The 72,089-nt window shown below is 33.7% G+C and overlaps 2 protein-coding genes across 3 annotated transcripts; both read left to right on the top strand.

Annotated features, from left to right (window-relative positions):
• Positions 1-2,182: 2,182 nt before the first annotated feature.
• LOC143229789 (dnaJ homolog subfamily C member 25 homolog) lies at positions 2,183-7,606 on the top strand. The gene has a single exon (XM_076462571.1). The coding sequence runs from the start codon at positions 2,695-2,697 to the stop codon at positions 3,724-3,726; it is 1,032 nt and encodes a 343-aa protein (XP_076318686.1). The 5' UTR covers positions 2,183-2,694; the 3' UTR covers positions 3,727-7,606.
• Positions 7,607-19,257: 11,651 nt separating this feature from the next.
• Tbp (TATA binding protein) lies at positions 19,258-51,822 on the top strand. 2 transcript variants are annotated; one of them, XM_076462569.1, is made up of 7 exons: positions 19,258-19,727; positions 29,578-29,714; positions 39,693-39,872; positions 40,476-40,539; positions 45,635-45,738; positions 47,474-47,568; positions 49,798-51,822. In XM_076462569.1, exons 1-7 carry the CDS (start codon positions 19,452-19,454, stop codon positions 49,872-49,874), a joined length of 933 nt encoding a protein of 310 aa, XP_076318684.1. In that variant the 5' UTR covers positions 19,258-19,451; the 3' UTR covers positions 49,875-51,822. The 2 variants fall into 2 exon arrangements, with proteins under 2 accessions (XP_076318684.1, XP_076318685.1); XM_076462570.1 differs by lacking the exon at positions 19,258-19,727 and adding an exon at positions 26,693-26,761.
• The last annotated feature ends 20,267 nt before the right edge of the window (positions 51,823-72,089 follow it).

The raw sequence follows: 72,089 nt of genomic DNA, 5'->3' as shown, positions 1-72,089 counted from the left end.
CACTAAGTTCCAACAGAAAAACCAAAAATTTTCATAAAACACAGAAATAATACTGTTAACCAAACAAGTTGAACGTGATCATTACAAGAAAACCAGTGTAGTCTTAACACATTAAAAAGTTTTAATTAACAAACACAGTTTTGTATTATTAAAGATATGCTGGGATGCTTCTTGTCTCTTGCCTACTTACTGATGATAGTTACAACGACTAAGGAAATTAAGAGCAAGAGGATTGTTTGGTTTGTTTTGAATTTCGCGCAAAACTATATGAGGACCACCTGCGTTTTACGTCCGTAATTTAGCAGTGAAACACTACAAGGAAGGCATCTAATCATCATGGCCCACAATCAAACAGTGGGATTGACCGTAACATTATAATACCCCCACGGCTGAAAGGGCGAGCATGTTTGGTGGGGCGGAGATTTAAACCCCTGACCTTTAAATTGCAAGTCGAACATCCTAACCACCCGGTCATGCTGGACCAAACAAGAGGAATCAGGAGAGAGAGAGAGAGAGGGGATCTTAGTAAATACGTGACTTAGGCATTCTTGTAAAACAAAGAAAGTCAGGCATCCCACAAGTTTACATGTTCCATACTATGGTATTTAAGCTTATCATGTATTTATTATTCATTATATCAATGTAGAAATTAAAATATTTTAGTCACTAAAATTCTGTCAAGAACCTCTTGAACCTCTATCAAGAAAGTCACTAAATTCCTTTTGTTCTTGATAAACCTTGTTTAGAGTTATTGACCTAAGATATAATTTTTATTTTTCCATTCAAAATATTTCTACAAAGTTGTATAGATTATGTGTAAAGGTTTGCCAGCAACATTCTTCACTGCCAGTTCAGATGATGTCTCGATAATATAACCTCCTTTACGTTTCAATGAGAATGACCAACGCTTAAGTGGGTTGTACACGTGTCGTGAAAGAACTGCCATTTTCAAGATAAATAACTTCTTGATGAAACTTTGTAGAATGGAGGGCAACTAACTGCCTGTTGTGGAGACACAAATGTAGAGAACGACGTTTCGAAAGTCTTTCGCCTTCAGTTGCTGTCCATTCTACAAAATTTTAGGGTGAATACTCTTTCTAAACAATCTATCAAAGAAATAAGTTCTTGAATATAGAGAGTTCTGCAGTAAATATGTTGTTATTCATTACGTACATTTTGATTATTATCGAGTGTAAACAAAGATTAATTCATTGTGTATTACAGTGTGTACAGTTTCTTTTAGTATTAAACTTAGTTAAAGTCAGATAATCTAGATTTACTCCATAATGATTTTTTTTCCGTTGAGCCTATCGTATTTTTCTTAGCAGTCATATACTATTAAATTCAGAAGTGAAGGCTGCAAGACTCTCCCTTATTTCCCTATTGCCCACCGTGGCTTTGCTGTAATAAGACACACACACACATTTCCCTATCGACATAATAGATAATTATCAAGTTAATTATTTATCATAACGCCCATGATAATTAATTGATTATAAACTGGGGAGCTTAGTCATTGCTCAACTATATTATTTCAAAAAAGCAGTATATGGAAGGGCCAGAAAGTTTTAGCTAATGATAAAAGCTAATTTAATTTAATGTTTTTTATGTTAAAGACACAATTACAATCCAATCGAGCAAAATGTATAAGAAAACAACACGGAAAATAATCCACATTTTATGAAAGGGAACATGAAATAAAAGTTTGATGCAATTTCACAATCCTGCAGGACAACACCACTGACTCTCAGGGAAATCAGTGCAACTGATAATACACCGTATCACAAACAATGCTCTATACATGGTGTTAAGCCAAACCTAGTGCAAAGGTTTTTGTAACGATTTTTCAATAGGCTACCTTTAAAAAAGTCCGTACAGAAACAAATATAAACTATTATTATATTGTTGCAGTTTCCAGCCTTTACCTGTGTGAATTGTGAAAGAATTAGCACAAGTTTACGACCAAGAAACATCACATCAAGAATACCACAACTGCATAGATATTCTGTAAAATATTACGTGTATATACTTAGATAAATGTTTTTCTATAACAGGTATGGAAGCCTGAAATCAACAACTATCTTGTTTATTACAGATATAATATGTAACTAAATACACTACAGTCAACTCAACAAAAATATAAAAATAAATAATGTCAAATTTAATAGAGGGCGGAATTATTGTAGTGCGTAGAACACGATGAGTGCATGATTATTTATGTTAAAATTGATGTGCAACAACAAAAATTTATAAACGTGGCAATGCTGTTGCAAACATTATTGAATTAGTTTCAGGTTATTTTCAGTTATTATCATATAGTATTTAAAAATATTAGCAGTTGATAATTTCAGCCTTATTATTCTTAATATATTATACTCTCGTAATAGATTTGTAAGTTGTATACTCTTAAAATTAAATTAAAATTACAAGCCTAAATTAAGTATGATTTTATTTTAAACCTCAGAATCGGGCCTATTCTTGTTTTAGTGAAAAGAGTAAATGATGGGTTGCTAATTTGCGGCCCAACGGAAATCAGGTTAAAAATTGGCTTCGTGGAATCGTGATTAAACTTCAAGTTAAAGAACTTGAAGTGTAAATTATGTAAAGTTAATCTACTAATTACTTAAGTAATTAAAGAGACGTACAACAATTCTACTGTTCCAGGAAGTGAGGGTTCAATTTATTGGCTTGAAAATGTTTTTGAATATCGACAGAGGATTTACTCTTTCAAATATTTTCACCATAATATTGGTATTAATCATGGTAGAAGCCATACATGGTTTTATGGAGCTAGAAGGGCTGTACTGTGGTAAAGAAAACTGTTACGATGTTCTCGGTGTTCCTCGAGAATCATCTAAAAGTGAGATTGCACGTGCTTATAGACGTTTGGCAAGGAAATATCATCCAGATATGCATAGGTCTACAGAAGCTAAAAAAAAGGCTGAGGAACAGTTTACTCAGTTGGCAACAGCTTATGAAATCTTAAGAGATGAAGAATCTAGAGCAGATTATGACTACATGTTGGATAATCCTGATGAGGTATACAGACATTATTATCGTTACTACAGGAGAAGAGTTGCACCTAAAGTAGATGTAAGAATTGTCTTGGCAGTAACAATAACAGTAATTTCAGTTGTTCAGTACTGGGGTGCATGGTCACGTTATAAGGCTGCTGTTGATTATTTAGTGACTGTTCCAAAATATAGACTAAAGGCAGTTGATATAGCAAAACAAGAAGGCTTACTAAACTCTTCTAAAAAGAAGGACCGTCGTCCAAAAGAGGTGATAAAAGAGGAAGAAGAAGCAATTCTGAGGAAAGTTCTTGAAGAAAAGGTTGATATTAAAGGAGGATATTCGAAACCTTCAGTCAAAGATATTTTATGGATTCAACTCATTTTACTACCATATACCATTGGAGCTTACATTGTGTGGTACTGTAAATGGGTGTGGAAGTTCAATATTTGTAAGGAAGAGTTTGGAGAAGAGGAGAAATTTTACCTTATAAGAAAGAAATTAAAATGTAATGACTCTCAGTGGAATTCAATAGAAGAAGAAGAAAAAGTGTTTTACTTGAAGAAAGAACTATGGAAAGAGGAAAATTTTAAAGTTTGGAAAAAACAAAAAGAAGATGAAATGAAAGCTAAACTTGCAGAAAATGCAAAGTACAAAAGTTACCGCAGGTATATGAGGAACCATGGACCGGGCCAAATAACTTTTGAAGATTAAAAAAAAAAACACTTTGGATGTCTGTACTTAGGAACTTTATTATGTTTATTGCATTTTTAACTTGAAGTATACCAGAACTGTTTCTTGCTTGGTAAAATCTTTATTGTCATTAGTGAAGACAACCAGATTTGTCAGTTCAGCTATTGAGGATGAGTTAAAAACATTTGTTTGAATAATTTAAGTTTTTATAAAAACTAAAATTCTCTCAACCTTTTAAAAAGGAGTTATTAGAAAATCTAAGATGTGTTTTGAAATTATATGCTGCAGAAAAATGTAAATATTATTATTATTATGTCCAATGTGTTGCTTTAAAATCAACATATTCTTAAAATGAACTTGGCAGTGTTGCAGAACTAAAGCCATATTTAGCTATTTGTTGTATGCTGTGGTTGGTACGACTAATTAATGGTTTGTAGTAGTTGCACAAGGAAGTCAAATCAAAGTATTTTTATGTGTATACCATGTATAAAATTTATTTGCCAAAGTTTTGTGTATTACTAGTAGTAAACAGTTTGTGAGCTGTCAAATAAATTTTATATTTTGGAAACTTGTGTTCATGTGTGTATGTCATGAAGCCAGTTGTGTATATCAATCAGAAAAAGGAATTGTGTCATGCAACCAATCAAGTATTGATCTGTATATACTTAAGATGTAATTAACTGTCTTTTAAGATTTAGTGACAATGAGATTTGTCTACTGTGCATGTGAACAGACATTGAGAGGTTTTCATGTATACTCTGGTTAAAGTATCCTATTAGAATATATTGTGTGCTAAGTGGTTACGACACATTCATCCTCTTCTGAATAAGGCTTCAGACAGGCAACTTGTTGGTGTAAACCTGGTTGTATAATGTAGGTATTGTTTACTGTTTTTGTGAGTATCACTAGTAATTGCAGCTTGCACATGCATATGAATTAAACTAAGGATTTTAATGTAATGACATCACATGAAACGTGATATACACACTGGTTATTTTTTGTTTCTACTTATAGCAACTTCTTAGTTGCATTAGCATGTATATATTTAATATGAACTCCCAGTATAACAGTACAGATGTTTAAACATAATATGCATTTCTCTGTGAGAATGCAAATGTTTATATGTAGTACTAATTCCCACTGTAAGACTGCAAATGTTCTTAAGTAATATGGATTCTTAATATAAGTTGGATACCAGTTTTTCATCTCTTAGACTTAAAAGTGAACTTGAAACCTTTTGGACATTAGGGAAGTGCTCCACCAACTGAGCTAAAGGGCAGCAGTTTCAACAAAGTACTTTTTAACCATTCAGACTACCATATTAATAGATAATGTGGTGCTTTTAATTTGGTTCTAGATCATACTCAAGCTGGGATTATGTTGAATGAATATTGTGTATATTTTGAAAATAATTTTTGGTGAAACATCTGATGTTGGTTTCCCTTTGGAAACCTAAACTATGTGTAAAATCCAAATAGCGTTACTTGTTAAACAAAGCAGGTACTGGTGTTATTGTGTGAGAAAAGTAACTTATGGAGAACAAAATATTAAACTTAAAAGTGAAACAACAACTACCTAGATGTTTAGTGTGTTTTCTGTTGAATGACCATTTACAACATGTTTGTGTAAATTTTCACTTAGACACTAACAGTCAATCTCTGGAGCTCCAGATTTTCTTGATTTTCCATTAGGATTCCTAGTGTGGAATTTTCAGAAATCTAAATATAGACATTTATTTTTTAATAATATCTTAAATTTCTATGTACATTGGAAAACTTTCCTATGAGAGGTATCCAAACACCTATTATTTGTATTTGGTATCTCTTGTTTGCAGTTTTCTGAAACCTGAATTAGTTGTCAAGTAAATTGGTCAAGTCAAGTTTGAGAGCCCCAAATCATTTCTGCTTTCTCATTTTTGTGGTCTTTTATGATTCTCTTGTGGGAAGACTGAGGATTTTAAGAGATTGAGTGAATTACTTGGGTTAAAATTACGAGAGAATTTTGTGTGCTAAGTAGATAATATTTATTCACCCTCATGCAGGTGAGGCATCAGCCAGGCAGACAACCTTATGGGTGCTTGCTTGATTGCTTAAGCAGGTAGCATTAATAAATATTTTCTTGAATATTATCATGTGTAATTATTACTAAGTATATATGAATCAAGTCTAATATCCCACTGTTAAATATATTACATATAACACAATATATATTTTAGTTTTTTTTTGTTTTCACTTACATTAATATCCTAATTAGTATAATTTCCTACTGTAAGTGACTGCAATGTTCCCACTTAACAGATGTTTCCACTGAGTCTGATTTCCCTCTGTAATAGTGCAGGTGTGACTGCTTATATTAATTTTTATTATAAGAGTACCAATCTGCATTTGTAGAAAGATCTTGTTTAACCCTTAAATAGTGGGAATGTTATAGGTAGCAGCATCAGTTGATGGTGGGTGCTGTGTAAGAGTTAAAAGTTTGAATTTAGAAATTGCATTTTATTCCTCCTTCTGAAGTCTTGGAGAGTTATAGAAGTTTATATAAATACAAGAAGTATTTGTATTTAATAGAATAACAATTTTGATTATATATTACATTTTCTCAAAAGTCCATGATTGATTTCCATTAGATGTTTAAAATTTGTTTTTGTAATTTTTGAAATGTTTGTTAGCAAAATCATTTTTGATCTTAGTGACAATTTTCTTGAAGGTTGCAGTAGTTGTATGGTAATTTATTTGATCATTAGGTGCAGAACTAATAGCTGAAACAAAAATCAATAAATGTGAATTATACTTTGTGAACATGATTTATAAAGAATTTTGATTTGGAAATGTTGCATGATCCAGGTAATGTCATCCATTTATGTGTACATTAGAATACAGTTTTTTTTTACCACAACTTCGATTAAATGATGGAAAAAAAAAGGTTTTAAATACATTTTATTACATACTCCAGGCCTGATAAATTAAAAAAAAAGGTACATGAAAAGAAACCTTAATTAAAATACTTTGAATTTTTTATTTTGAAATTATAAAGGAGATTAAACATTGAAATTTTAAAACACAGTAATTTTGTGATTACAACTGGAAAACTTTTTCATACTTATAGCTCTCTCTCTCTCTCTCTCTCTCTCTCACACACACACACACACACACACACACAGTTTTATAATGAAATGGTAATAGTTGAATTTTATGCTTGTTACTAGATTTAATTTATTACTTGAACATTTTTAAACTGTATCTATTTACTTAAATTATCTCCATGTTGCTGTTTAATATATTTTTTTTTTTTTTCTGTAAAATAGATTCTGCAGAATATTAGTGTTTTTGTAATTTCAGTGTAGCATTGCTGGATATAGAAGAAGTCAAAATGTTTGCAGTTGTTAATTTCAAATAATGGTGATGCTTAGATAAAAAAAATGAATTAATAGAAATATAGAGAAATATTCCTTAAAGATAAATATGAATCAATAGTTGTACATTTTTAAGATTTGTAGGTGTATGTTTAAATTAAACAACTTTGTTTTGCAACATGAACAGTTTTAACAGTAGGTTGAAGAAGTTTAGTAAATGAATATTCGGTTTGTATTTCTTAAAATTATCTTGATATAATGGAAATTATTAATTACTAGAAGAGTACAAGTTTGTCTTCTCTTTTTATAAACACAGAGTCAAGCAAGTGCCAAAGACTATAGACTTGTTTTTGTTTGTTGTCATGACAGAAATCTGTTGTTAAAGTTCATTTACAAAAGCATTAACAATTACTGTATAATTAATCAATCTTTTTCATGCCTTATAGTTTGAAACTTTTTATAGTGTTTCTACCTTTTTGAATAAGTCCTTTCCACTTGATGATGTGTAGCTTTGATATTTTAAGAGTTAATAAAATCTGTCATAGAAGACTTGTAAGTGGAATTCCTATAAAATTAGTGTTATGTTCAAAAAGTGGATAGAAGATTGAGTTAGTTGTAGAATGAAAAAGTGATAATATAAATGAGTATATTGGAATAATGTGTTTACTGGTATTACTTGAAACCATAATTTGGATAGTTTTTTTAAATGGTAATATTTTCAAATTTTGTAATTGTACTAAACTTATGAAAAAAAACAACTATTGAAATACTTGTTGAAAAGGACTGTCAAAGTTTAATTTTGAGGTTGTACACTTCAGATAGAACTTTTGCAAGTTTAAACTTACAGTGTAGAAGAAATATTGTTATGAAAAAAAGGAAAAAGATTTAGTTGTTATTAAAACCTTAGTTTTCTGTTTAGTGTTTAGGAACATTAAACACAATATAAAAATCTGTAAGTTACTGTAAATGACACTAGCTAGAGTATTATGTACAATTGTGGTTTTCCTATGGAAGAAATCCAAAGATGGATATGGTGTACTAGAAAAATGAAGCATCAGAAGAGATAACTTACGTTGTTATTTTCTAGAACTTAGAAATGATGTGATTCAAGGTATCATCTTTGTTATGGGATTGGACAGTCTTCCTGAGGAGGTCCTAGTGAAAAGGCTATAAAGTCATATGCCAGGGGCAATAGACTTAAGTTTTGGAAGCCTCAGTGCAGACATTTCTTTGACATAATTTTTTTTTTCATTACAGTTATTAATTTATGAGATGTATTCCCTAATGATGTGGAGTTCTTTTAGAGTGGTATGAATTATTTTGAACTATTGTTCAATAACAGTTTGGATATGAAGGGATACAATAATCTTACTGATTTTTAATTAATGTGGTGACATAAATTATCCATATTCTTCCTGTCACATTTTGTTATGTTTCATATATTATGATTGTTGTACTGTGTTTAAATTGCATTACAATTTTATGTGCAGTGTAACATGGATGGGTGAAAATGCATGCTGCTTAATTCATTAAAATGTTTGTAAATTGCAACATATCTATTGTAGAATTTCTGTAACTGATTATATAAGAATTTTGTTAATTTTTACACTCCTTCAAAGTATACTTATAGAAATATCTGTAAAAATGATGGATAAACAAGTAATTAGGTAACTATTTCAGTCATCAAACTTGGAGGGCAAATCATATTTCATTTGTTTGTTTTCTTTGTAACAGGATAGTTAATGATTTTAGCAAAAGTAAGGTAGTATTTAGCACATTATTAATGCCTATAATCCAATAAAACTAATATTTTTAAAAATATATTTTTGAAGACTTGTTTATGGGAGGGAATGTAAGGGAAAATTACAATTGATTTATACATGTATTATCTTGAATTAATGTTTTAAGATTTATTATTTATTGCACAGTATCTAACAAATCACATAATACAGCTTATTCTTGTATTTGTTAAACATATTGTAGTTTTATTACCATCTACTCTTTTTATTCAACTGCAGTTTTTTATAAAAGACTTTAGTTTTGGTTTTACTACTTGGAAGATTTAGATCTTGTGAAAAGGGTAAATAGAGCTATTAAAAGGATAGGAATTAGTGTTTTGAGTAATGATAAAGTTTTGATCATCTGCACATGTTTTCTTGAGAGCATATGAACCAGAAGTGATAAGACCAAAGTTTCCAAAATTTTTGATACCAACCAGTTGAAAGTTTATAATATTTCTGAATGTTTTAAGTTTTGAAATGGTGATTTGGTTATTGGAGTTGTGTTAATTGTAGCTTACAAGATCCAATAGATTGTGAAAGTACTACAAGATAAAAGAGAGCAGTTGAATATACATCAGCACAAGCTTGTAATAACAGGAAGTGATCCAACTCCAGTTGAAATCAGTCACAACTAATATGGAGACTGATGCCATCACCATTCAACAGTTGATGTCCATCATTGAAGAAGGTACATCAAATACTATCAATGGATGATAATGACAAGTTTGTACTCCTAATTTATTTCTGCCAACAGTAACAAGTGACATGCCCCATAATAACGGTGTCAATCTTAACTCTCTAAAACTTGTAATTTTATGCTTGTTTTGCTAGAAGTATTTGCATGGTTTTCTAATAATTATCAATACACCTTATAAAATTTCAGTTTCTGTAATTTTGTGGATAACAACTTAATTTGGATTAGTTTTCAGCTGAAGAGACATGCATTATCGAACACTGTCACTATTTGATGGGTAAGTTGGTGTTCTGGCTGGGTGTTGGAAGTGTCCATTGGGATTTATCGTTGCTGCAGATAGAACTAAAAATTTATAATCAAAACTTCTAAATCAGTTAAAGTTATGTTTCTGAGTAGTATACTACTGAAGTTTGATCAGTTAAAACATTTTACAATCATGGAACACCACTTCAAGAGTATCCCATTGAGAGCTGAAATTGGATATGTCAGATTTAGGATCGTAACTCACAAATATATAAATTATAATGCTATAACAGTGTAATGTAGGGATTTTTAATATACTTATATTTATGATTTTACGGATTATTTTAAATGTTAGTTAATATATATTATATTATAAATTAAAACAAAAATAAGCAAAAAAAATTAAAATATATTTTTATATGTGATGCTCTTAAAATTACTTTCAATGTATTGAAGCAGTATGAAGTTTTGTAACTCTAAAAACAAGTTTCCATACGCAGAAGGCAGAGCACAAATAACTGTGTTTATTTGCGCTTAACGTTGAAAGCAATCTGTATGAAAAAATTGAAAATTCATGTGTTTTATGATATTTAAAGTCACGGGCTCATTGAGTAGATAACACCAGGTGAAAATATATTTAGACACATCAACTTTGTAAAGAAAATATTTCATGATATTTTGCTATCCATGTACCTTTGTAGCGTGACTGGTGGTTGGATTGGTTCGTTTGGCGTTTTATGGCGCAAAGCAACTAGGCTATTTGCGCCCTGGTGGCTGGAATGTTGGACTATGAATCTAAAGTTTCATTGTTCCCGCCCCATTACTGCAAAAAAAAAAAAAACTATATTTGGGGCTGTGGGTGCAGTATAATATGGTGGTATTGACTAGCTGTCTTCATTTTCCACTTCAAGAATAGGGATGGCTAGTGCAGATTGCCATCTGGTGGCTATTCACGACATTTACGAAATTTGCAAGATTTAATTGCTACAACTATCCATTTGGTCAATAATTCATCAAGGATGCCAAGTTTACTTCTTTTCTTGATCTATATCTTTATTCTTTATGTAGATACAATTTAAAGGAAAACGAGAATGTTCTATTGTGAATGGGAATGTTAAGTTAAAGTCACATACGACTCTGGTAATCAGTAAAGTTTCCACAACGTGCATTCAATCCAAACCTTTATTTGACAAAAGTATGTGTGTGTGCCCAATCATTACTAATTATTACCAAACTCGGTGTGTACCCTAAGACCCCGCTCGGGGAGTGACATAACGGAGTCTGAGCTCAGATCTGATCTCTAGGTACCCTTTGTCTTGACATTTCTCTAAAAGATTGTCAGCTAATATGTAATAAAATAATAATGACTATACCTTCATTTTAAAGACCAATACAAACGTATTCTTCAAAGCTACCTGTTTTGTTTTCAATGAAACTACTGAGAGAAGAGCAGTTCTAGTCAGGTAGGCTAACATAAATATCGTGACTTGCAGAAATAAAGTACTAAGCATACTTCTGGTGAGGTAACAAATTATATCAGAATGAGTGCTACACATTATTATGGTTGTGATGCTATAACAGCCCTGGAGAAATCTTCGAGAAAAAAATATAATTATTAAATATGTACTTCACCTTATATTTGGTCTTACACTAATATATTAACAACAACAACAACAGGAATTATTCGTAGGCAAGGCTTCTGAAAGAGTAGCCCAAAAGTTGGTGGTGGGTGGTGATGACTAACTGCCTTCCCTTTAGTATTAAACTGGTAATTTAGGGACAGCTGGCGCAGATAGCCCTCGTGTAGCTTTGCGCGAAATTCAATAAACAAAAACAAACGGAATACAGATAGCCAAATTTTAGCTTTTGTGTTTAATTTCAAACAGACCATTCTTGAGTTGAGAGTATGTTAATGGGTCCCTGTAGGAACCACATCATGTGGCAGTTGGGAAATGAAATATACTAACAACAGTGTTATGAAAGATTCATGAGCTGTTGTAGAGGAATGTTGTGGTTCATGTTATCCAAAAACCCCTCTTTTTGCAGGTTTGTGGAACATACTAAATCAACCTTATCAGGGTGCTGGCATCTAGAAGTAGCTAGCCAAATCTCTACCTCTATGACCTGTCATAGTTAATATTTCAAGGTTTTAAATGTTTTTCACGGAGTGAATGCTTAGGCCCAAATACAAAAGAAGATAGTTTTTTTTATTTGTATAATATCGGTTTTATAAATGTTGATGATTTATTTGTAGCATTGAAGTGAATACACTGCGATATGGTCAAGCATGCTTGAGAGTCTTAATGGTTCAAGTTTGGCACATTTAACAACATGGATATCTAGGACTTGAAGTTTATGGGTACAGGCTGACATTGGGAGTCATGAGGAAAACTACCAAGAAAATGGAAAGTGTCTATTCTTAAAATGTTTACAATTTTGGCCATAGAAAGGGCTTCAAATGTATAATCATGAAAAACTAAAGCTTCTTTGAGAAATTTCTTTAGACACCTATTAAGTACCAACGGAATACGTTTCCCTGTCTGCCTGCTGTTAGCACTCTTCTAGAAAATATTCCAAGAGTTGGATTATTAGTCTAATCTTGTTTATGGCTTTATGAACTCTTAGATCATCTAACCGATTTTCTTAGAGGTTGTGCAGCTTGGCCTGGTAGTAGGGGTTCTCAACTTGCAATCTGTGAATCACAGACTCAAATTCTTGCTACAAAACGTTTTTTCCCTTTCAGTCGTGGGGGTATCATAATGTTATGATCAATCCCACTATTTGTTAGTAAAATAGTAGCCCAAAAGTTGGTGGTGGATGCTGTTGACTAAATGTCTTCCCTGTAGTTTATTATTATTAAATTAGGAATGGTAGCGGAAATAGCTCTCGAGTATCTTTGCACAAAATTCAAAACAAAGCAAACCACTGCACAGCTCAAACAGCTTAAAAAGGTACCCTCTGTTTTTCACTTGACATTTGGCTTCCAGATCCTATCCTCATTGGTGTCTGAGGCGCTTAGACTTCTCTACACGGATTTCTAACTGTTTTTGTAGGCTTTCGGACATTTATGTGGTGATTGGCTTCAATTATCATTAAGCGTTCTTCTGAGATTTTTGCCAATAATGGCGTGTTTTGTAACTTTGGTGATATCTTCCAGAAATTCTGTGGAAGCTGCAAGGTGCTACATCTCTGTAGATTTCCAGATGAGTTCATGCAAACATCGAGGTTGGAAGAGAAGCTAAGGTCTTGACATTTGGATTGACTACAGTCTCCATCATCTTACATACTTAATTACAAAATTATCATGTGGTTATTTATGTTTCTTCTCTTGAGCCTTCTCAGTTTGAAAAGAGCAAATTTTAAGTGGCAGGATGTATGTTATTTAGTTTGATTTTCAAAAATATCTCGACAGTGTCATTTCATTAAAAGCCCTCTTCCATGGGTAAGGCTGAAGTTTTGAAATTTTAAAACTTTCTAATCGAAGTCATGTAATCTATTCTTATGAAGGCTGTCACCTTCAAGTACCAGCACATAACCAACTAAATGCGCATGTCTTCCAATTCATATTCATTGCATTTGAAAAAGAAAAATAATTAATCTCCAACTAGATTTAAACAATAAGTTTCAAGATATGAGAACAATTTAAGAGTCTCGGCATGGGCAAGTGGGTTAAAGTGTTCGGTTCCTAATCTGAGGGTTGCGGGTTCGAATCCCCGTCGCACCAAACATGCTCGCCCTTTCATCCGTGGCGGCGTTATTATGTGACGGTCAATCGTTGGCAAAAGAGTAGCCCAAGAGTTGGCGGTGAGTGGTAATGACTAGCTGCCTTCCCTCTAGTCGGCCCGGCATGACCAAGCGTGTTAAGGCGTGCGACTCGTAATCTGAGGGTCGCGGGTTCGCATCCCGGTCGCGCCAAACACGCTCGCCATTTCAACCGTGGGGCGTTATAATATGACGGTCAATCCCACTATTCGTTGGTAAAAGAGTAGCCCAAGAGTTGGCGGTGGGTGGTAATGACTAGCTAGCTGCCTTCCCTCTAGTCTTACACTGCTAAATTAGGGACGGCTAGTGCAGATAGCCCTTGTGTAACTTTGCGCGAAATTCAAAACAAACAAACAGAACAATTTAAAACAGTATTTTTGTAGAAGTAGAAGTTGAGTAACACAGGATCTTCTAGCGTTCCAAGTCCAAGGCACCCCTTTAGATAATGTTATCCATACCTCTGAAGGTGAGTGTGCCATATGGTGCTTTTTTCTACCCAGTCATGATCATTACTTTTTCTTTTCTTTTTTTTTACTTATGACGCTATCAAACTGGTATAGTAAAGGAAAATAAGTACACACGTGAACAAACAAAATATTCATTCGAAATAAATGTTTGTCTTGAATTTAACAGATAGACCGGCTTACAAATTTCTGCTGACTAAAGTTAATTATGGAGTAGAGAGAAATATTTCCCGTGAAATTAGCACAGGACAGAGATAAGAAGGATTACGATATACTAAACTTTCCACCAATAAAACTGGCCCGAGTATGGTATACCAAAATACCAAGCTGTAGGTGTAAAAAAATGTGCCAAACAGCCCTAAATCATATGTATTACCACAAACACAAGTTCAACTCTTAACGTGTCCTCCTCCACCTTTTTCTCAGGAATTGAAAACAAGATTAAAAAGGTGTATGTTCTAGCCTTTGTTGTGTGTAGCTTTTAACGACCTTTAAACATCCGATTAACAAATATATCATATTTACGTGCGCAACTTATGCACAGAATTTAGAAGAAAAATTGAACATAAGCTATGCCATCCATGTAAGGGTGCTAAGACAGAAAGAAGATGGTACGGTGGGAATGAAGACCAGAAATATCATTGCATTTATGTGTTGGAATAGTAATGAACCAGCCTTCATAAAACACGTTTGACAGGAATACAAATGCACCTGTATCGTGTATAAATGGTAAATTTATGAGTTGTGGTTTTTACTGTACACAGTTTTATTTACTCTTATAATTTAATAAATATACATATATGGAAAGTGCGATAAAATATTGTACTTTTTTAGGTAAAAGTTTAGAATGTTTTTGTTTATAGCTTATTCGTATTAACACGATCTGCAATTTATATTAATATGTACTTGGATTAAACAAAGGATTTTGTAGTTGACTGAAATACACACACACACACCTTCGAACTAGTTACAAGCAAAAATCGAAATTTATTTATTCACTCAGATCTCATTAAACATGGGTTATCCTGGAAATGTAGACGCTAGGAAATAATCCAAACAGCTTTTTGAGATTATCACGCGAGGATATAATCCAAACAACTTTGTGAGATGTGAGATCACGCGAGGATATAATCCAAACAACTTTGTGAGATGTATCCCGCTAGATGGCCCGGCATGGCCAAGCGTGTTAGGGCGTGCGACTCGTAATCTGAGGGTCGCGGGTTCGCATCCCCGTCGCGCTAAACATACTCGCCCCCCCCCCACGGCTGGGAGGGCGTTATAATGTGACGGTCAATCCCACTATTCGTTAGTAAAAGGGTAGCCCAAGAGTTGGCGGTGGGTAGTGATGACTAGCTGCCTTCCCTCTAGTCTTACACTGCTAATTTAGGGACGGCTAGCACAGATAACCCTCGAGTAGCTTTGTGCGAAATTCAAAAACAAAACAAAACAAACGTATCACGCTAGGAAATAATCCAAACAGCTTTGTGAGATGTATCTGATGTATCATAATACAAGATAATATTCAATTTTGATTGCTTTTTTCACACCATATTGCATTTATAACAAAAAAAAATATTTACTTTACCATCGTAACTCGCTATGTAAAAAGTAGCAGACTGACAAATATTTTGTAAAAAAGATTTTCTTTTTCAGTTTTAGATATGCTAATTTGATCTGTACGAAACTGAAATTATGCCCAATCAGGAGTAAACAGCAAAGAACGAGTCCAAGTGTACAACGTCCTGAGCAACGAATCAGAAGGTCCAACGATCAAAGCTAACAACATTATAACGCTACATATTTTCAGCTGCAGGCGTGTTATAAAAGTGAGATTGAAAAGAAATATGTATATATCTGGTAAAAATAAACAACAGCAGATTGAAAAAGAGTAAAGTTATTACGAAACGATGACAGTTAAAGTTTCAGACCAATGCCCTTCACCAGGGTACTAAAACTGTCATAAAAACTAAACAAATTCGAATCACATCAACGGAATAAAGAAATAGAATATATATATTGCATCGTGCGTGCATTAATTGCTGAAAAAACACCATTTTGTATGTTAAACAAGCAATGCAGTAAAACAATATAAACTGTTATTGTTTCAGTTTAAAGCTACATAATGGACCTGGCCTTTATGAGCTCTGTTCTTCGTGAGATATCGAGCCCCATATTTTATTGGTGTAAGTCTATAAGTTTGCCGTTGACCTACCGATGGATCTCATATAAATAATATATAATAAATTAATAAAATAAAATAAATATCAGTGAATTAAAATGTACGCAAAGATAACTCGAAATACAGAGAAAAAATAAAACGATTTTATTTGTTCGGGTTAAATGTATATGTATACATAATCAGAAGGACACGTTAAATAAAATGAAATATCTCGTTTATCCAGAGGTCGCTGTTTCTGTAGTAATATTGGTTTAAATAGAGCACGTCGGGCCAGGTTTTTTCTCCTTTACAAAATGGAGGAAATAAAGCAAAACAAGTGTAGCTTGAAATGATATATTTCCAAAAATTGCGGACAAAAGCCTTTAGTGAAAAAGAACTCTGGTCCAGAATACACTTGTAAAACGGTACTTTTATAGACGTTAGAAACCTGGTCATTACAACTGAGACTGTAAGTAATCAACAACAGTTAACATTAAAAGAGACGAATATTGAGGATGAGACTTTTAGTCTATCCATATCAACAGAACAACAAAGGGCTAACAGGAATTATTTAGATTTATGAGTTAAGGTCAACTGAGAATACTTCATCTGTCAAAAATGAGATAAGAAGTTCATTATTTGAAGGAATTAGTCTAAATGTTTATTGATGGGGAACCTTGCAGTATACTGATTAACAATAGTTTCATAGCTATAACTGCTTAATACAATTTTTTAATGAAAGATTAGAAATTGCTTTCAGAGATGGGAAAAGAGAAAAGAGTGACGTGAACAGCAAGCAAACATAATATATACTTTACTTTTACATTAGGAAGCTTCTCTACATTTCATGATTTGTGGGTAATCAACATTGAGAACATAATGAGAACTGAATTTATGCTGAGACATGGCTGTGAGGTACAACCAGCTTCAGATAGCTTCATATTCTATAACCAGTAAATTCCTGTTCATTATGAGGCAGCTATTGAACCATAGGTTAAATACAAAGTGGAAATAGGGACAATGATTATTGTTTCAACAAAAAGCGAGATGTTCATGTCAGCAGTTAACTATTCATTTAACGACTGGACATTGTGGAATCAAATACTCCAGCTTTTCGTAATTGACTGGTGATTGGAAAGGATGTAAGAATAACAATGCCGTATATGACTTTTATTTGTAAAAAACGGCTCGTTTGGATTGAGAAAATGTTTTTACGTAGAGGAGTGAACAACGTTTCGACCTTCTTCGGTCATCGTCAGGTTCACAAGGTTCAAATTTTCTCAACCCAAACGAGCCGTTTTTACAAATATATTTCTCTACAAGTGGGTTTTCTCGACATCACTCGTATATGACTTTACCCCCATCCTATCACTCCCAACAACAAAAAAACAAACAACAACTTAAACTGGCTTACAATAAAGTGAAAGATAGTTATACTGTAAGTGCTGATAAAACTGAATTCCATTGAGGTGACATGGTACAGCTGAACACTTCTTGTTGTGAAAGTGGACAAACTCTAATGTTACATGAGTGTTTTGAGGAGAGGCAATTCAAGCCAAAGGTCATCCTTCATGACCATCTTTCGTATTATTTTGGCGACAGAATGACAGCTTGGTAGCTCCAGAGAATAACGTGTTACCAGGACAGAAACCAGTAGAGGAGCAAGGTTTCCTGTCGAAAATACTACTAGAGGTTGATCAAAGTATGAGATAAAAGTAGATTCATCAGATTGGTTATTTACGATAAACTCCTTCAGGAACAGGATGGCCTGTAACAACAAGGAACAAAATACTGTCCATCAATATACTTTTGGCTTTGGAAAAGTTTGTTTCTTTTAAATTTTGCGCAAAGCTACACCAAAACTTTCTGCATTAGCCATCCCTAATTTAGCAGTGTAAGACTAAAGGGAAGGTATCTAGTTATCACCACCCACCAACAACTGGTGGGCTAGTTTTAACCACCAGTGGGATTTACCGCTGAAAGGGCGAGTATGTTTGGTACGACAGGAATTCAAACCTGCAACCCTCAGATTGCGAGTCCAGTACCCTAACCACCTGGTCATGCCAGGTCACTTTGAAGAGAATATCACCAAAAATACTTGTTGGTGTTTGTGAGTAAGCACAAAGCTACACTATGGGTTATCTTTGATCTGGTTACCACGGGTATCGAAACCTGGTTTATAGCGTTGTAAATTCGCAGACATACCTCTGTGTCACCAAGAGCAAGATTTGTTAAACAAATAACGTCCTAATGTTCCAAAGACTTCACAATCCAGTAAGAAGGCAGTATTTCAACCTACATTTTAATGCTGTAACTTGCTAGTTAGAGGACGTAAAACACATAGTAAGTTCCAGTGATATGACGCCACGTTTTATAACATATTCAAGACTAGAAAAGCAGGAGAACCATGTTTCTGCCTTATTTTAGTAATTTATTTGTCTAACTGTACCACAGATATTGATTTTGTTTTCTATATTTGATCTATAATTTTATCAGCCTGCCTGTTGAGAGTTTATGGGTGCTTTTGACTGGCGTAGTTCAGGTTCGAGAATAGTATTATCCCAGAAACTGCAAAACTATCTGTATTGTATGGAGAGTCACTGGTGGTTCATTGCCAACTTTTAACCCGAAAAGGAGCCAAAGGGCCACTTTTTTAATCAATTTCACCGCAATACAGTAGTCTATCAATCAGTCAGTCACATAAAGGGGTTTAATGTTGCAGTTTATTGTTGCAATATTAGCAGAACGTGCGCACGCCGTGAATCACGAGAAGAAATATGCATTCTGTAGGCTATAACACAGTATCACATATGAACATCAGAAGTGAGAACAAAAAATATTTGCACAATTTGGTATTCTTAACTTTGATTTTACTTATTCTTAAAACACATAAAGTACATAAAGTTATTTTATGTAATTTGGCCGTCAGAATTAACTATAGTATAAAAACATCAATTGTGTTCCAAGTTAACCTAAACAAAACATTAAGTTTCTTGTTATTAATTTCATTAGATCAAACATTTTCTATGGTTCAAACTAAAACATCAAATATTTCGAAAATAACGCTAAATATTATTAGGTTACTAACTCATTATGGTATGCTCGAAAGCGGTAAGCTGACTGCGAGTTGGTGTCTTAATACTAGTCGTCAAGTTTGATTTCGTTTGTTCGTTGTAATAGGCCTAGTTGGAACAGCAGTATAAAAACGCACGAGTATGAAAATATTACTACGATATAGTTAAAAAGAAAATACGTATATGCTTGTAAGAGATACTTAACAATACTATAAAATATGGATATTTCGAGTCCAGGATTTAGTTTGAATTTAGGGACGCCTCTTTCAGTTGGAGGTCAGCCTGATCCAGCTGAAGAACAACATATTCAACAACTTCAGCGTCAACTGCAACCTTCGCCTTTACAACCTCAACAACATGATTCGCCATCACATTCTCAAGCACAGTCTCAACCCTCAACACCACAACACAGAAATTCTTCTGTTAGTGTTATTCAACCATATACTGCTAGTTCCGGGTTAACTCCTCAAAGCTTAATACAACCACAAACTCCAGTAAGTGAGTGTTACATAGCTTGTGGTACTTGTGATTCCTGCTACCTAACTTGTCCATGCTGTTTTATGTGTTTTGTACCTGAGCACTGGGCTTGGACTCTGTTGTAGAATATTAGATGATTATTTAAAAAAAAAAAAAAAAAGATAGCGATGGATAACCAGATTGAGTGTGTACCATTATTAATCTTACAAGTTATAAAATTGATAGAGTGGCTAGTGCTCTTTTCTCTCCTACTAGCCATCCACAGGAGTAATCACTTCTTGTATGATTCAGATTTGAATTAACTACCATTCATTTCTATTGGAAAAGTAAGAATAGGTTATACCAAAAAAGGATTTTGATGTTCGGTTTTTGCTGCCTGTAAATTCTAGATTTTTGGTTTTGGAAGGTGAAAGAAAAATTGCAATTTTAAAAATAGGAAATGACAATATGTACTTGTTACTTTTTTTTCTCTATGACCAAGATCTTGTCTGGCACGACCAGCTGGTTGAGGCACTTGACTTCTAATCCGAGGGTCAAGGGTTCAAATCCCTTCAAACATGCTCACCCTTTCAGCCATGAGGGCATTATAATATGATGATCAATCCCACTATTCATTGGTAAAAAAGTAGCCCAAGAGTCGGCAGTGGGTGGTGATGATTAGCTGCCTTCCCTCTAGTTTTATACTGCAAAATTAGGAATGGCTAGCGCAGATAACTCTTGTGTAACTTTACGTGAAATTCAAAACGAACCAAACCCAAATCTTACTGGCTGAGATAGTTGATACTTCTGTAAGTTAATATCTGTTTTGTCTACCTGTATAAGCAGCAACAGTTTGTGGTAATCTTGGAAATGAATTAATAACACATTAAGTTACTAAATATAGTTTAATATTTTTCAGTTTATAAAAAATAAAAGAAACATTTCTCAATAATCTTTGTGTTTTGGTCAAAACAGGTTCATGGAACAAAATATTTTGGGCCTAGCCTTAAAATAAAAATGATGATGCATCAATTTGTTTTAGGTGATGATGAGATCTAGTTCTATACTTAAGCTTAGGAGAATCATAAAAACTTTAAACCAGTGTAAAGTTCTATGTCAAAAAGGACCATCGGACATTAAACCTTTTTCCATGTTTTTAAAAAAAATTTAAATACCAATTTTCAGTGATCATTAGTAACTTTAGGTAGCTGTTGCACCTTTTCCAGTGGTGCTGGCTAAAAGTAAAATACCTTTTGCAATCTGTTTGGATGAGTCAATATGTATAATATCAGAGGCAACTGGCATTGAACAGTATAAATAAATTAGCTGTTGAGAATACTTTACATCTTTGCTAGCAATGCCTTGTAATACTCGTATGCTAAACAAATATGTGAATTTGACACAATACTCAGAAATGAATAATCTACATTTGTAGAAATAATTACAGGTGTATGGCAATATTTTGTTTTCACCAATCTTGTATGCTTATTTTCATAAAGGATAAAGTGAAGACATTTGCACTTTAATCTTTCAGTGTTATGGATGACTTTTGTATGGGACTTAGGCTATAAATTAATTGTAAATACTTTTTTTTGGGGAGGGGGGAATTTGTATTGAGTCAAAACTATCATAATCTAAAGTGTCAAACCAAAACTTTTTCAGATTATTTCAAACAACTCTACAGATATATTTATTTACTTTATAAAATATTGCTTTCAAAATAATTGACAGAACAGTATCAAGCACCTCAGTATTGCCAGATTATTTCCACCATGACAGTTTTTTGGACATTCTGGCAGACAAGTTTAAGGTATTGAATAACATAAAAGAATAATTATTAGGTGTATATTTTAAATAAAGATTGTTTTATACTTGTACTTTGGAGTGAGATGACATAACTCTGTAATAGTGGATAAGACTTGAAAAACCTTTCCTCATTTATCATTTAAGAGTGTAATTTTTGGAACACTAGGGACATAATTTACACTAACTATGGATACATCTAGGTCAAATGGATAAAGGTATTAATAGAAAATTGATGGAAGTTGGTAGTAACAAGAATATAATAAATCCAATAATCACTATTGGCATTCTTAGTAGTGTGAATAACATCCCCTTAAAATTGTTGCTAAATGTTTGCATTTTGAATCAGTTCTTATAAAGACACTGAAATAGTTTGAAGTCCACAAAATTAATGTTAAATTTAAAGGTGAGATACTCTGAGGGATAAATTGTACTAAAGTGTTGGGTAACAAGATACAAACAAACAGGGACCCAATTGTTCCCTCAAGGCTATTTTCCAAACTCATACGTGAGAAAAGGAAAAAGCAAAACCAGCCTTTTATTTTGCAAAAAATCATTTATTTTTGTTAAATTCCTGTGAAGTGCTGATGCTATATTACAACTGATGGCAACTCTTTTTACAAGCGTTTTACAATGTTATTAAGTTGTTAGATAAAAATAATGGTGGATTTTAACTTTAGTAAGAAATAAAAAAATTCAGAAGCAACTTTATTAATCAAAATAGCAACCTAGTGAATGCACACATTTTTGCCAACAAGAAACAAGATTATTTATGCTATGATGATAAAAAAACTCTGAAATTCTGGAACTAAAAAAAAAAATTTAAAGCCATTTTCTGCTGCTTGTCTGTTGTTGAATATTTTGTCCTGTAAAAAGTTATCCAAATGCTGTAGTAGTTGGTTGGTGACAGGTCTGGGGAGGAAGGAGGATGAGGCAATGTTTTGAAATCCAATTTGTTGAGCTTCTGGGGCATAATTTGAGCAACATGTGGCCAAGCATTATTGTAAGAAGAAGATTGGTCTTTAATTGACTAATGCTGGTATTTTTTCATGCATCTTTCTCTGCATTTCTTCAAATTCTTGACAGTAAACCTCTGCAGTGATATTCTGGCCCTGGTTGAGCAAGATGTAATAGATAATACTGGCTGCAGACCACCATACAGTGACCACATTCTTCTGTTGGTGCAACTTTGGCTTTGAGATCAGCCAAAATCAGCATAGAGCACAGTTCAAAATGGAGTTTGTGTGGAACCAACTTGTTGAGATTTTTCACTTTTTCAGTTTGTTTGAGATGGCCTGAAAGTGTGGAAATGCCAACAACCAATTCTCTTGTCATTTCTTAAACAGTTTGGCATAGGTTTCTTTCCACTAATACTCTCAGTTGGTCATTTTCCACAGAAGAAGGATGTTCTCTGCTCTCCTTATCTTCATGACTCCTATCTTCATTACTAAACTTTTGGAACCAATGCTGTACAGTATATTTGGAGATGGTTCCTTCACCCCATGCTTGGTTATTGTTGTGAGCTGTTTGTGATTCATTATGAACATGTTTGAATTCATGCAAAAAAATGATGTGTAACTTTGTGTTTTTTTTCAGCATTAATTGTAAGAGTCTGAAATATTGGAAATGAAGTTTCAGAAAAGAACAAAAGCACTAATGAATAGAAGAAAGATTTTTTTCAGTGGTGTATATGAAGTCATAAAAAAGGTTTCTTATCCTTATAAATGACTAAAATTTTAATATAAAAATCCACCATTATTTTTCTTATAACCTGATAGAAACCTTAAACTCTTAAATGGAACCCAACTTGACTGTTACAGATCTTAGACTTGTGTCCTCTCATCCCCTTATTTTCAGAATATGACATAAGGTAATCAAAATATTTTATCCTTTTGACTACCTGAGTAACCTTGTAAGTGTCAGTAAGATCACCTTTTGTCCATTTTTGAAAATAAAATAAAAAGATTTTGGCCTACATCTATAAAAATCATTGTAGTTGCCCTCCTCTTGAATTTTTTCAGTAATTTGTAATCCTTTGTCAGATAAGACTAGAACTGTACACAGTTGTTATAGTGTTAATATAATAGTGACACAGATGTTTGTTAACTTATTGAAGGTTCTGTGGATGGTTCAAATTTCTTCTGAACTTTTGTGCCATTTATACTTTATCTTATTACTAATAAAATGTGCTTGAAAACTGAAAATTCTTTGGCAAATGTTTTTTTCAAAATTGAAATAATTAAGCTTAATTAAATGTTCCTTAAAGAGACAATAAAAAACATTTCTATAGAGAGTTCAGATTGATATTGGTTTTTAATGATGTTATTTTTGAGTCACTGTTATCATGATTGATTGATATATAAAAGATATTAAAACTTACAAGTATAAATCATATCTGTAATACTTAGATAAAGGAATTTGAAAAACTCTTGGAAAATGGATAACAATGTAAAAAATTTTTAATCATTTTGGTATTATTATCATTGTGAGTGGCATCACTATAGAAATTAGTGCTTTAATATAAAAACTTGATGTCGTCGTATTTGTAATTCATTTATGTTGTACAACTCCTGTTTCAGTGTTAGTTGGAATTCTGCATCAGTGTTTGCTCTGTTAACCCTTTTACAATGGGTCATGAGTCAAAGGCCATGTCATCACATTTGTTGACTTGCATTCAAAATGGCATTGAACTACTATTTCATGAATTTATGTCATTCAGTTTGGAATCAAATTTTTGTAATTATAATTCAAATTTTAATATTATATATGAGTAAATTTCTTAATTTAAAATAAATATTAAAAACATAGTAAAATACAGCTTTTAGTGAGTTACATGGTATATTAAATGCAGCACTATTTAAAATTAGATGTTTGTGATGTCAAAATACTTAGTTTGTAGTCAAGTTTGACAAATTAGAATATTAAATAAGAACTTCATACCTTTTTAGTTTATATATACATGTAATGTATAGTAATTGAAATGTGACTATATTACAAAAATCCTACTCCATTAAAACACACTCAAGACAGGGAAGACTAAAGGTCAGTTTTATATTACTGGGTATGTAACATGAGTGCATGTACACTGTGTCATTACAAGCTATGCAGTGTTAGCTAGGCATGACTGGAAGGCCAATATAATAAAAAAATAATATATATATATATAGTGTTGAGACTTAAGATATTTAGACTAAACATTTTGTGACCTATTCACTCTTGAAGTCTCTTTTTGATAAGTAGAAGGATTTTGAGAGAATTGGTTCTACTCAAGAATTTAGTGTGATCAGTGAATTTAGAAAAATTATTGTACAAAAAAAATATATATGCACACACACACACACATCTAAACACATAATATAAATCTTTTAAGGGACCCCTAAGGATTCCTACTTGTTTCATTAATTTAATGTTTTAGAACAGCATGGAACCCATTGGTCTATCTTGGTTGTTCCACACTCTAAACTAAATTAATTTTAAAACAAGAACAACAAAAATTTAAAGCCAGCCTTTATAATGTGTGTACTTATCAAGCCTTTTCTTAAATTTATTGCCTCTACAATATCTAAGGGCAACCCATTCTATAGGCCAACCATCTTGTTAAAAAATAGAACTGTCTTAGCTAAAGATGGTTCCTATCCTATATTTATGTTCCGTAGTCCTATTATTGTCACCGTTAAATATGAAAAAAAGACGATGTATCAACAATATCAATTTCCTTTACAATTTTAAACACATCAATCAGATCCTGCTGAACTTTTATTTCAAGAGAAAACAGTTTGAGAGATTTCAACCTCTTCTTATATGACAATCCATTTATTCCATGCACTTTCTAGTAACCCTTCTATGAACTCTTTCCAACAATTCAATGTTTTTCTTAAGACTAAACACAATAATCTAAATGTGGTCTAAACAGTGACCTGTTCAATGAAATTATAACCTCTTTGGACTTGTATTCATTATTTCCATAGATACAATGTAAAATCCTGTTCGACCTACCACTAGCAACAGCACACTGCTTGGATGGTGTAAGAATCTCTTTGACTATTATACCAAGATTATTTTCTTTCGTGACACTGTTATACTTATAATGGAAATTGTGACATTCCATGTGAATTATCTTGTATTTATTATAATTAAAACCAGTCTGTCATTTATTTGTTCAACTCACTAAATGATCTAAACTTTTTTCTAAATCAACAGCATCCTCTTCACAGCTAGCAATACTATAGAGCTTAATATCATTTGCAAATTAAGATGTTCCAAAAACACGTAGGTTTAAGAAGTCTTGATAAAAATGAAAATAGAAACCCTTTAACCCAAGCATTTTTCAAAAGGTGGACCTTTCTTCTTCAGATTTTGGTAAATTTAAGTAATTTATTGACTGTTCCTTCATCTGTGTAATTGATGTAAATCAAAAAGAGCAAAGGTTCAGTTGATAAAATTATAAATTTATCTTTATTCTTTGCTATCTACCATTAAACCAGTCTTATTGACATTCAACATATAAATTAGCCTGTTTTGAAGCTCTTAGTTTTCTGAAAGTCAAGTTAAATGGTACTTGGATGTTTTTGTCTAAGAAAAGTATGGATGATGTATTAGAATCATCAGTAACATGATAACAACATGAAAAAAGGGAAGATTGAGTTGTAATTATAGAAAACAAAATAGCCTCAAATTTTAATCAGTGATAGACAGCATCATGTAAGTAGTTAAGATGGTTGTCAAGAGCATGTAGAAAGGTTTTATCACTTCAACAACATGAATTAATTAAAATACATCTTCATTTGTAATACAACTGGTGTAGTGGGAAAAAAAAAAGTAGATAAACTTTCCTGTTTGTTGTTCCAGGTCATATGGCAACATGGCAGGAACTTAGGTTACCTTTTCATGAGAAGTGGGTAAATGCTATATCACCCAATTTAGAACTGCATATACTCTTGACCACTGTGCAGCTCAAAAGTGTTAAATAGTTTTAAAATTATTTTATTTTTTGTTGAATTGAATTTTTTGTAACTTATTTTGTCTGTTATGATATTTCATTTTAATAAATATATGACTGACACAGTGATGTTTATTTGATATCATTTCCACCATCAGTTACTAGAACTTGTTGCATTTATAAAGTGTTGTAACTGAATGGTTGGAAAATTTAAAATGTATGTATATATTAATTACAGCTAGGCAGTTAGTGGAGTTTGGTAATTGATTGTCTGACTCATTGATCAGTTATTCTCACATGAGACTGGTAGTTGGAATGACAAAAACAAAGGTAATGAGCAGGAACATTAATATCAATCAGCTAATTATTTTTGGGATATTTATTGATTTAATCATAATTTGAATTATTTTGCATGACACTAATAGATTCTCATATGTTCAGGTGTTAATAACTTCTAAAAGATTATTATTGTTTTTTTCGAAACATTTTATATATTGTAATTGAAAACTTTTCCATGATCTTAAAATTTGAATGTATAATGTGAAAGCTATGGTAATGCAGATATCTTGGAATAACTTAAAAGAACATATTTAAGCTTACACTTTGCAATAAAATTTGTATCTTATTTAGTACCTAAAAAAGAATACCTACAAAACAGTGGAGTGTTTTGCTAGGTTATTAAAAGACATTACTCATAGTTTGTATAGTGCAACTGTTAATATACATCTGAAACAGCAAGTTTATGTTGGAATATTTAAATTGTGTATGCAAACATGAACAGGTGTTGTTTGATTTGAATTTACTAATTGTATCTTTTGTCTCTGTGATGCCAATAAATAAATAAGCATACTTTACTTTAGAAGTAGTGTTAGTAGCAATTGTTCATTATAATGTATATTATCAGATATACACGCTGAGTCTCTCAAGGGGACGTGGTAAGTCCACATATTTAAAAAATGAAAATTAGAAGTTTGATTCCCCTCGGTGGACACAGCAGTAGTCCGATTTAGCTTTCTATAAAAACCAATACACACCTATACACAATTCTTTCCAAGTCGGTTGTCTTTTATACCTGCGTACAATTAAAGGGCAGCAATTGATCTCTTGATTCATCTAGTGGTGTTTGTTCAGTCTGTAACGCGTTCTTAAAATATAATTGAATCCTGCCCGAAAGCTGCCCAAAACACAAATTTTTCATTAGTTATTTTACCTAATCAAACCTTAATTAACCTAAGGAGTTTTTTACCTCATAGTTATCTTTTAATAATAAATAACAAATACACATAAAATCTGTACCTGGGTTTTTGCTCTTGACTCTTGATGAAGCTTAACCTTAATCTTACTTTGTTATACTAATTGTACTACTGCATTAAATAATTTATGTTTAATTAAATAATGCATCAAAGAACACAGATTGATAACATGCAAAAAATCAAAAATGTTCCATATCACAATTTTTCTGGTTTTCTAACTGTATAACAGAAGCTATTAAAAATTCAGCTAAGCTCATCAGTGTTTCCTGTGAGAATACAGTTTGAACTGGAAGGAAAATAGACAATTCTCTGTACAGACAACACCATAATACATCATTAATAGAGAAAAACTTTGGCTTTCTATTGGTTATAAATAATACCTTAAATGTCAGAATGAACTATTGGCAAGTTCTGAAACAGAGGATCTGACAGGTGGATGTATTAATAGGGGTATGATTTTCCATTATATTTTTCTGTTACTAAATAAGATTGAAGGCAATGTAAATTATGTTTTGCCTGAATGATGAATATATTATAATGAGTAATATACCTGAAATTTTGTACTTTTCAGGGAGGTGGTAAAACAATTAGACAAGAGGGAAGACATAGTTCTCATATTAAGGGAGATTGAGAATTATTAAAAATATTTGTTTGTAAAATTAAGAACCTAAAACTTCAATAAAACTAAGTTTTATTTTTGCTGATCATTGTCAGTGACACTTAACCCCACTTTTTTTTTATACTAATGTTAGTAGTGCATAAAGTAATTTTTATTTGATTAAAAATAATGCACCAAAGAGCATTGAATAATAACATGCACAAAGCAGACAATGTTCTATAACTATCAGTTTTCTGCTTTCTGTTTATGCAACAAGAGGCATTTCAAATTCATCCAAACTAGTCGATATCTTTCCTTGGAAAGGAAGCTTGTAATAAAAGAGGAAGGAATTCACAATTCTCTGTACAGAGGAACAGTGTAATATAATACATCAGTTGATAGATTAAAATCTTGGCTTTCTATTGGTTATAAATAATGTAATATTAAATGTAAGAAAAAATGTTAAAAGATCCTGAAAGAGAGGATTTGCAAAAGGGGTCTGAATTTCTGTTTAATGATAGATTATTAGCTACAGTTTTGCTTTATATAATGTATTCTGTAAATACATTTAAAAACTGCTCTGTGGTCTATACCCTATAGGAAGTTGCACATGTCTGAACTAAGCTATCCAATATTCTGAATTAAACTTTAAAAAAAAAAAAAAACCTATGCCAGGCCTTATATTTGAAACATTTATCAAGCTTTCCCTTAAACTCTCTTAATTTAACTGCACCAACCACATCTGAAGGCAACTCATTCCCAAGACCAACTGCCCTGTGAGAATAAGAAAGTTATCTTCCACTGGAATCAACTGATTACAATATCAACTTTTTGTTCACCTTGACTCTTCATATGTCATGCAGTTAGTTGTCTGAAATCATAATTGCTTACAGTAATATCACATAATAAATGTAATACAAGCTTCTTAGTATACTCATCTCTTAGAAACATTTGAATAAAACACTTACAGCTTGCAATTTTATGTATGGAATTTTACTGAATCACATGCTTTTCTTTGCCTGAGTTCTAAATAATAAGTAAAATAATTTTGACATTATGTGATTATAATATTGTATGAACAATTTTTACCATTTCTCTTAACAGTAGCTCTCACTAAAAGGTGTGTGTTAATAAAAGATACATCAACATAGAAATATTAAGGAATCTGGAGTTTTGCTGAAATATTTGTGATACATTACATGATATTAAACTATTTGTATACACAGGTTGAGCTTTTCATAAGAATTTTTGTTTCAAACATTTTTTGATATCTTGTGGTCACTATCTATCTGTAGCAAAATGTAGCTGTAGCAAGTACTTCTGGAACAAGCTCATCTGGAGCACTGTTTCCACCAACCCCAGGACCTCCTATGACACCTATGACCCCAATAACTCCTTCATCAGCTGATCCTGGCATTGTACCACAACTTCAGTAAGTATTTCTTAGATTTGAAAGGACAGATTTAAGTTTTAGAAATATTCAATTTATTTGAGAAATAGTAAATTGTGTTGTTTTATGAGCAACAACCAACTTAAGTATATGGTAAAAGTAATTTGTGATATCAAGAAACCCACTTGAAGTAAAAATGTATCTCAGGGCAGGTAGAATGGGTATTATCATTTTTACTAATAAAGCAGAAAGCAGCTTTTTGACCTTCGTTTTCGTCCTGAGATACTTACGATGAAAGGTTTGTACATGAAAACAGTTTTTTGCTATTAACCTTTTTACTGTGGCTGGGATGTATATTTTCAAGTGTTCTGGGAATATACATTCTAGCTCTAGTGAATGGGTTAAGATGTTTGATTATATTAAATTGATAATATAGTCTGCACATGTATCTTTAAACCTAAAGTTGTTATTTTTGTGATGCTTAAGGTACTTCATTTACTTTGCAAATTAATATTTATTTCTTCATTGTTCCAATGGAAATTACTATATTTGTGGGAAATGGTTTGGTTAAAAACAAATTCTCATTTCTTAGAAGTTTTTCACATGAAATAAAGTTTAAAAGTATTTGAAATTTACAGTTAACCCTAATTTTAGGAAAATATTAAAATCAATTTAATTATGTAATTTGTTTACAAGTTTATTTGCCTCCATCAGATGGTAGTTACTTTCATATGTGTTTGCATTTGAAGATGGTAACAAGATATATTTACACAATTTCCAGTGCATAATTGTTAAAATAATACACATCTTGAAACAAAGGTTTGTGAGATACAATTTAATCAAAATTTCAAAAATTTAATTTGAAACCTTTTTCCATCATTTTTTATTGACATAAAACTATAATGCTTGTTTCTACTAAAATATGTCATATTTAATGAAGTTGAAAGTGAAATTTAACAAAAAAAATGTTTTAGTATGTAAATAAATGCTGTCTAATGTGAAGCAGTTGTAATTAAAACAAAGTTTATCTTCTGTGATCTGTATCCTAAATACTTTGAACAGCTTGGTATATAAATCATTGCATCTAGGCATATGAAAGCCTAGTTTTAATCACTTGACCAATTATTTTCTTATATGCCTGAATCATCATGATTTGGTGTAGCAGTCTGTATTTCATGTTTGGCAAACTATAGGGTGAAACTGAGCATGAGATAAAACCCATTTTCTGTGCTTTGAAATGTGTAGAACCTGTGATTTACAGGTGTTGTGAATCTATTAAGAGAAATATTGAAGTCGGAAATTGTTAGTGTTTGAAATGTCTTTGAGAAAAACTTCACTAGCAGCTACTTGACTTTATTTATAACATACAAAAACATGCTATACAACTTATATATTTATTTTAATTATTCTGCTGTACTATTTACTCAAATACTTTTCAGTAACAGATGATTTACAAGTGTTAGGCTTAGAAAAATTTAGATCTAGTTATGGCCTAGTGAGAGATCTAAGAAGTGAATAAGGCTTAACAAAAGATGCTCTATGTTATTGTCAATTGAACATGCTGCTGGTGTAATGTTTTATTGGTTCACTAAATACTCAAATACTTTTCAGTAACAGATGATTTACAAGTGTTAGGCTTAGAAAAATTTAGGTTTAGTTATGGCCTAGTGAGAGATCTAAGAAGTGAATAAGGCTTAACAAAAGATGCTGTATGTTATTGTCAATTGAACATGCTGCTGGTGTAATGTTTTATTGGTTCACTAAACTTATGAAGCAAGTTTAAGATTTGTTAAATGTATGCCCATTTGAAATCTTAATTAGGAATAAAAAATACACTTATTGTTTTGGTTTAGTTAAGAAATATTATTTTTGTTGTTTAATAATTGTAACTCATGAGAAAAGTATATGATTTGAAAAACATAAAGTATACAACATTTATACTTTGTGGAATGATGAAATGTAATTAGAGATTTTTAGAATAATGTACTTAAACATAAAAGTAGTGTTCAAACCTGGAACAAAATATAAGTCTATTAATTGTTTTTGATAAAAATTATTTCCTAGTATAATTTATCTAGTATTTCAAAACTGATAATGCATTAAAACTACATACCTTAGCTACAGCTGTTTTAGTTTTGGTTTTTTAAGCATAAAGTAATCTACTTCACAATCAAGTTGCTGAGTTTCATCAAGTTGAATTTTTTGCTTAATTGATGATTAAAAATTCATGTGAAGTACAAACTAATGCAATAAGAAAATACATTAACAACTACAACTGCATTAGATATAAAGTACAATATAGATATATACTTGAAATAACATTTGAATGTGCTGTCTTCTAAGATGAAAACTCAAAGTTAATCAGTAGATTAAATTTTTCTAAAAATTGAGTAATATTTTTTAAAAGCTATATTAAGTTTTCTTTTTTTTTGTATATTAGATTTGGCCCTGTATTATAACATAAAACCCTGTAATAATTTTTTTCTTGAAAAACCACATGAATGTGGTGTAACCATAATGTTTTGAGATAACTTTGTTCACAGAATTTGCATTTGGTTTCATGGTGTTTATTTCAGTTCTGAGTAATACAACTTTCATCTTGACACAAGGCTGTAATTATTGTAAAACAGTTCACCAAAATAATAAAAACTGTATTTCTAAGTATAATAAAGAATAGAAAATTGTTTTATTATACATTCAATTCCTACTCTTATTTTATATGTAGGTAATTGTCTGAATCAGTCAAGAGGCACAGAAGTAACTTCTGCCAAGTTAGAAGGGTGTAGTAACATTGCCATCACCATGTATAGGGACAAATTTTGTCAGATCTAGGGTTTTGCCAATTTGCTACAGCTGTTATACATATTGAAATACCACTATTCTTATGTTTATAAACATACCTAAACATTATTGCATCTCATTGAAAACAACAGCTTTATGTCTGTTTATTTGAATATTTTAATCAGCTGACTTTGCTAGTTTCCAATTTTTCTTTCAGAATTCATCTTCTGCAGAAAAGATTGGAGTCTTCTGTAAATTATTTTTTACTGCTTTGCAAACCAAGTTTTTGAGACTTTTCAAATATGTTTGACTTAGATTTTATTATTTGCTCAGCTCATATTTGAGGTTTTCCACAAAGAGACTGGTTTCTTTTACAATAAGGTCCATCTGGTGATTATATTTTTGAAACCTTCCTTTGTTTCTGATCCTTTATGGATGCACAACATTTTGGAAAGTAGTGAAAACATTTATTTATAACACTTCACCTTCTGACCTACACTTTTCCTACACATTGCCATAACTCAATTCTGGAAGAAACTGGCCCCTTTGAAAATTACAGGCTTCTCATTTCTTCTGTTCAGTATGGATTGGTTCTCAACTTCTATCATATCAGTCTTATTCATCTCAGTTGACAACTTAAATGTCCCATTTATTGGACAATATGCAATCAATAACCACTTTTTCTGACCCTCCAATACCCAGAAAATTATAGAGGAGGCTGGTGAGATTTGTTCCACTGAGAAGAACATTACTTCTGAGCCTTGAGACCTTTCAGTTTGAGAATTAAGTGAAATTTTTCCCTTCTTCTTTCTCTTCTGTTTCTTTTTTTTCAAATCTCCAATGAATCTTTGAAACTATTGCATATCATCAGAAAGATTCTTTCCCTTTCTGGGAAGTTGGTCACTCAGATAGTGTAATCACTTTTTTGACAAAGTGTGCAACACAGATTTCTTTACAGGAATGTTGAGATTATTAACAATTTGAATTGCATCTTTTGACATTGACTGAATTTCTACATTTACATGTTCATACTAGGTAGGCCTTGACAGATGACAATTTTGATTAGTCACCTCCAGCCCTTTTTCTTCAGTTGATTAATCGAGTTTGTGAGGTTTGGGACTTCCCTGTTTACATTTGAGTGCACTCCTTCCTTGTTGGCAGAAAGGATGGCAAGTGACTAATTTAGTTCTTTCTTCTTTTCCTGATATTATTGCTGATGTGGTAAATTTTCCACTTAGCTACATGATGGGATAGCTATGCCTTGTCCAACACATTTATCTGAACAGCATGCCTTGGCAATTATAAGCCAAGTATACTTAGGTTCTTGATGTCTGGACCTCCTATTGGACCTGTTGGTTCTAGGTTGGAACCTGTTATCACTTTAAACAGATCAGTTTTTCATATTCCTCTTGCTCTAATGATGTCCTGAGATATTTATCTTTGATCCAGTTTTTCTCTAAAGCCTATCAACATTCTCCACAGGAAGTTGAGGGCAAGTTGAGTGTTTGTTAACATCTATTTCACTCAGGTTGTTGTCTTCAGTTCTTTCCTTGGTTTCCTGGCTTGTTTGTTGTTGGGATTTATTGGGTAGAGATGTCTTGTTGGAAAATGCGAGTTTACTGCCAATTGCTTTCAAGGTGTTATGGGAAGCTCTTTTTCAACATCCTATTTTGTTGGCTAGAGTTCCAGGTATATTAGAATCATGGATTGATTCCTCTGGTTTATATTCTTCATTTGTTGGCCTTTCACCTTTCTTTGGTACCTGTTGAACATTAGGGGCTGTCAATTCTTGCATTTCCTGACTCCAGACTTTAGTTCTTCAGTCTGTTGGTTCTCTTAATTGTGTCCATCCTCATCTTATTTGTGTGTGGGGGATAGCATGATTACATCATTTTCTGGACATCTGGAGTTCTTTCATAATGGTTCCATGAGTACTCCAAGTTTTGAAGTAAGTGTTGGTCATTTCATTTACGTCACCTCGTCCATTATCTTCACAACCTGTTGCTTTTTCACTTCCAACAGATTCATGGCAGGTGGAGCTTTGTTTCCTCTACTGGTACAGCAGGAAGTCTACAGATTTACAGTGTTAAAATTGGTGTTTTGATTCCCCTTGGTGGACTCAGAAGATAACCCGATGTAGCTTTGCTATAAGAAAACAAACACCCCAAGACATAAAAGAGCTGTTATCCAAAAGGGCAGTGGAGAAGATTGCTCTCTTTCATTTGGGATTTTATTCCTACTTTTTTGTTATACTCAAAACAGACAGGAGATTGGTGTCAAATTGTTGATCTTTCTTGGCACAATCAATTTTTGGATCCTTCTCGTTTTATAATGGAATTTTTCTCAACCTCTAATGGCACTTTGCACCAGGGCTTTGGATGATCAGGTTTAATGTTATAAAAACTTATCTATATTCCTATAGTATAATCATCCTAAAGACTTCTGCAATTTGTACACAAGGGCCAGGTGCTGCAGTTCAGGGCTCTCCCTTTTGGCCTTACATCAGCACTTTGTTTTTTGCAGAGTTGTTTAAGTATTCACTTGTCATCTGCATTTCTTAGGGCTGTGCACTTATCATTATAAAGACAACTGGCTCATTCTGGCACCATCTCATCAGTGGGTGGTATAACGCACCCTTATTCTCCATTCATAAGCCACAAAGGTGAGCTTCTTTATCAGAGTAGAGAAATCCATTCTGTCACCAACTCAATATCATGTTCATTTGGGTGTGTTTTTCAACACATACTTAAGTCAAGCTCATTGGACTCCCATCAGGCTTGAAGCTATGGAAAATGCAGTCAGGTTTTTACTTGCGTCTCTTTCTCTTACTGTGCAGATGGTTCTGTTTCTCATTTTTTGGGATGAGCACATGTGATATCCCTTCAATTGTTACTGCTCGACTAATAGATCATGCACTCTGCTCTTTTGGATAATCCAATCTCTTTACTCAAATATAACATCATAAATTGTGAGTGGTGATTGTGTTGGAACAACACTTCTATTCAAGGTAAAGCATTCCAGGATTTTTGGATGAAAGTCTATCTTCCACATCACCATTCTCAAAATTGTACAAGGTCTGATACTTTTGAAGGGAAAAATTGTCTTGATACATTCCAACAATTTCATAATGGTATTTCATATTTCTCATTAAGGTGGCACACATGCTTGAGTTCTTTGTTTTTGCACTTTGGATTTTCTCTACTGGGTTCACTCCCATGCCTCTAAGCATGTCATGTTCTCAGGAGTGATTAACTTAATTGCAGGTTATTTTTATCTTGATTCAGCTGGATTCTTTTGACAGAATTGATGTTACGTCACAGGGTTTTTTCAGTGGAGCACTTAGCTTGGGTCTCCAATGGTTGATTCTTTTGCATCTTATTTTAGTTCTCAACTGCTGTTGTTTTGGTTTCCTTTACTTCAACCTCAAGCATTGGCAGTAAATGCATTCTGTCAACACTGGATCAGTTTGCATCTAAATGTGTTTTTTGCAATTTTTCTACTCTCCATAGTTCTATCATTTCTTCCACTCCCTCTTGAGTTCTCTTGGTAATGAAGTATGGGCCAGCCCAGTCATGGTTTCCTTTTATTAGGTATGTGCAGGAATGTCTACCTCTACCACTTCTAATTTAGGCTATCTCAATCAGGCATTTTATACCAAGGTGTTCAGAAACTCAATCTTCATGCTTGGAAATTATGAGGTCCTTTGCCCAGCATGAAGATTTAACTTGTAATTTTTCTCTATATTTAATTAAATCTCTCCATTGATCAACTATGGCCATTTATCAGAGGAAATGGTATACTTATCATCAGTGATGTATGAAAAGAAATTTAAATCCTCTTCATCCTAAAGTATCTACAATATTGTGTTTTATGATTTGGATTTTGAAACAGGTTTACTTTGTCTGCTGTAGTCCTATGTAAGGCATCCTTGTCAGCTATTTTTCAATATTTGAATTCTCTTGGTAATGCAGTATTGGCCAGCTCAATCATGGTTTCCTCTTATTAGGTATCTGCAGGAATGTCTATAGGTAGGTTTTCGCCCCAGTGATATCTGGTTTTATCTTTTTGCATTCCTTGGCCCAAATATTTTTTTTCAATTACCAAAGTGGGGTTTTAAGGTTGTTTTACATGCATTGCTTCATCATCCTTTCAAGCCTTTATCTTCATGTTATTTTTATCACCTTTCATTTAATTTATATTTTTTGTTGTTATTTGCACGTGGACATCATTGGTTGGAGTTATTTGCAATACATGTGCATTGGAGAGAAGTGGAAAAATCTTTTTGCCAGCCATTTCTCACCTTTATGACTGATTTGACCCTGATCATTTGATATGTCTGGTTAGGGCCCTTGGGTATTATGTGACTCATACTGCTAACTCATTTATGGGTACAAGGAATTGATTGTTTATTCATTGAGATCCTTTGATTTCAAATGATTTATCTCCAGTTACTTTAATGAGGTGGCTCCTCAGATTGATTCACATTGCCTATAATGGATTATTATTAGAGGAGAGGAGTTTTCTCCAAGCCACATCCAACCAGATTCATCATATTTCAATGTCATTAGCTGCCCAGTTGATTTGTCCCTGGAAGACATTTTGCAGGCTGTATGTGTACTTTAAAACTTTCCTCTCTCATTACTTACATGACCTAGCAGTTTCCTTTTTTGAGGGTTTTCAACTAACCCTTTAGATACTTTGATCAAATTGACTAGATTTTAGCCAAGGATGACTAATTTTCTCCATCATCCAATCTTTTTTTTTTTTCAGGGTCCTCTTTACTTTTCACAGGATCCAAATCTGTGGCATTTGTTGTGCAGGCAGGTATGCTTTATCATTTTCGTTCTGCACTAGCAACCATATTCATTATAATTACTACAGGCTAAGTAGAAATGAGGTTTACCATAAGACCATCTAGGTGCCTCCAGATGGTGTTTTAGTATTTTCTTGAACTGCCACTCACAGATTTTCATGAGTAAAGCAAAAAAGGAGTCCTGTCTGTCTCTACTGATCATCAGATTGAAAAATTGTGGTTGATTTGCTATCAAACATTTAGGGAACTAGGTTGACCTATTTCACTGTTTTCAAAGCTTTGTTCTAAATTACTCTAAAATGTGCATTACCCTCCAGATTCTACTAGTGGATCTTGGGAGCTCTTATCACAGTCAGTTTCTAGTTACTAGGGTGGTTGCCATAGGATTTTCTTACAAATTAGAGTGTCTTCCTACACTCTTGGAGATGAGAGGCAAAGTCTGGTATCCTCCCACTCTGGTACATTAATGTTTTTCCCAGGTGTCAGTAGGAGTGTCACCAGCCTTTGTGGGAGCCTGTTCATAACTCTGGTTCAGATTTGACACTATGCTATCTGGCTAAGGTAGGCATGGCTCTTCTCTTTGATCACTGTCAGTTTTGATATTGTTCATGGAAGAAATTCCACTATCTCTTCATAATTCCAAACAATGAGTGATCCTTTGTTGAGCACAATGTTTCACATTCTCTCCATAAATTCAAGGGCACGTGGAATGTTATTTGCATGGTTTGGTTGGGGAGCGAGGATGAAGGCTCATAATTCCAGGCCAAATAATTTGTTTCTTTGGTTGAGTGAGGCATACATAATTCTGTCATTCGAAGCCTTGGATGGTGTCTTTTGGGCTTCTTTGTGTGGAGGAGGATGTTTGTCGTCATTGTTGCACCACGTCCGTTTAGGCCATCATGGATGATTACCTTTGTATTCCAATCTCAGTAGTTGAAAGACCAGTGTGCTGAATTGATTGCTTATTTGTTTTGACCACCTTGGTAGTGATTTTTATCACCATATGGTTGAACTGCTTTATCTCCCTCTGTTCACAAATTCATCTTCAACATCTGGTGGAGTTATGTTGTATAAGCCATAAGTTTGGAGTGTTGGAATTTCAATATACAGTATAGAAGGAGATACTCATCAGTGTGAAGAATGTTTGAGTTATTCAAAATACCTTCCATATTCTATCTTACTTTCTATATTTTGGGACAGGAACAACTATTCTGGGCTCAGAAGTATTTAAATTTTCTCACCTAAAAATAGTCCACTTGTACTTAAGTTTTTTTTGTAATGAATGATGGTTTTAAAATATGTTTGTATCCTTTCTCAATCATCACTTTGTTTTCTTTTCACTTTGCAGAAATATTTTTTTGTAGAACTTGATAGGTTTGTTTCTGTATGCATTTCCTTTGGTTTTCTTGTTACCTTGTGTGATTCATTAAATCTGTTTCTGATATTACTAAATGTTAGTTTTAACTCTGCACTAGCTGGTTCAGTTTCATTTTCACTTTTTCAGCCTTCTGTGGATGTAGTCATATTTTATAAAGTGAATTTCTAGATTGTCCATTATGTTGTTGTGGAGGCTTCATATACACAAGTTCTAATCTGTTATGCATAAGAAATATTGTTTCGACCACAGTCCATAACCTGTTGGTAATCCATTATTTTCTTTTCATTGTACTGTCTGTCACTTCCTTATGGGAATATTATCATCCTTTATGGGATGAAGAGATGTCTCATTGCTCTCACTTTTTTCATGTATATGGGAATTCTAGCACCATGGTAAATGAAAGATTAATGTGTTGTATATCAAATGAATTTCAGAAAAAAATGAGATATCTCTATTTTAAATTCCTTCCTTTTTCTTCATCCATGGTAATGATGAGAAAATGTAACAATATAAAACATTGTATAAGCCTTCTAAAGGTCAAGGACTTGCTATGTGGTGATTGCTTAAGAAACTTGCAGTCTGAGGGTATATATGATCAAACACAAGAAAATCATATGTTAACTGATATTGTATAGTAATATAAATTGCTAATAGGGGAAGACAAAGGAAAAACGATGAAGTATAGAAAAAAGCATTCAATAAAAGGACCACAAATCTAAAATGTTTATTGTTTTGTCTTATTAGAATTAGATTTTGTTTTAATAAATGTGCAAAGAATCCACTTCTTAGCTTTTTGTATAAAGTATATGACAAAGTGTTTAGAAGAAAATACATGACGTATCAGTTATATACATTAAATAAAAGTAATTCTAACTGGTAAGATTTCTCACTCTCCAACCTAAACTTTTACAACTATACAAAATTTAAACTACCCAGGATATAAGTTTTAAATATTTTTGTATTAAAAATAGTAATAGAAAGAATTGTACTGAATCATGAAGAAAGTAAGTTGCTTATTGGTTATGCTGAACACAACATCTATTTTTAGGAATATCGTATCAACAGTTAACCTTGGCTGCAAGTTGGATCTGAAGAAAATAGCTCTTCATGCCCGAAATGCAGAGTATAACCCAAAACGTTTTGCTGCTGTAATAATGAGGATAAGAGAACCAAGAACAACAGCTCTGATTTTCAGTTCAGGGAAAATGGTTTGCACAGGGGCCAAAAGGTACTATTAGAAACTAAGTCTTACTATATAATTAGTGTATTTGAATATTGACTTGTGACTAAGTACATAATGTTTTACCATCTAAAGGATTCTTGCTGTAGTGTATATATATATTGTGTGTGTGTGTGTATAATTAGTTTTATTTTAAAAAGCAAAAACAAAGTGTAAATTGTAAATTTCTTTCAAAACAATCTGATAAAATTTGTCATATAGTCATGATTTTGTATTGCAGTTAAAGCGTGTATTTCTAGATTCTTTCCTTTCTGGTGAGTGATTAGTATGTTCACAAATTCTCAGTGTGATTTGTGTGCATTAGTTCCATTATTTCATTCATTGGTAATTATTTTGACTTGCATATCCTCTGTAATGTACATTTACATAGAACTGATATTACTGATCCAACAGATTGTATACTTGTATTTCTATATTTTTATAACTGATCATTTATTAACGTCGTGCACTGTCTTAAGTTTCTTACAGATAAGAATATCTATAGTACTGGTTGTGTTGTCAGCATTTTGTATCTGGCAAAGTTTAAAAGGTTTTTCATGTTGAATGAAATGAACTCTAATAAAAGGTTAAAAATTTTTCTTTTTACTTTAGTGAAGAACAGTCAAGATTAGCAGCAAGAAAATATGCTCGTATTGTCCAAAAGCTTGGATTTGAAGTGAGTTTACAGATAGATAAAATATTATATATTATAACATATACTTGTAAATGAGATGTGTATTCTAATACAATCATTGAACTCCATACAGAGACAAATATCTTGATCTTGAAGTCACTCTAATCTGTCTTAGAAGCATACGTATCACCACCAGTCTTGTGAAAGTTTTCGCTCAAATTCGATGTGAAATACATAGTTTAAACTGTTGCATGATAATGCACCAATAGAAATGTGATACACCTCCTTGTACAAATGTATCCCCTACATTCATATGCTAAATTCCAATTGTTTTTCCTCAACTTATTCATAACAGGCATGTTCTTCGTTCAGCAACTTGTTGAAGTAAAATATATTTCAACAACACAGTTTTCAACCTTCAATATGAATTCACATCTTGACATTGATTTTTAGTTAACTACTTTTTCTGCTTAAGTGAGTACACATGTCATTCACAATTATCAAATATCTGTAGAATTCTTTACCTGCTGAGATCATGTCAACCAAAAAGTAGAGGAATGTTTTTTTTGCCCATTCTACATGTCACGTGATCTTTTGGGCAGTTGGCTATCAAAAGACAAGGGAGTTAAAAACATGTACACACTTTTTTAAATTGAATCTTTGCTGATAATAAAATAAACATGCTGTAATGTTAATTTGGTTAACAATCTAAGCAAACTGGCTAGTTAAGGACTGGAAACTTAGCAATTTCCCTTTAAGTCAATGGAAACACTTCTACTTTTAGTTTTGAATAGGTCAAAGTCTACACACTGCTTTTTGACATGGCTCTTGATAGGTCACAGAATGTTACAGTTAGATGGCCTAGCCTGCTTTCACTTGACTCAAGTTGGCCCAGCATGACCAGAGGGTTAAGGTGCTTGACTTTGAATCCCAGTCACACCAAACAAGCTTGCCCTTTTGACTGTAGGGGCATTATAATGTTATGGTCAATCGCATTATTTGTTAGTAAAAGAGTAGCCCAAGAGTTGGTGGTGGGTGGTGATGACTAGCTGTCTTCCCTCTAGTCTTACACTGCTAAATTATGGAGATGGCTAGAGCGGTTAGCTCTTGTGTAGCTTTGTGCAAAATTCAAAAACATATAAACAAATACTAATTTGCTTGCAATGATTAGTGCGAGTTATACTTGTTTGCAGATTTGCCTGGGAAGCAAGTTGACGAAGACATTTCAGGTAAGCATTACCAGCAGATTTCCCTGCCTTGTTAGCTGAATCTTAATGATCACACAGTCCTAAAAAGGTATCGTACAGGGCGGAAAGCATCTGAGAATAAATAATCATACATGTATGATTATTTGGAACTCTATAGTACCTTCACATGTAAGTTTGCCTACCTCCTTCCTTATTAACCCTTTTTTTTGCCCATTTACTCCATTGAGACCTCCATAGCAGTGCCACTAATTCCCTGGAATCAAGTGTTCAAACATATCACCATCTTTCTTTCTCTCCTTAATAGTTTCAAGTCTGTCACAGTCTCACTTTTCTCCATCTATCCCATGACCTCACCAACCCTTTCCTCCATATTTAGTTACAGTTTCTCAACTTTTCCCCTTTTAACATCTTTTTTCCACCTAAAGTCCATGCCATTGTCCTAATGGTAAGTAACCATTCAGTTATTTCAGGTCCTATGAGACTTCATTCATCCCAGTTTTCTTATTATTTGTAAACTCGTTTTGCTCCAGACAAGTGGGTCATTCCAGCTTTGAGCCGTGATTTGGCCCTTCACTTTTTACATTTTTCTGTATCATTCCCTTCTTAGTTCAGTGATTTAGCCCTTCACTTTTTACATTTTTCTGTATCATTTCCTTCTCAGTTCGGTGATTTAGCCCTTCACTTTTTACATTTTTCTGTATCATTTCCTTCTCAGTTCGGTGATTTAGCCCTTCACTTTTTACATTTTTCTGTATCATTTCCTTCTCAGTTCGGTGATTTAGCCCTTCACTTTTTACATTTTTCTGTATCATTCCCTTCTTAGTTCAGTGATTTAGCCCTTCACTTTTTACATTTTTCTGTATCATTCCCTTCTCAGTTCGGTGATTTAGCCCTTCACTTTTCACATTTTTCTGTATCATTCCCTTCTTAGTTCAGTGATTTAGCCCTTCACTTTTTACATTTTTCTGTATCATTCCCTTCTCAGTTCGGTGATTTAGCCCTTCACTTTTTACATTTTTCTGTATCATTCCCTTCTTAGTTCAGTGATTTAGCCCTTCACTTTTTACATTTTTCTGTATCATTCCCTTCTTAGTTCAGTGATTTAGCCCTTCACTTTTTACATTTTTCTGTATCATTCCCTTCTCAGTTCAGTGATTTAGCCCTTCACTTTTTACATTTTTCTGTATCATTCCCTTCTCAGTTCAGTGATTTAGCCCTTCACTTTTTACATTTTTCTGTATCATTCCTTCTCAGTTCGATTGATTTAGCCCTTCACTTTTACATTTTTCTGTATCATTCCCTTCTCAGTTCGATTGATTTAGCCCTTCACTTTTACATTTTTCTGTATCATTCCTTTTCAGTTCGGTGATTTAGCCCTTCACTTTTACATTTTTCTGTATCATTCCTTCTTAGTTCAGTGATTTAGCCCTTCACTTTTACATTTTTCTGTATCATTCCCTTCTCAGTTCATTGATTTAGCCCTTCACTTTTACATTTTTCTGTATCATTCCTTCTCAGTTTGATTGATTTAGCCCTTCACTTTTTTACATTTTTCTGTATCATTCCTTCTTAGTTCAGTGATTTAGCCCTTCACTTTTACATTTTTCTGTATCATTCTCTTCTCAGTTCGATTGATTTAGCCCTTCACTTTTACATTTTTCTGTATCATTCCTTCTTAGTTCAGTGATTTAGCCCTTCACTTTTACATTTTCTGTATCATTCCTTCTTAGTTCAGTGATTTAGCCCTTCACTTTTACATTTTTCTGTATCATTCCCTTCTCAGTTCGATTGATTTAGCCCTTCACTTTTACATTTTTCTGTATCATTCCCTTCTTAGTTCAGTGATTTAGCCCTTCACTTTTTACATTTTTCTGTATCATTCCCTTCTTAGTTCAGTGATTTAGCCCTTCACTTTTTACATTTTTCTGTATCATTCCCTTCTCAGTTCGGTGATTTAGCCCTTCACTTTTTACATTTTTCTGTATCATTCCCTTCTTAGTTCAGTGATTTAGCCCTTCACTTTTTACATTTTTCTGTATCATTCCCTTCTCAGTTCGGTGATTTAGCCCTTCACTTTTTACATTTTTCTGTATCATTCCTTCTTAGTTCAGTGATTTAGCCCTTCACTTTTACATTTTTCTGTATCATTCCCTTCTTAGTTCAGTGATTTAGCCCTTCACTTTTTACATTTTTCTGTATCATTCCCTTCTCAGTTCGGTGATTTAGCCCTTCACTTTTTACATTTTTCTGTATCATTCCCTTCTCAGTTCAGTGATTTAGCCCTTCACTTTTTACATTTTTCTGTATCATTCCCTTCTCAGTTCGGTGATTTAGCCCTTCACTTTTTACATTTTTCTGTATCATTCCTTCTCAGTTCGGTGATTTAGCCCTTCACTTTTACATTTTTCTGTATCATTCCCTTCTCAGTTCGGTGATTTAGCCCTTCACTTTTACATTTTTCTGTATCATTCCTTCTTAGTTCAGTGATTTAGCCCTTCACTTTTACATTTTTCTGTATCATTCCCTTCTCAGTTCGGTGATTTAGCCCTTCACTTTTTACATTTTTCTGTATCATTCCCTTCTTAGTTCAGTGATTTAGCCCTTCACTTTTTACATTTTTCTGTATCATTCCTTTCTTAGTTCAGTGATTTAGCCCTTCACTTTTTACATTTTTCTGTATCATTCCCTTCTTAGTTCAGTGATTTAGCCCTTCACTTTTTACATTTTTCTGTATCATTCCTTTCTTAGTTCAGTGATTTAGCCCTTCACTTTTTACATTTTTCTGTATCATTCCCTTCTTAGTTCAGTGATTTAGCCCTTCACTTTTTACATTTTTCTGTATCATTCCCTTCTCAGTTCGGTGATTTAGCCCTTCACTTTTTACATTTTTCTGTATCATTCCCTTCTTAGTTCAGTGATTTAGCCCTTCACTTTTTACATTTTTCTGTATCATTCCCTTCTTAGTTCAAACCTTTCTGTGTCCACAACATTTACTCATTATCTATAAGGTCTGGAACTTCTACATGGTCAACTAGCTTCTTCTCAGCAAGTGGAATCTGTTGACCAGACTTTGCTTCTGCATTCCAGGGTCATGGGGTTTGGCAAAGTCTCTAGTTGGCTACAAATTTACTCTCTTTTAATGAGTCTTGGGGACAGAGACCCCTAGCAAAGTGCACATTCCAAGCATTAAGCTACAGTTGAAAATACAAGGTAACCTTTGTTATACTTACAATTACATATAAATATTCTTATTATGTTAAACATTTATGGTTATATGTGTTACAATTAAAATTTCAAAAAAAAGGTTTGCAAATAAAAACAAACATAGGATACTCTACATTTGAGAAGGAGGGGATGCATTGTAGTTGTTTTTGGTTTCAAATTTATAGGTTTGGAGATCGAGATGCAGTGTTGCTAAATATAAGTTACACTTTAGGCACATTATAAAAGAGAAAGTCAGTCCCATTATTTGTTTCACTGAACTGGACATATTTGAGCACAACAGTTGTCAACCTCATGAATTTAAAAATTTTTATAATGGCACGGATGTTAAGATTATAGACAGTTTTGTGTTTAATATATAAAAGTATAAACATCATGAATTTAAACAACTTTGCATTTCTTGTGTAATAGTATAGATGTGACAGTTTTGTGTAAATATAAAGAGTTTAAATCGCTTTGTGGATGATAGACAAAAAGTGTAAACTGTAAATTAAGCTTATTTGTATTTGTTATTTCAACTTATTTATTGTAGTTTATTTTATTTCAGAATATTCTTTCATAATTTAGTTACAACATACTCTTACATGAAAAAAAATGTTTTAAATTACATGTGGCTTGTAATATCATCACTTTTTGTAGTCAGTATTTATTTTTATCTTTTGAAGTAACATTGAACACATTTTTGAATTTAATATTTTTGTTAACAGGCCAAGTTTCTAGACTTTAAAATTCAGAACATGGTGGGCAGTTGTGATGTGAAGTTTCCAATAAGGTTAGAAGGACTTGTTTTAACCCATAGCCAGTTCTCAAGGTAAAAACTGTTTCATCTTACTTCATACACACACTATATTAAAAATTCAATTCAGTTTCTTGTATTATTATATATTCAAAATTATCAGTTGTTTCTCAGTAAAATTTTAAGGCCTATTTGCAGTGCATCATGTCTGATTTAAAAATTTTAATGTAAGTGAAATTTGTATGTTACTGTAAGCATAGTATTAACAAAATATAACTTTTATAACTGGGTTCAGGCTGTGATAATTATTTATAACTAACTTCTTAGATGTTGTTAGGGAATTTTTTAACAACATTATTGTTTGTAAAAACTAAAGGTCAGTTTGTTTGTACATGTAAATGTAGTCAGTAAAGAAATATTGTGGTTTGTGTAGTTTTTGTTTGTAATCTGTATGTTAGCATATTTTGCAACTTGGCGTACAAGAGATTGTTACAAATATACAGGTATATACCTACTACCTATCATTAGGTAACTTTGATGCTATTTTATTGTAGAATAAACAAATTACAAACACACAAAGGTTGAATCCATTGTAATAAAATGATTGTGGTTCATCATCATATCCTTACAGTGTATGTTTCCATGCTTTTTCTGACAACTATAAATCTAGAGAACAGCCTTACAGTGTAGTTTCCATTGAATTAGATTCCTTCATAAGGTTTTTATGTTCAAAGCACACACCCTCTTCCCTACAGTTCTCATAGTCCATCTATAGTATTATAATGGCAGTTTCTTATTGTCTGTTTCAACAGTTTTATGGAATAAAAAACTTATAGGCACAGTGTTTGTCAACTTGAACAGTATGCATTAATTTGGAATAGCATAAATACACAGTTTGTTCACTAGTTACTTGAAATATGTGACAGTTTAAAAGGAGGTGTGATTGGAAATCTTGTTTTATTGAACCCATATCTTGTTGGCCATGTTTACAGGTGGAGCATGTTACGTACTATTGTCTGTAAAATGCTTTAACTACTGACATGTAGATTCTTACATCTTAGACTTTACACTTTACTTACCAAAGTTGGGTTAAGACTTATTTATGGAATAAGATAATAATTAAATATTTATCAATATTCATTTGTTTTCAAGTTATGTTAAAGTAAAAGGATATCCCATTTTGATTCTTTGATCAGAACACATCTTTATGATCTGAGTGTTTGAATATTTAGTGTTGGAAAGCACTGTTATATACCATTTCATACAATTCCCAAAAGTAATGGGGGGGAATTTTAAACCATGACTCTGTTGGATAATTAGGTCATTTTGCAATGCTCCCAGGGTCATTAAGGCTATTAATGTGTTGAGACTACCCCCATTACTGAGGATGTGTGCAGCTGGAATAATGAAGTGGGCATTTGATTGGTTGTTGTGTGGTTATGCAGCTTATAGGAAAAACTGCACATAACACACAGTTAACTATTACAAGAAGCTTAGTTCTGTCTTTTTATATTTCAACCAGATATAATGATTACAATTGTAATTCTCAAAAGCCAGTATCAATTAGTGACAAAGGGGTGTTCAGGAGTAATTAATTAACTTCATAATTATTGTTACTAATGTATTTGTTTTATTATGACATTTTGTCTGTCAACTGTGGTACCCCCTTATATCAATACCTAAAATAATGGAATAATCCTGTTAAACAATATAAGGAAAATTTCATTTAAACCTTGTATATTTCGATTAGAGAAGGATAATAACAAATGATTTACTGCATCAAAGTGTTGGGTGTTTTTTGTCTTTGCAGTTATGAACCAGAACTGTTTCCTGGTCTTATCTATCGAATGGTGAAACCAAGAATTGTATTATTGATTTTTGTTTCTGGCAAAGTTGTTCTTACTGGTATGTTCATTTTTATATCATTTTATCAAAGTAGCAATGTAACATGTTGTATATTACCCAGGAGTAAAAAATGAAATGTATATGTTGTAGTGGTAGCTATTTTGTATGTAAATATTATCACAGCTGAATATTAAAATAATTATAAAAATTTCATCTACAGAAAACATTTTTGATTTTTTTTTTTAAATTACGTCATTGTTGTACTATTTCTTATACTTCCCTCTGGTTCAAAACACATCTTAAAATATACCATTCTAATGCAATTTGTTAACACTCCTACGAAAAGACGTTTCTAGTCCTGATTTCTCCAAGCCTGTTCCCCTGGCTGTGGTTTCGCTAGATAGGGACAGTGGGAATCTCGTTAATCCATTCATTAATGGATTTAAATGGCAATTTCATTTAAATACAAAATTATTAGTCTAATATTAATAACCTTTCAAGTTGCTCTGGGGCCTATTAGGCCCCACTTTTTGTAGGAGTGTTAAAATCACAGTTTAAACTGTATAAAACTTTAGAGGTAAAAGGAGAAAAATTTGTTGCATGATTTTTGGTAAAATTAAAAATTATATAGATAGGTATGAAAACAACTTAATTGCACAATTTTTCCTTCATATTCTCAATATCTGAGGTAATATAGCTTTTCAGATCTATCTTTTGTCTCCCACAAATTGCTACCCAATACAGTTTTTTGTTCCATACTAGCAGAATTTATCAATTGAGCTTGATAATGAATTACAAAGGGTTCTATGAAATGCTATGTATATATATATATATATATATATATGAACACTAAAGTTGCACTTTAAGTGCTGTAAGTCTTAAAATATTATACTGTATATATATAGTGTTTCATAGAATATGAAATGCTATTTTTTACAACTCTGATTTTGAGCCATAATGGACAAATTAAGAAATTTGTGGGGAAAAAAATGTACAATTCACTTGTTTCTGTTACAGTATGTAAGCCTTTTGGTCTTCCATTATTTCATTAGGAAATATCTTTAAAAGTTGTTAATACACCTGCACACATGTCATAAGTTAACATTAAAAAAATATCTTAACACCTACAAATGTTACTCAATTTTTCCTGGGTTAATAAAATAATTCACTGAATAATGTGTTTATACATGTGCATAATTAATTTTATATTATTTTTAATGAACAACAAATGTTTTATACAAGTGAATATTGATTTTTTAGTAATATTACTTCACAGTATTTAAGAGCAAATTCATTTGCTATTATTAAAAATTCGATTAACAACCAATTGAATTGAAGAAACATGTTGTTAATGTTAGAACAGTGTTAAAAATAATTAATTATGTTGTTCATGTTAAATTAGGTCTAATGTTTAGTTAAATATATTGTTATATCATCAAACAAGGTGAGTTAACTACTTCAAGTCAAGGCTAGAGCTGGGTAAAATATTCAACACAATCACTGTGAGCATTGATTACATCAATTAGTGTAAAATAACTAGTTTAATGGAATTATGATTAAATTGATTATTGCTAGTTATTGCTGTTTTCAATGTTTTCAGCTATCCAGAAATTTAAATTATGATTAAATCAATTAATTCTCCTTTAACAATCAACTAATCAAAAATAAACATTTTTGGTCACTCAGGTGATTTAGTAAATTGAATTTACAAAGGAACCAATTAACAAATTGAAATTAATGCTTCCAAATATGACTGATTATTTAAACTATCCATTAAACAAAATAGTTTTTGATTTTTCATTATTATTTTGACTAACTGATTATTCTGCTCAGTTGATTAACATTACAATTAAAAAAAAATCAGTTGATAGTTAACTGGGTTTCCAGTTGTTAGCATTTTAAATTGTTTTGAATATTCAAGTAGTTGAAATATTGTCATTATATTTATTTGTTTCTAAGTACAAAAATGCATAATGGGCTATCTGTACCATGCCCAGTTTAGGGATGAAAATCTCATATTCATGTTTTAAGCTGTTTTTTTTTCTTTCCTACAGCTGCTTTATGAAAATAAGTGTCATCCAATTAAACAATTAGTACATTTCAGTAATTACCTATCTCTAGATTCAAGACAATATAATTAAATATTCTTGTAACACAAGAGCAAAAATATAGGGTAAACATTGTTAACAGTACAGTGTAACATCACTGATTGATGTGTTTGTTAATGGTGCGCACAGTAATATTTATCCCTATTAATAAATCTGAATGTTTTTTTATTTTATTTTCCAGGAGCCAAGGTACGATCTGAAATATATGAAGCATTTGAAAATATATACCCAATTTTAAAGGGGTTTAGAAAGCAATAACATCTGTTTATGACATCTTTCAACTTGAGAATTTGTTTCATACTGTTGTATATATATATTGATTCATGAAAAGGACAGCATGTTAAGTAATATGCAGGTCTGTGGTGCATTCTGGTGTTCCTCGGCCCAACAAGTACTCGAAAAACTTGCCAACTTGTGTTTTGGTTTTGAGGACTTGCACAACATAATTTGACAGAATATTTTACCCAAACGTTCAGATTCAACTTGTATTTGGTCTTATAACAAAAATGTATACTGCAAACAGACTTTTTTTTTTTATTTTTATACCATTGTACAACAAGCATTAATAATGGTATCTCACTATTCTATGAGTACATTTATTTATTACTTACGTGAAAAGTGTATAACATTATACATCATAAGCATTGTGTAATACAGAATTGACAGAAAAACACACACACACACACACACAGTAATAAAAATGAATTAGGCATATTTTTGATACACTGGACTTTTGTTTTTTTTAGAACTTAATGATGGCTGGTGGTCAAAAAATTAGCAGCAGTACATTTAAAGAACTACTTATTACTAATTTACATGCCATTGTCTGCATCATTAAATGTACAGCTTTTAGCATCATATTTTACTGCACTCTCTAAGCTGAAACATAAGGTGTAAATGGTAAGCAACATCATAAACAGCTGTAAGTCCTTCTTTTATTGTTTCAGCTGTGGGAAAAAGGTTTTTTTACATTTTATTAGTAAGAATGACTATTGACTAATAAAATGTTTGATACGCATGTATTTGTTAACATACCTTTAGAGTTTGACTTTTAGACAGATAGACACCTTATTATAAGTAGAGCTAAGAATTAAACAACAATAATGGGAACCTTGTGTATACAGTTAAGCAAGGTAAAATTTAAAATTCAAAGAACTCTGTTAGTTTCATTGTGTTGGTTATGCTCCCACGTTTGTTCCCTATATTGAAACTTGTAATTGAGTTTCTCTTAATTAAGTGAAATCACAGCCATTGTTGATGAAATAACGCTTATAATTCATTTACAATTTTTTACTTCATGAATACCTGTGAAGAATAAATCTTTGTTCTTATTAAATTTTGTATTTCCTAGTCAATTGACTATAACATTAATAGCCTATCTTTATTATCTTAACCTTTTATTTTTGTAATTCTTACTAATAGAATCAGCTCTTAGCTAATTATCAAAATTAGACAGGTCCCCATTTTTTTTTATTTAAAAGTAGTTCTATATATTATGCTTAAAACAAGACTACTGGAGAGTTGTACCCTTAAAGACAGCAAGGTGTGAACTGATTGTGATAGAAAGAGCAAGTTCAAAAACAAATTTATTAATGTTCTACCTGTACGTGTTTCCCTGTGGAAATAATATTACATGGACGTTAAAAAGGAAAAATCTTAGACGTGCGTGGTCATTCAACAGTTAAAATCTAAAGAAAAAACGATTCTTTTACAGACTGTTAATGTACTTTATCATTGTACATTTTCACAAGTGATAAAGTAATTGCTGTAGAATTCAGCAAGAATATCAATAAAATGTAATGCCAGGTTTGTTAAAGGTCCTGATGTTTTCGTTATGATTTGCTGTTTACATGTGTAAAACAGTTGTGGGTATATCAGAATAATTAATCATTTTGTAGTATACCCTACAAGATGAGAATTTCAAATAAATACACGTCAAGTTATCAGCAAGAAAGTTTTATACAGATTACATATTATATATGTATATCCTTTATTCAGCACAGGACTGCAGATGTACTTTAGTTTAACGAGTTTCATCCTTCCCTGGTAGTTTGAAAGTGATATTTTGAACTGCTAATGTAAATATTCATCAACACTTTAAGAAACTTTGCAATAATATTCTGTCAGATGCAAAAATAATTCCAGCAGATGTAAACCTTTTAGGTGATAATAGTGAAATGTCAGTTATTAAAAGGATTGTGAAAACATTTAACTTGCAACTTTGTTTGACCTAAGCTAATTGCACACATATACACTTCAAAAACATACACTATACTACAAACACATGTAATAGAAGAAACCATTTGTCTCCAGAGAATAAAAAAAAATTGCAAATTGTAAAACTTGAAATATTTCTCAATAATTGTTTTATTTAGTGACCAGTTATCTACACTTCCGTTTGAGTAATGGAACCCCAAATTTTAGCATTGTAGGTCTGTTAAACTTAGACCTGGCTCACCAGTGGATTTTCTTTTAGGAACTGTAAACACGATTTTTAGGTCATTCTAAATGAATTTAAATATCAACAACTTTAAATGGTTCGGGTAGTTATTACTAAATATTAATATTAAATATTTACAGCGTGTTACATAAAAATAGTACAATGGTCTACACAGGATAGGAGGTGAATTGAAGAAAAAAATAGATACATCATGCTGTTGAATAAGATTGAGGCTAAGAATCAAAACGTTTGTGATCTAATACAGTTGTTACCTTGCAGATGTACAAGTTATTGAAATGGAAAAATATTATTTATTAATGTGTCTATGTAAACCTACGGTAGAAATATGGTGCAAGTCAACACGTTATTTCTAAGTTTTATTATTCTAAAGTTTAGGAGAAACGTCCGAACAAATTCCTTGAAATAGAGAAGTTAAAATGCCTAAATAATGCTCACCTGATCTTTATTTCAATGGAAAACAGAGTATCAAGTACATTAGCATTTAATATGTATTAAATAATGTTGAATATCGCAACAGATTATTACATTTGTAGATACAAGTTTTACTGCCGCAATGAACGTCTCGTACATTTAAGGCTATTAATCAGCATATTCCAATATCGAGAATCGAATCATTGTATAAAAGTTTTTTTTTTTTTTAACAGTTGGTGTTCTTTTGTATATTATCTCGGCTGCTTACCTAAAATTAAGATTGGGATATGTTTACGAACGAGGCTTTAATAGCTGTAAGTTTAAACGTTTTCTCTATAACCATATTTTGTGAGATATAAATGTTTGGTAGTTAGTGTTCGTTCTCAGGATTACGTACGAGTAGACTGTGAAAACTCCATTTTTTAAACCTTCAAATCGAGGGCACATTGTAGAGAAATTACTGGATATTTTGGTCATCATAATATCCAGCAAAAAAATTAATATCATTTTAATCATATAGAATTGAGCTTTTGAATTAGATACTTTTCAAATTAATTGGTGCACCTTTTGCAGATAAATCATTTCAAAGGTGACGCCTTCTGTTTGTGTCAAGATTTCGATACAACTCCATTTTCTATTCAAAGTGATTCACCTGTAGAAGAGCCCCCAGTGACACAGCGGTATGTCTGCGGATTTATACCGCTAGAAATTCGGTTTCGATACCCGTAGTGGACAGAGCACAGATAGGCCTTTGTGTACTTTTGTGTTTAATAATAACACCTATAGAAGAACCGAGTGGACGTACGAAAGTGTTTAATCTAGAGGGTAAATGCAAGGTTGGAAGGTGTGATGTTTTCGTTAGATGTAAACGCTGTGGGGGTTATTATGTTGGGGTTTTGTTAAAGCGATCAGAGAGTAAAAACATAATTCAATCAAAAGCGAGTAACAAAGGTGCATAAAAGGCAGTAAGAATGAGATAATTTGTTTTTCAACGTGTTAAGTCGATCTGATTCTTATCAGACCTCGAAAAACGAAATTCATAATAAATAACTTATTCTGCGCATTTATCAAAACTAGCTCATACACCTAGGAGCAAACATTCAACCACATCAAGAAAGAATACACTGATAACATTCCATTTGTGCTAACATACTATCAGATCCACAGGATCAAAGATGTTATACTAACCAGTTACGCAATAATTACTAGAGATACCACCACTAAATCTCTTTTTTTTTTTTTCAAGGATCTATTCATAATTTCTTACAAACATGACAAAAACCTAAAATAAATCCTGGTACACAGTGACCTCAGAACCAAAATGATACTTCAGACACGCACACACGTGTAAACGAAACGTTTCACCTGCCGACCTAAACAGCACTACACATACACGAAGAAAAAAGAACTTTTGGCATAACACAGCCTTTTTATATGTACCATTCACCGTATAATTTACACACACAAATGCAATGCTTCATATATTGGACAAAAAGGACATTGACTCGGTGATCGAACATATTAAATTTCAGAACCAAACACTTCACCATACACAACCATACGGTTAAGAATTTTTGTTCGTTTGTTTCGAAATTTCACTCAAAGCCACATGAGGGATATCTGCGCTAGCCGTCCCTAATTTAGCAGTGCAAGACGAGAGTGAAGGCACCTAGTCATCACCACCCATCGCTAACTCTTGGGCTACTCTTTTACCAACGAATAGTGGGATTGACCGTCACTTTATAACGCCCCCACGGCTGAAAGGGTGTGAAAGTTTGGTGCGACGGGGATTTGAACCTGCGACCCTCAGATTACGAGTCGAACGCCTTACCCACCTGGCCATGCCGGGCATTAAGGATTTTATATTCTGGGACATATTACTTCTCCAACAGACATTCACAAAAGAGAACGACAGAATATGGAATTAACACCTACAAGGTGTGGACCCTACACCCATCTATTTTAAATGAACACTTATCTTACCTGTAAATTTCTATTTTACCTTTTTTGTTTAAATTTTAATTCTTATCTGTTTCATCTTTTTGTGACTTGTAATTTTTATGTAACAGATGTAATTTTGCACAGATATTTCACGCTCAATGTTCCCAGTGCTACACATGCAATTTCTATCATATTATTTTGATATATTTGTCACCTATGCGATATCAAGTATATGTTTCTTTTTAACACAAAGCTACACACTGCGCTATCTACGTTATATCTACTGCGAGAATCCCGGATTTTAGCGTATTTTTTTTAAGTCTAAAAACTTACTGTTAACCAATCGGATGAATAGCTGACGCACATTTGCTGTTGTTTCTATTAAATTATACGTCATGAACATTTTGAACTCATTTTTACGGTGCAAATCAAGATAAAAATGGATGATCTTAAGCAGAACTAGCTTTGTTTTTTGAAGACTTCATGAACACGTAAAGGTTCCATTACATTTTTTAAAGAAAAGTATCAAATCCTAAACTAAACCATAGTAATTTGTGTAAAATTATCTTGCTATTTTAAGATTAAATCAGAGACTGAAACAGCATAGAATAATTGATATGTAACAAAACGATACACGTTTATCATTATCAAAATTTCATATGAATGTATGTATGTTTTCACAAAAGTATTACTTTTTTAACAGTAATCATATAACACTGAGAATCGCACAAAAATGTTGTGAGTGGTAACTGAGAGAAAAGACATGTTTTGATAAAGAAAATTAATAAAATCTGAGTTTCAAAATTAATTAAAGGAGAGGTAGTTTTGGCCATTGAAAATATGTAATATACGAAGGCCCCGAATGCACAAAGCAAATTAACTCTTGAAGTTTCTGAATGTTATACCCATGCAGGCCAATGTTTGAAAAAGTGATTCTAATCTACGAGATCAAAAGCCAACACACATTGTGCTTGTTTGTTTTGAATTTCGCGCAAAGCTACACCAGAGTTATCTGCACTAGCCGTTCCTAATTTAGCAGTGTAAGACTAGAGGGAGGGCAGCTAGTCATTACCACCCACCGTCAACTCTTGGGCTACACTTTTGCCGACAAATAGTGGGATTGACCGTCACATTAAAACGCCCCCACAGCTGAAAGGGGAGCATGTTTGGTGTGGCGGGGATTCGAATCCGGGACCCTCAGATTAGGCCGGGTCTACTCACATTGTGCAAAGCATAAAATTACCACGGGGTCTGGGGGCAGACGACTGTTTCGAGCCAAAAATGTTAATGTTTCATCAGAAAAATGTGGCATGTGTAGAATTTGGGATCTCTTGACATACTTTTTGTTAATAGCTCGATTATACAGTAAACTCTCATTGTTTCGAAGTCGCTAGAACCGAATATATCACTTGTATCGAAGTTGTTGACTGGTCCGGCCAACTGTCCATATAAATACATAGTAACAAAAGCCCCTTGAACCGAACTGCATGTATCGAAGTGTCGGCTTGTAACGATGTATAATTATAGTCCCTAGGGTGTGAAAAGCATCAATATTACATCCTTTGTATCGAACCAGGAACGAAGATATTTATATTTCTCTTCTTCCCTAAATTAATTGTCACCGCTGCCGACCACCCGCTACGCCGCTAGCAAGTGCAATTAGTCAGTCTCCGCGCAACAATGTGTGGTGCCACCATCAAAATCTTACACTTGAGAAATAGCGGACTGCAGATGGGGTAGTAGATTAGCCGAGCAATGTTTTTATAATAATTATGGTCAATAACACTTTAAACCCCTGCCCGCCCCAACTCACCCGCCCTCCCAGCAAAAATTAGCTTAGATATAAAATTTTCAGATTATGGCTTGAGTAGATTATGCCTGGGCAGCCTGCATGCTGTGGCCTATAAAAGGCTAATCACAGTCAAATTAAACAGATCATTAATCATTGATCATGGCGAAGCGCAAGCTTGTATCGATAGAAACTAAAATTGCAGCAATAGAAGAAGTTGAAAATAAAGTTAAAACAAAAACAGAAATAGCAAAAGCATTTGATGTGCCTCTGAACACTTTGTCAACATGGTTGAAAAATAAAGAGGCCATATTGTCTTCTCGAGACAACTTTTGTCCCGATAGAAAACGCATGCGAACTGCTAAACATTCTGACCAAGAAGCGGCATTGCTTCTGTGGTCCAAAAATGCTAGATCAGAGAATGTTCCTATCTCTGGGCTGTTATGCAAGCAAAGGCAAAAAAACTTGCTGATCAAATGGGAATCACTGACTTTTGCATGAGTGATGGGTGGTTAACCCGATTCAAAAAAAAGACACGACATTCAATTTCGTACGATCTGTGGTGAGTCTGGTAGTGTAGAACCAGAGCAAACAAACCAGTGGACATCAACAACACTGCCACGCCTGCTAGAAAACTACAGCCCACGGGATGTCTTCAACGCAGATGAGTCTGGCTTATTCTTTAAACTTCTGCCAGACAAGTCTCTTGTTATCAAGGGAGACTCCTGTCACGGCGGGAAGCGAGCGAAGGAGCGGCTGTCTGTTTTGGTATGCGCCAATATGGACGGCACCGAGAAGCTTCCTTTACTTGTCATAGGTGAGTGTCAAAAGCAGGTAAAAATATTTTCCTGTGTTTTCTATAGAAGTTGTTATTTTATGATTTTCTTCAGATTATTGACATGTAAATGTTTCATTTTTAATTTCAAGACATTAACCATGTACATTTTCTTTCTTTTTTTTTTTTGGAAAGGCAACAAAACCGCGTTGCTTCAAAGACGTCAAAACCCTGCAAACACCATACAAAGCCAACAAGCGAGCTTGGATGACATCAAATCTATTCACCGAGTGTCTGAGAGAACTTGACCGAAAGTTTGTGCTGCAGAAAAGAAAGGTCCTTATGATAATTGACAACTGCCCCGCCCACTCCAACCCCACTGGACTTAAGGCCATCAAGCTGGTGTTCCTGCCTCCCAATACCACAAGCAAGACACAGCCCATGAACCAAGGCATCATCGCCAATCTAAAACATCATTACCACACCCTACTGCTACAGCGTCTTATTGATTCAATAGACAATAAAAGTGTTTTCACTGTGACTGTGCTTGAAGCCATGTGACTGCTACGCTCTGCCTGGTCATTGGTTAAAGCAATCAACCATAGCCAATTGCTTCAGAACTTGTGGCTTCTCCTCTCCAGAGCCAGCAGAAAACAGTGAGGACCCCGAGAATGACATACCATTGGCCCAGCTCTTGACACGGCTGAATGACACTGGGTTTACGGTGGATGGCACAGCAGAGGACTACGAGACTGCTAATAATGATCTGATCACTAGCGCGCCCCTGACAGACAGTGATATTGTGGCCATGGTGCAAAATAAACAGACACCAGAAAATGACAGTGAAAGTGAAGATGACGACAATGAGGAACCCCCCATCCCAACACATTCTGCAGCTCGTGAGATGTGCCTGCAACTTCAGAGATATCTTGAACACCAGGCTAACGCAGGACAGTTTATCTCTCAATTAAACATGATGGAGCGTTTTGTGACCAAGTGCCAGCAGTTCGCAAAAAAGCATTGTGCAATATTTCAAGTGACTCCAGTTAGACGTTCTTGCTGGTGTTTGTATCTTGTAAATTATAATTACATATGTCTATATTATGAATGTTATTTTTTTTACATGTTTTTTTTTTACAAGTGCTGTTAATTGTCCTTTTGAATTTCATTAAATGTGTTTTAAGTGTTTACACACGTGTGACTTCTGAGTCTTTACTCCAATTACCGGTACTGCAACAGCCGTCAGTTATAGGGCCTACCATTACCAGACTTGGCTAATGAATGAAAAAAAAATCCTTTTTAACGAACTTCTTTTGTAACGAACAATTCTCTTTAGTCCCTACGACTTCGTTACAACGGGAGTTTATTGTATTATATTTGGGAGCTACTGAACTGAATTACTGTGTCATTACTTGGGTAATTTGGAAGCAGCTCCAGCACAATGCTTTCCACTAGTATATGTAAGGAGCGTTTATTTTAACACTTTTAACCTCTTTGTACCCTTAAAGGGCACAATGACCTGCTTTTATAAATTTCTCACCTTGGATCTCAAACTTACGTTTGTGCAAAAACCTGTTCTATGGTTGGAATTTGATCTTCTGTGACACAACTCTGTGTTTCTGTGCTTGAAAAAGATGCATTTATACCTACCTATAAATATTGTTTCCGAACAGCGAATTTTGCTAACTGTTGGTTTAAAATTTTTATTACTGTTTACTCTTTTACTATTAATATTCTGAATGTATGATTCATAATAATAAAATAATAAATTTTCCGAAGGACATGACTTTGAAGGTAACATTGAACAACCTGAATGGTTTTGTCACGGCGTAAGCCTACAACTAGCCCTGGATAAACCATTAAGCAAATTAAGGAAGGGGGCACCACAGAGTTTTTACCCTAGCTTTCATGCCCTTAACTCATTCACTGCCACACTAAACTTTAGTCGAATTTTTTTGTCTTTATCTGCCGTGTTCGAGTATACTCTGCATTGTTAAAAGAACGTTTTCTTTGGCTCGGTGAGTGACTAACATTTCGAGAAACTACTAAACTATGTATCTGAAGTAAGAAGTCATTGATTTGCAAAAGATTACTGTAAAGAGCAGTACAAAGTGTTGATAAAACTTCAGGTAAAAGATGATTGTACGTTCTAATATTTGACCTTGAAGATGAAATATTTTTCTCAATCATTCCTTCTGTTGTGGCTATTTATAAGAAATTACAGTCAGTGAAACTGTTTTGTTTTACCTTTTACTGCTTTATTCAGTCACATTTACAGAAATATAAGAGTGTAATACCACAGAAACATAAGTCAAACGGAATGGTGACAGATGTGTACAGAGACGTGGCTACTTTTATGTTTTTATCGGTTTCTGTTTTCGTACGTTATTTTTGGGTTATTGTATCGTTTGTCTTAGTTTTATTTGCGTTAGTATTGCATTATTCATGTGTGTTTTGCAATATTTTCATAAGTGTGTTTCTCACTGAAGCTTTTATGAGTCGTAAGTTTTTGACTTCAAGCAACTTGCTGTAAAAAAATAACTTTCTTTGTGTGTGAGTACATGTTTTGAAATTTATCATACCAAGAAAAAATTACAAAGGAATGCCACCGTTCATAGATTACATGTAACCTATAAGAGTATTTGGGCATATATGTATTCTCTTGTGATTATGTTGTAATATGAACAGATCTGAAGCTGAGATTTACTTAGGGGATAAATAGCCAACATAATTTTGACAAATATGCCATTTTTAGGCCCAAAAATGTAGATCACAATTATATTCTCCTTGCTTCTTCCTTGATCCTATCTTGACGTCATAATGCTCCGACCCGACCCTCTGATAATATTTTTTATGAGCCAAACGAACAATCCAAGACAGAAAAACAGAGACGACGACAAACGTTTAGGTGTAATTCAACTATTTTGCGACTGTAAATTCGGATCAGTATGTGTTCTATTACATTTCTGAAAAGCTGGGAAAACAACTGACTGATCGGAGCAGTCTAAAGGCAATAATTTGGCCTTTTAGGTCAAATTGCGTAAGACTTCGACATGTACGACAACATGATTCTTAACGTTGTTATGTATACACTATACTACTAGTAGTAGTACAGTACTGTGGCACCGTGGTCATACAAAGATACTATAAAGAACCGACAAATCAACAAAATCAATTTAGGATTCTCTGAAAAAGTGCATGAATTGAGCAAGTTCATGTGAGCAAGGTTAGTACTGAGTACTAGGCTTAATGTTGGTGGCCTCAGTTGCAATGTAACACATTAGGCCTAACGTTAGTGTTGTTATCTGAGAACTGAGTGACAATAACGTTAGGCTTAAACTCTGTAACTAGTTTAGTTTAAGTGCACTGAAAACGCTACTGTAGCCTGGAATAATGACGTGACTATTCCCAATTTAAGGCCGTCGTTTTGAATTTGCTTTCGCATCCAGGCATGCAGATAAAGACATATGTCTATTTTGTTGATATATGGTTTGATGGCTCATCTGAAGTCTCTAGGTCAAAACTGAGCTGAAAGTTGAGGTTACAACTCATTCTTCAGATATCTGATTAGGATTAAGGTACTCTAGCTTAGGCCTAACCCAGTATTTAGTAGTTCAATGTGCAGCACAGTTTACAATTGATTATATGTTATGTATGTTCCAGTACAAAATGATCACTGTATGTATAGGCTACTACAGTATGTGTTGTTGATCACAAATTGTTTTGGAATACGTTTTGCTTCGCAATGGGTTTGCATATTACCATTGACATAGCTTCTTTGATACATATACCATAGCAACAACCTCAGTGAAACTTTTGCAATAACTGAAAACTAATTCTCCTAAATTGGATTGAAACCAGTCTCGAATGGTTTTCAACCAATCAGAATGCAGCAAATCAATAAAGGTATTTATAAATTCATGTTTATGTGTTGATGGGCCTAGGTCCTAGGATAACTTTCTGACAGTCTTTGTTTAAATATAGACTTAGTATGTTTGACTGTCTTACCAACGTTTTTCTTTATGAATTTCAGTGTTTTTCTAATCATTATAACTATATATGATCCATATCCTTTTGTTTTTTATTTTTGTTTCTGTATTTTTTAGACTGTAAAATGAAATGTGTTCAGTTAAGTGGTGCACAAAAGAGAAAACTGGCAAAAATAAAAGAACCAACAAAACGCTTTGGATTTAGTGGTCAAGACTAGAAAGCTGACTAATTTTTTTCACTCAACTTACAAAACATGATCTTCCAAATCAAAACCCATCTCCACCATCAGAAGTGATTTGTACTGTATCTGACTCTGACAAGATTGAAATTGAACCAAGCTCCACACCTACAAGTACCACTTTGTCCACTTCAAAGTCAGAACATCATGATAACGTTGAGGTGTTACAGGCTGGCTCAACTGGCACAAGTCTCACGACTGACCTCACGAGGCCAGTAAATTCTTCTGATATCCTTTCTGTTAATTTAGATGCAAGTTGCTCTACAAGATAGTCTGAAGTTGAAATAATTGCTAAAACTGAAAATCTACAGGACCATGGTAAAATGCTTCAATCTACGAAAGATGAAGAAACTAAAGCAAAAGATCCAGGGTTGTGGCTCAATTTCTCTGCTGATGATGTGGCTTATTGGATTGTTTGTGGACCCACTGACTGTCAACACCACAATGAGCTGTTTGGCAAATCTTGCCGGATTTTCAATGGTGACAAACCAACGAGATACTGTTCGTAAAAACTTTTCTTTGGGGTAAAAGCCAATGGTGAGCAATACAAGAGAGAATGGTTTTTGTATTCACCATCAGCAGGGTCAGTTTACTGCTTTGTTTGTAAACTTTTTGGCCCTATATTTTCCTCGCGTTTTGTTGAAAAAGAAGGGTTCTGTGACTGGCGAAATACTATTCTAATTGATCATCATGAAAGAAGCACTACTCAACGAGACTACGTTAACATATTTAATTCGCAGAGAAGGATTAGGCTTGCGAGAAGAGTTGGAAAAACAAATTAAAGAAGAGTGCAGTTACTGGGAACATGTCTTGAAGAGTGTAATAGCTGTTATTCCTAGGTTAGCTGAACGTAGCCTGGCTTTACGAGGAACAGATTAAAAATTTGGTTAACTGCAGAATGGGAATATTTTAGGGCTGCTTGAGCTCATAAGTCAGTTTGATCCATTTTTAGTAGGGCACATTTGGAAATATGGAAATTCTGAGAAAGAAATCCTTCTTACTTGTCCAAAACCACCTGTGAAGAACTCATTGAACCAATGGCTCAGAAGGTCCACGCGTTCATTGTTGATGAAGTAAATTCTTCTGGTTATTTTAGCTTGTCAGTTGACTTGACACCAGATCTATCACATATAGATCAGTTAAGGGTTGTACTTCGATGCTTAAAAAATGGGCAGCCTATTGAACACTTTTGCCCTTTCTGGAATTTAAAAGCCATACCGGTGAGGAAATGGCAAACCAGGTATTGCAGTACTTACATGAAGTTTGCAAATTTAATTTTTCAAAAGGTAGGGGTCAGTCTTACGACAATACTGCTAACATGTCTGGGCGTTACAAGGGGATGCAGCAAAATATTTTAGAAGAAAATAAGCTTGCCATATATGTGCCCTGTGCAGCCCATTCACCAAATCTGGTAGGCTGAAGTGTTCTATACTGCTGTTAAGTGTCAGTTAATTTTTTCTCTACAATGCATTTGCTCTATACATTTTCTCCAGCCTCAACCAGCCTTTTCTCCAGTCTTACACTGCTAAATTAGGGACAGCTAGCGCAGATAGCCTTCATGTAGCTTTGCGCAAAATTCAAAAACAAACAAACAAACAAAGCAACAACATCGCTCAACAAACAATGATAGAAAAGTACCATAAGAGGCATATTAAGCTCAGCTGGAAATAAATTTGATAGTGAATGGTAGAATGGTGAAAAAACAAGCTATTTATTTTAATACATTGCTACATATTTAAAATGACCCACTTTAATGATTTTAAGCAACATACCATCTGAGAGTTATAACTATCGAGAACTGGTAGTTACCTCATTCAGTACGTTCAGAGTAACACGCTAGAAAAAAGTATTCGAAACAAAGTATGGAGGAAAGAAGATGTCTCAGCGAAACGTACAGACTTAAAATAGGCTTGCAGAAACACTATCCAATATATCCTTTTTCATGCATGTCACTTTACTTAGAATAAATACACGCTAACTTGAATTTTAATGTGAAGGCAATAGACAAATAATTAGCTTTATTTTAATTAAAGTTTTAATACCTATACCAGCCGTCTTTAGAATACATTATTACTTCAAGTGAGTTTGTCATTCTCATGAATCAATTTCATATCGTGTTGACAGAGCAAAAACTTCTTTCAAATACTTTCGCAAGGGGGCTCAGTAGGATATTTTCATTGTGTTCCCCAGTCAATGCCTAGTTGCAGCTTATTTTAAGCTAGTTCTTTTACAATATCAAATATAAAAATGCTATTTGCTAGAGTATATCCAATGGAGAGTCTAAATGTCTTGAATTTAACAATATCGATGTTATGACAAAGGTGGTACAAGACCCACAGATATGCGAGGGCTATCTGCGCTAGCCGTCCCCAATTTTGCAGTGTAAGATGAGAGGGAAGACAGCTAGTCATCACCACTCGCCGCCAACTGTTGGACGACTCTTTTATCAACGAATAGTGAGATCGACCGTAACATTATAACGCCCCCAGGGCTGAAAGGGCAAGAATGTTTGGTGTGATAGGGATTCGAACCCGCTAGCTTCAGAATATGAATCAAGTGCCTTAACCACTGGACCATGCCAGGCCACACATAATAAAATTTATTATGTTTAGAAATGAATGAAAAAAAAAAGGTTAGAAGTAAAGCAAGAGATTCCTGTCAGGAAAGTTTCGCGAAACCTTTCTTGTTTAAGCTAACAACATTTTGTTGACGTAACGAAATAATCTGCTAATTTTCTGTATTGTAAAATTTAAGACGCTATCCGATCATTGCATTTTTCTTTTTTATTCCTGAAAATGACATGTCTAACAAAAAAATACCCTCATACAACTTACTGGAGCGTGAGTAGAAAATGCTAATAACTATGCATTACTTGTTTACACGTTTCAACAGCTACCATTTTCTTAATTAATTAATTTTAATTAATTTAATTTATGAGTTAGGCATACATAATAGCTAAATCAAACAGGTTGTATTCGAATTAAGATAGTACCTTATTACTTAAGTATTCTGATTCTCTGTTGCCTGACTCACGATGCCTCACTCATAGCATGAAGGTCGAACGTTGGCCTTGGCATAATTAGACGAAGTCCTGTTTGATTACTGAAATGTTAAAGGTGAGACATGCCATAAGTTTTCTTCTGTGGTTTACCCTCGCTTTACAAAAACATTATTCCAGGCCAAGTATTGCCTTTATAGTTACTTTTGTAACGATATAATACGCATTATATAATTATTTCCTCGCAATTTCCACAACAATAAGGCACGTTGTCATGACAACATTTCGTGCTCTTTGCAATTTAATTACAGCTTATTGTACGGATGCGGATTAAGACAAGACACAGGATGGTGGAAAAAATACACCCCTGCCCTTATGCATATAATGTTTTTTTGGTACAAGTGTTCCTTCACTGTTAAATGTACACCTTTGTCATCAGATATGTGTATATTTGTAAGTAAATACATTTAAAAAAATATATATGTTCCATTTTAACTGTTTTCCTTGTTTCGGTTCCCCGTTGGTACAGCGGCAAGGCCACGCATTTACAACGCTAAAATTAGGGGTTTGATTCCCCTCGGTGGACTCAGCAAAGAGCCCGATTTGGCTTTGCTATAAGAAAACACACACTCTCTTATTTTAACAACACAACTCTGGCTTGAAAAAGTTATTAATTCAAAATTATGATACAATTTCAAATATAACTTTCAATTTAAAAGAAGCATTAAAAACTAACCTCCTTCCTAATAGTTCTTTTTTAACAACACTCTTTATATACAGTATCCAACCCTAAAATTTGTGGAGACCCCATTTGCCTTGGAACCCACCAAAGCAGCCCCGTTTGCTCTTTCGGCCCGGCATGGTCAGGTGGTTAAGGAACTCGACTCGTATTCTGAGGATCGCTGGTTCGAATTCCCGTTATACCAAACATGCTCACCCTTTCAGCCGTGGGGGCGTTATAATATTACGGTCAATCCCACTATTCGTTGGTAAATAAAATGTTAATAAAATGTGTGCATCCCCCCCCCCAGTGGCACAGCGGCATATCTCCAGGCTTACAACGTTAGAAACCGGGTTTCGATATTCCTGTTGGGCAGGGTACAGACATTCCATTGTGTAGCTTTGTGCCTAATTTTAAACTGAACTAAACTAATAAAGTGTGACAGTTTACCTTCTGATTGATCTTATTACAAATTCGTCGATAATGTTCCGCAAAATCAACATTCCTTTCGATGGGGAACGTGACCTTGCCTGTGCAACGGACGATCTCAGATAAAGTATTAACCAACTTAAACTTTGGAAAAACAAGTCTCACCATATGCAAAGTCATGAGAGCTAAAAAGAGAGATTTTGCTTCAGTATATTCTCATTTTTTTATTTGTACCAATTTCGGAGAATTACACCACCCATCAGAAACCCTGGACAAGAACATTATGAAACTTTATTTGTTCAACTTGGTAGGTGTTTCGGTTTAAGGTCACTCAGAGTTTAAGAGTTCCTGATTGTTTCTCGGGGTTTCTCAGAAACGAATGCACAAATCCAATGCTTGGAGAGTTTGACGTGCGGGGAGAGTAGCCAGAGAAAACCCATTTTCACTGGTCAAGCACCGAATATTCTTCCTGAGTAACGCCCGTTGAAACCAAAAAGGGTTGAGGTTACTTGAGGATTAAATTGGAGGAAAGATTGGAAAATGTAACAGAAATAAATTAACTTTGTTTGAATAAAGAGCAACTAATTGATAAGGTTTGCTGCTTGAAAGTGAATCTACCAGTTGGGACTTCATAGTCGCTGTGGGAAGGGCATCAGAAGAAGAAGAACGTGACTTAGAGGACAGAAGGAACTGCTAAGTGAATGTGGTGGATTAGATTATATGGCTTCGTGTGTCTGTCTCTTCGTTGGCAATGAATTGGTCTCTGTTTCTCAGAAAAACAATAAGCAGGCTGGCATTCCGCAGGAGGGTTAAGGTTCCATGGTTGGCACATACATATCTCACATCTTCCGGTGGTTTGGTTTGTTATAGGATTCCCCCTTTTCGTAATTTTCTTACTTACTCAGAAATTGAACGGGCTTTAGGCTCATAATTGCGGGCCGATCTAGAGAAAAAGTCGTTATGTAGCCTGCCGATTATAACTAGGGGCGTGAATATTGTATTAACTATCTTAACAGTTTGAGGTCTTAGCAATGAATGGGAAAAAAGAATAAGGTCAAAGAACCTTACGAAAAAATAAATTTAATGGTGGACTGAATATTACGTGTGTGATGTCCTAGTTGTCTTTTACTAGCCATGGTAACACGTTATTTATCTAGGATTTGAAGGACAAGTAGCATTAATATTAGCAACGTATTATTTTAGATTATTTACGAGACAAATTCTTTAAGGTACTAAAAAGTAAATGTCGAGTTCATACAATATAAATCACGAGAGCTGTAAGTAACAACCTGAAAGAAATGTATACATAAGGCGAAGTGAAAATACCTCTGGAATACCAAGGCGTTCAACTTCCACAGCTAAGTCAATTCTCTCAAAACCTGACTAAGGTTCATCGGCGCTGGATAGTTCTATAGCTAAATCCACGCAATATATTACTAGTCTATGCTGTTTTTTATTGGAATTGTTCATAAACTACTCAAGAATGTCGTCTGATACAGTAGAGTCTGTGGTATCCACGGTGATTAAAAAAGGAAATTAAATTTTCTCCAGTTTTTTATTCCATACGTTGGAGCTGGTCTTGATACCATTCGTGGGAGCTAGTCTTGATACCACACGTGAGAGCTAGTCTTGATACCATTCGTGGGAGCTAGTCTTGATACCATACGTGGAAGCTAGTCTTGATACCATTCGTGGGAGCTAGTCTTGATACCACACGTGGGAGCTAGTCTTGGTACCACACGTGGGAGCTAGTCTTGATACCATTCGTGGAAGCTAGTCTTGATACCATACGTGGAAGCTGGTCTTGATACCATACGTGGGAGCTGGTCTTGATACCATACGTGGGAGCTGGTCTTGATACCATACGTGGGAGCTGGTCTTGATACCATACGTGGGAGCTGGTCTTGATACCATACGTGGGAGCTGGTCTTGATACCATTCGTGGGAGCTAGTCTTGATACCATTCGTGGGAGCTAGTCTTGATACCATACGTGGGAGCTAATCTTGATACCATTCGTGGGAGCTAGTCTTGATACCATACCACACGTGGGAGCTACGTACCACACGGGAGCTAGTCTTGGTACCACACGTGGGAGCTAGTCTTGATACCACTCGTGGGAGCTAGTCTTGATAACACTCGTGGGAGCTAGTCTTGATACCACTCGTGGGAGCTAGTCTTGATACCCATTCGTCGTGGGAGCTAGTCTTGATACCATACGTGGGAGCTGGTCTTGATACCATTCGTGGGAGCTAGTCTTGATACCACACGTGGGAGCTAGTCTTGGTACCACACGTGGGAGCTAGTCTTGATACCACTCGTGGGAGCTAGTCTTGATTCCATTCGTGGAAGCTAGTCTTGATACCATACGTGGGAGCTGGTCTTGATACCATACGTGGGAGCTGGTCTTGATACCATTCATGGGAGCTAGTCTTGATACCATACGTGGGAGCTAGTCTTGATACCACTCGTGGGAGCTAGTCTTGATACCACACGTGGGAGCTAGTCTTGATACCATTCGTGGGAGCTAGTCTTGATACCATTCGTGGAAGCTAGTCTTGATACCATTCGTGGAAGCTAGTCGTGATACTATACGTCGAAAGTACAGTCCTCCATTATACAACGTCGATTCACACATTTATTCTTAAAAAACTTCTTTTGAGAGTTTATGTATTAGCTCATTTATGAACTTTAGGAGTCAAATAACAATGGTTTGTTCATGAATCTACGATCATGCTCACTCGTTAGAGATGAGCTTTTATCCGATTTGAGTTAAAATATTTCTGCTTTGAGGATATTTTAATCTATCAGCAATTTTTTGATACACAACTTTTACGTTAACTTACTAAATACTTCTTTCAAATATTGTAATTCCTTTTCGATTAAAAATTGGATGTACCATCTCCTGCAGAATTCTTTTCCAACTGGAGTTTTAGATTCCTTCTTTATGTCGTTGCTAATATACTGTATAACAGATTATAAAAAAATATACAAAAGATAGCAGTGTATTTGCAGAATAGAATAAAATAAAACTATAGGCGATTTTTGTAGTTGTCTGTAACTAAATGAATAATAACTTGATTAATAATAGAAAGGATAAATTTTAGTCGCCTCAATTTATGTGAATATTACTAATTTTGAAGCACAACATGATATGAGTAGGTCTGTTTCAACTTTCATCAAAATCAAGCTAAGTAAAATTAAAAGTAAAAGCTTACTACCAATTACATTATCATAAGTTTTTGTTCTATAATTTTTCTTACAGCCTGTAATTAAAACAATATTTTAAATTATCAGTATTAACTACTAGATCTTTTTCCGATCTATGTAGCTAGCTTTATTTGATTGGAAGATGATACTTATTGAATTAATTGAAAGATGGAGAGACAGACCACTTACGTCAATTATAAAGTAATTATCTTCGTGATTACAACATCCTGTATATTGAAGCCAGGGGCATATTCAAAATATTTAGTACATGGAGAAAGGCATTCTCTAGATGTATCGGATTTTAAGTCCGATTTTGTTGGACCTAGAAGGGTCAACTACACCTTCGACTTCTTTCCCCTGTTTTAATTTTGTTATTTTACTGTTATGTTGGATGTTTCAATCTAATCTTTAATTTGTTTTCCTTCTAAGATGATGTTGGTTTTTTTTTATACTTAGATCTTCTATTTCTTAGTATTGTACTTTGGTCTAGTTTGCACTGTAAGATGTTTACAAGGCTAAAATTAGGGGTTCCATTTCAATCGGTGGACTCAGCAGATAGCCCGATGTGGCTTTGCTATAAGAAAACACACACGCACACTGTAAGATGTTTCCTCTGAGATAATGATGTTCTGTCTAGATTCCTGATGTTTTATTTAATTCACATATAAAAAAGTTTTTCAGTGATACTTCCCATACTTACACAATGCTAGATTTATTTGCTTGTCGTCCGTAAATAAAATTTCACATTGCTCTTTTAAGGCCTTGTTCATGCTCTGGGCTGATGTAATCGCTTTTGCATAACAACACACAAATCGCTGATGTATTATTGTTGTTAACACAAGACCTGCGATTACACTACAGTCCATTCACTAATAATGTAATATACAAAAATAAATTTATTTTAGTACACATAAAATAAAATTACTGTGTGTGTGTGTTTTTCGTATAGCAAAGCTACAAAGGGCTTTCTGTACAGCCCACCGAGGGGAATCGAACCGCTGATTTTAGCGTTGTAAATCTGGAGACATACTGTACTAGCGGGGTGCAATAAAATTACTAAAAAAAATACAATTTTATCCATCATGCATGATATACTCTCTCAGCTGCTCATCAGATCGATTTTTCTTTTACATATTTGAGAGAAGTTCTCTAGGAGCATGCCAAATAACCGAGAGTTATTCAAGTATGTTTATGTATAAAGGTTGTTTATTGTACGTGGTACTTTATAGGCTTTTGTGTGTTTGTTTAGAATTTCGCGCAAAGCTACACGAGGGCTATCTGTGCTTCTCGTCCCTAATTTAACAGTATAAGACTAGAGGGAAAGCAGCATCACCCGCCGCCAACTCTTGGGCTACTTTTTTTCCACCAAATAGTGGGAGTGACTGCCACATTACAACTCCCCAAAGTTGAAAGGACGAGCATGTTTGGTATGACAGGGATTCGAATTCACGATCCTCAGATTGCGAGTTAAGTTCTCTAACCACCTGGCCGTGCTGGGCCTAGGCTTTTGTGAGTATAGAGTTTTTTGTTTTCTCTAGGTGTTCTATCTGTGTATTAGAAACGTTTAACCATGTCATGTAGGAGTACTTTGTGACTATCCTAATGTATGATTTATAAATTTTGAGTGTAGTGCTTGGTGATGTTCCTTGATTATTACCTGTAAGATTCGCCCTGAGCAAGATAGAATTTTTGATTATATTTATGTGTTCAATTCACTTTAGTTTTGAATGGTAAAGTAATCCTATGATTTTTTGTGCATGTGGCGATATCCAGGATCGTCCCATCAGGATAAACTTCAGTAGCGCAGCGGTATGTCTGCAGACTCGCACCGCTAGAATTAAGGTTTCGATACCCATGGTGGGCAGAGCTCAAATCACCCATTGTATAGCTTTGTGCTTAATTTCAAACAAACAAACAAACCCATCTAGATGTATTCGTGGATTCATTTAGTCGAGTTTGTTAATAATATTAGCCGTGTTTTATGGGTATTTATTTTGATCTTTTTGTTTCAGAATTGTTCCATTTCATTTAATAGGAAGGTATTATTTCATCATACGAAACATTTTGAAATATCCGATTTCCTTATTAGGCCTATTGAGAAGGACTAACAAGGAAAAGTAAAGATTTCATATATAGCTAGAGAGCAGGGAACCAATCAAAATCATTCGCTACTAGAAGGGCTTTGAACGACTCTTTTAGCTGGATACGGAAATGTAAATATTTAAGAGCTCCACCAAATTTAAGGAAAATGGCCGCTTTTGAAGTTTTCAAATTCAACTCTGATTTCACGCAATTTCTTCAATTAGTTCACACTAGAAAAATGTTGGGTGGTATTTGTATTTTAATCTATTTTAGATAGGTTCAAGTATAAAAAAATTGTTAAACTATTATTCTAAAATAAGTGACAAACAAGTTCACTTAAGGTAAAGAAAAACAAACTACCAAATGACTGACTGATATTTCTAAAATTACAAGATTTCACTATGTCAACTCTTAACTAAAATCTATGCTTCGAGTCGAAGTCAAATTTTATTCGGGCGGTATTGTTTTATTATAGTTTAATCGCTTACTAATAATTCAGTCCGATGGTGAAAGAGCCGTAAGTTTATGACAACTTGTAGTTTATGAATGAACCATTACTTATCGTAAACCTTCAAGTGTGTGTGTGATTATAATTGGCGAACCAAACTTGGACCTGTACACTTAGCTCCATCCTGCTCCTCGGAAAGTGATATGGGAAGTTTGGATTCAGTTTCTTATGTTAAGTCCTGAGAGCCCCAGGCCATCCCCATACGTTGGAACCGCTTATAACTATCAAACTTCTGATCCGATTGTCACCAAAGCTAGAAATTACTTCAGGCCTCTCTGGACAGTTACATAGAATGGCAGACGTTCGGATCAGACTCCATCGTGTCACTCCATTACGCTTTCCTTGTACATTGAAGGGGTACTTCAGATAGTTAAATTATATTTAGAAATCTAGCATCTTTCACACACAAACAGATGACCGAGGTTTTGCTCTTAAATGACTATTTTCTAATATCAGCTGGTAATTGAACACAATTACCGATTGGCCCCATCTTACATTTTGTGAATCTCTAATGACAGAAATCAGTCAACAAATGCAAATAAAAATATTGTCTTACAATTAAACCAAGGGATGCTTTGATGCAACGTTTTTAATTAGTGCTTTACACTGAACGTTGTAATGGGTAAAAAGGAATTAAAGAAACACTGGTAATATATGCCTAATATGATGAAATACGTGACCCACTACCGGTGGTGAACGACATAAAAGTTAGAGGTAAATTGAGGAGCATATGATAGAGAGAAAGAAGGTTCTTGAACTAATTAGTGTTTTGTGATTAAAAAATGCTGTTTTCTTGTCTGATTTTAGTATAGTTACAACTAATATTAACTGGAAGAGCTTTATTGTTTTGCCCATATTTGCATCAATCCAAACTGAATGTCGGGTGTGAATATAAAAAGTAAAATAACACCTAACTCATTTT

This window comes from Tachypleus tridentatus, chromosome 10, assembly GCF_004210375.1.
Source record: "Tachypleus tridentatus isolate NWPU-2018 chromosome 10, ASM421037v1, whole genome shotgun sequence".
Lineage (NCBI taxonomy): Eukaryota > Metazoa > Arthropoda > Merostomata > Xiphosura > Limulidae > Tachypleus > Tachypleus tridentatus.
Note: the sequence above shows the minus strand (reverse complement) of the source record. Positions and strands in the feature narration are given on the sequence as shown.

Coding starts and splice junctions, on each gene's coding strand:
- LOC143229789 (XM_076462571.1), top strand. CDS start 2,695: ATGTTTTTGAATATCGACAGAGGATTTACTCTTTCAAATATTTTCACC.
- Tbp (XM_076462569.1), top strand. CDS start 19,452: ATGGATATTTCGAGTCCAGGATTTAGTTTGAATTTAGGGACGCCTCTT. Junction 29,715..39,692: donor GGCATTGTACCACAACTTCA/GTAAGTATTTCT, acceptor ATCTATTTTTAG/GAATATCGTATCAACAGTTA. Junction 40,540..45,634: donor TCCAAAAGCTTGGATTTGAA/GTGAGTTTACAG, acceptor TTTTGTTAACAG/GCCAAGTTTCTAGACTTTAA.